At 39.5% G+C, this 72,089-nt stretch overlaps 1 protein-coding gene across 1 annotated transcript; it reads right to left on the bottom strand.

Annotated features, from left to right (window-relative positions):
- Positions 1-33,544: 33,544 nt before the first annotated feature.
- Positions 33,545-61,109, bottom strand: IL26 (interleukin 26). Its single transcript, XM_003405587.3, is given in 6 exon segments — positions 33,545-34,581; positions 34,668-34,736; positions 60,507-60,638; positions 60,813-60,869; positions 60,940-60,989; positions 60,992-61,109. Coding segments are annotated over 6 exon segments (513 nt in total). The 3' UTR covers positions 33,545-34,494.
- Between the last annotated feature and the right edge of the window lie 10,980 nt (positions 61,110-72,089).

Genomic DNA, 72,089 nt, shown 5'->3' with positions numbered 1-72,089 from the left:
GAAAATTTGACACATAGTTTGCTAATTAGAATCCTGGATCCTGATGTATATGGTGATCACATTTATTTTATTAGGAAATCTACTAAACAAAAAGGAGTCCCTGGGTGGTGCAAATATTAAATCACTTGGCTACTAACCAAGAGATTGACAGTTCAAGTCCACCCACAGACACCTTGGAAGAAAGGCCTGGCAACCCACTGCTGAAAAATCAGCCGCTGAAAACCCAATGGAGCCTAGTTCTACTCTGACACACATGGGGTTGCCAGGAGTCCAAAGTGACTTGTTGACAACTGTTGCTCTGTTTTTTTATTAAACAAAACCATGCCCTGCATACTAGGAGGTTGTCTTCTTCCCAAACAGAAGGAAAAATCAGTCACAAGTGGGGAAATGTAACGACAAGTCATCGCTCTATACTTCCATGAGGAAAGTGAAAAGGCTCAAGACTGGGGAGTATTTCTTGTCAGGCCAGGTTAGATTTGAGGAAGTATTTTTCTAGGCAGTTTTTTCACCAAGAAAATCTCCACTCTGGCCTGTGGTCGGGGGTTCCCCCAAGGTGCCTTCCATCTCTTTGCAATGAGCAGTGACTTGGCAGGTTGGGTTTTCTTTTTAGTCACCTGATAGGATTTCCCAGGACAGAGGTGCCAAGCCAATTTGACCTGACTTCCTACCTCCTTCCTGTGGGTCACCCTGAGAAAGAAGGAAATAATCTCTTCTTCTCCGACTTGGTGATGATGTCATGCTTCCTTTCGCTTTACCACAGTGCCCTGATGCTTTCACAGAAGCTTCAAACTGTAGTGACAACAATGCTCCCGCACCTGCCTGTGGAGGGGCCACGCTCTCTGTCACAGAGTCTGTCAAGAGGCCACTTGACTTCTCTTATTTGAAGAACTGTAGGAAAACCACCTGCAGAGCGCTCAAGTCCTCGGCAGTTTTTGTACCTTCCCTCTTCTGAGGTAACTAAGTCCACTGCCACAGTGGCAACAGCTGAAGTGTAGGACCAGAAACTATGCGAAAAGGTAGAAATCCATGTGAAGTGAGCGCTCTGAATTACCTTGCCTGAAGTTTTTCTCATTAAAAAAAAATTCAAGTTATCCTCATATGCCTATCTCATTCATTAGATTTTTGATATTAAATAAACAAACGAACAAGAATAACCAGTTGCCACTGAGTCATTTCTGATTCATGGCGACCCCCTGTGTGTCAGAGCAGAACTGTGCTCCACAGGGTTTGCAACAGCTGATTTTTCAGAAATAGATCGTTAGGCCTTTCTTTTGAGGCACTTCTGAGTGGACTCAAACCACCACCCTTTGGGTTAGCAGCCGAGCGTATTAACCATTTACACCACCCAGGGAGTGTTATGGTACTAGAGGACGTAAGCTGTGTCTTATTCTCCCTGGTTCCAAAGCATCTGGCTCAGCATGCAGTCCCGATAACTGTTGACTACCAGGCCGGAGGGCTGATCCAGCAAGTCCGCCTGGCCAGGGCTGCAAGCCTTAAGAGACATCAGTTTTTTAGCTGCAGTTCGGTGCCAAACCTATCTAGGGAACAGGCTGATACCTCATCACATATGTTGATTTTGGCTTCAGACTATGCCTGCTCTCTCTTTTCCTAAGAGCTATGTATATGCCAATCACAGATGCTGCTGCTAGTGATCATTCCCTGTTACCTACTAATGACAAGCCACCTTCATGGACAACTGATTGACTAACTTGAGATTTAGAGAAAGTAAGTTCATGCCATAACTTCTCTTATTTTCTTTATATGGTGACCCTCTCTTCCTTGTAATTACAGTCATATAAAATGTTATTAGTTGACTGTATGCATACGTACACACACACATATATATATTTATTTATTAACATATAACCCTGAGGCAGTTCTGCTCTCTGTCCTATAGGGTCGCTATGAGTCAGAATCGACTCGATGGCAGTGGGTGGGTAACACTGGTGGCATAGTGGTTAAGAGCTACAGCTGCTAACCAAAAGGTTGGCAGTTCGAATCCATCAGGCGCTCCTTGGAAACCCTATGGGGCAGTTCTACTCTGTGTTATAGGGTCACTATGAGTCAGAATCAACTTGACTGTGATGGGTTTGGTTTGGTTTGGGTGGTGCAGTGGTTAAGCATTTGTTTGCTAATAAAAGGGTTGGCAGTTTGAAACCACCAGTCGCTTCCCAGGAGAAAAGACCTTGTGATCTGCTCGTATAAAAGATTATAGACTAGGAAACTCTATGGGCAGTTCTACTCTGTCATACAGGGTCACTGTGAGTTGGAATCAACTCAACAACTCACAACATACAGAGTCACTGTACCAAAAAGAATTGGTCGACATTCAATCATTTCAGGAGGCAGCATATGATCAAGAACTGACGGTACTGAAGGAAGAGGTCCAAGCTGCACTGAAGGCATTGGCAAATAACAGGGCTCCAGGAATTGACAGAACACCAATTGAGATGTTTCAACAAAGGGATGCAGTGCTGGAAGTGTTCACTTGCCTATGCCAAGAAATTTGGAAGATGGCTACCTGACCAACTGACTGGAAGAGATCCATATATGTGACCACTCCAAAGAAAGGTGATCCAACAGAGTACAGAAATTATCCAACCATGTCATTAATATCAACCACAAGTAAAACCCTGCCAACAGTCATTCAAAAGCCATTGCTGTAGCACATCGACAGGGGACTGCCAGAAATTCCAACTGGAGTCAGAAGAGGACGTGGAATGAGGGACATCATTGCTGATGTCAGATGGATCCTGGCTGAAAGCAGAGAATGTCAGAAAGATGTTTATCTGTGTTTTATTGCCTATGTAAAGGTATTCAACTGTGTAGATCATAACAAATTATGGATAACATTGAGAAGGATGGGAATTCTGACACTTAATTGTGCTCATAAGAAGCCTGTAGATAGACCAAAAAGCAGTCACTCAAACAGAGCAAGGAGATACTGTGTGGGTTAAAATCAGGAAAGATGTGCATCAATGTTGTATCCTTTCTCCAAATTTAGTCAATCGGTATGCTGAGCAAATAAACTGAGAAGCTGGACTATATGAAGAAGAATGGAGCATCAGGATTGGAGGAAGATTCATTAATAACCTGCGATGAGCAGATGACACAACTTTGTTTGCAGAAAGTGAACTTGAAGGACTTACTGATGATCAAAGATGACAGCCTTCAGTATGGATTACACCTCAACATGAAGAAATAAAAATCCTCACGACTGAACAAATAAGCAATACCATGATAAATGGAGAAAATAATGAAGTTGTCAATGATTTCCTTTTACTTGGATCCACAATCAATACCCATGGAAGCAGCAGTCGAGGAATCAAAGGACGCATTGCATTGAGCAAATCTGCTGCAAAAGACCTCTTTAGAGTGTTAAAAAGCAAAGATGTTTTCACTTTGAGGACTAAGGTGCACCTGACTCAAGCTATGGTGCTTTCAATCACCTTATATGCATGTGAAAGCTGGACAATGAATAGGGAAGACTGAAAAAGAGTTGATACCTTTGAATTATGGTGGCGGCAAAGAATATTGAATATATCGTGGACTGCCAGAAGAATGAACAAATCTGTCTTAGAAGAAGTACAGTCAGAGTGCTCGTTAGAGGCAAGGATAGCAAGACTTCATCTCACGTATTTTGGCTATGTTATCAGGTGGTACCAGTCCCTGGAGAGACATCATGCTCAGTAAAGTAGAGGGCCAGTGAAAAAGAGTAAGATCCTCAACAAGATGGATTAACAGAGTGCCTGCAACAGTGGGCTCAAGCATAACAACGATTGTGAGAATGGCATGGGACAAGTGTACATATGGTCGCTATGAGTTGGAACCGATTCAACCCCACCTGACAACATATACATATAAAGTTTATTTGTGCACAATACTTGCATATTACCCTTGTACTATTGATAAGTCATCTTTTAAAAATATTTCTAATGATAATATCATGCTAAAATTTAATTGATAATTTTTAAGTTTTATAATCCAGTTTGTCAAAATTCACAGCATTCTCAGGACAAAACAAAAAAACGAAGTTCAAAATTATTACTAGTTTTACCAAAAACAAAGGTCAAAAATAGATTTTTTTCCATTGATTGTCAAATAGCATGCCAAAAATCAAGGCTTAAAAAGTACTCCTGCAGGTAAATATACTTTACTGTAGCATTTATCGAATTAAATAGATTTGTTTATTTATATACTGGTCTATCTTCTTCATCCTTCCATTTTCACTTCACACTCCAATTGTATTCATTAGTTCATAACCAAAACCAAAAGGAACCTATCACCCTTCAGTTTATTCCATCTCATAGCGACCCTATAGGACAGAGTAGAACCACCTCTTAGGGTTTCCAAAGAGTGGCTGGTGGATTCAAACAGCTGACCTTTTATTTACCACCCAAACTCTTAACCATTGTGCATAGGCCGCTGTTTATCTTTTTTTTTTTTAGTACCAGCATTAAGTATTTTAAATATCCATTTGTAACTCTTCTAATGGCCACATTATCATTCTCTTTGGATAAAGTAACATTCCCAGTAGATAATAACTATTAAAAATACCAAATGGTTTAGGATTTTAACTATTTCAGGTTCACGGAATTCTGTTCTACCAATAACACGAAGAATATCTGATTCATCCATATAAAGCTAAAGCTAACTGTGAAAGGATAAATCAAAGGGTGAGTTTTTCCAACTTGGAAAGCTTCTGTGTCTTCACTAAGGCTGTTGTTTATTGTTGAGGACTTGCAACCCCAGGCACTACTGTGGGAGAAGACCTCAGAAATCTATCCTCCACCCACCCACAAAAGTGGATGTCTAAGGGTTCTGCGCTCTGGGTTCTGCTTTCTTCTGTTTCTCACTCTGCCTTGGTGAGTCCCTTTGTTACTGAACCCTGGAAGGTGAGTTCTGTCTAGCACACTCAGACCTGCCAATAATCTAGACATTTTCTTTGAGAAAGTGACTTTTTGCAATGCGCAGAGCAAGGATCCAGGAGGAAGTTCCTCAGATCTGACCCCCCGAGCTATGGAGAAGCAGAGCTTATATGTGATTTGAGCAGCAAGATGGCAGCCTCACATGCATACTGGGAAGGGAAAATTCTAGAAGGTGGCCAGGAAACAGGAGGTGACTTGGTTCTTGTTGGACCTCTTGCATTGAAATAGGGTCTGGGTGATGATTTTTCTTCAGATTCATTCCACCTTCTGATCCATTAGCAGTCACAATTAGCCCTTCTGTGCATTCGGGGTGAGCCAAATCTGACTTGGGCTAGTTTAAGGACTAATGGAAATTCACTGTCAGTGGTAGGGTCAGGTTACATCTCAATTCTCATGGTTTTACTACTTGTATATGCTGATGGTCTCTCAGTCTCTACTACCAGCTGAGACCTCTCTCGGGGAACCTCTGACCCACCCATCCCTCAATTGGGCACCATCTTATTTAAATCTCCTTGTTTAGACAAATCAGAAACGAACCAAGAACTGGAAACAGAGAGGAACCCAGGCTGCTGCTTTCTCAGGCTCTCTCTCTTTCTGTATGTTCATAATTTCTCTTCTCCTTTTTGTGCACCTTTGATTTATTCTGTCTCTCCATCTATCTCTGCTTCTTTCCCCCTCACACAACAAAGGATTGCCACCCCCACAGTGCTGGAGTTTTTACTTGTCCTCTGGTTCCAGCCATAGGCACGGACTTGACAGTCTCAGAATCACAAATCAGAATTCCCAATGGGAATAGATTGATTCATCTGGATTGCCTGTTGTGAGCCTTGCAGAAGCTGCACACCCTTCTAAGGGCTCCGTGATGCAGGGATGCCAGAAAGTACATTTCCCAGAATCTTCTTCTCTGTATATTCCCAGATGTTGTTAGTTGCCATCAAGTTGGCTCCAACTCATGGTGACCCGTGTATAACAGAATGAAACAATACCAGTCTTGTACCATTTTCAGGATCACTGGTATGTTTGAGTCTATTGCTGCAGCCATTGTTTCAATCTATCTCCTTAAGACTCCTCTTGCATTCGCTGACCCTTCACTTCACCAAACATGAAGTCCTTCTCCAGTGATTGGTTCCTCCTAATGACACATCCAAAATAAGTGAGTTGAAATCTCAAACAATATCTGTGATCCATAAGGTTTTTGCTGACTAATTTTCAGAAGTAGATTTTGAAGCCTTTCTTCATAGTCTGTCTTAGTCTGAAAGTTCCACCAAAACTTGTTCACCATGGGTGACCCTGCTGGTGTTTGACATTCCAATGGCATAGCTTCCAGCATCACAGCAACACACAAGGCAACACACTACAACAAACTGATAGATGGATGGTGGATTTTCAGGTTAGAGTTAGCCAATTAAGGTCCTTAGACAGATGAGATTTAGAAGATAGAAAAAACAGAGAGACAATTACTTGCCAGAGGCACGCTTGTGTAAGCAAACATGAAGTTCAAAGCAGCTTCCAGGCAAGTTACATGAGAATTTCTCTATTAGTGCTGCAGACTGAGATGGCCAACGGGAACCACCCAGAGGTTCTTGACGGGACAAATGGAAGAGCAAAATAATACCCTTTTGCAGATAAAGTATTAGTGAATGTGGCTCATATCAGTCGCTCATCTCTTAAAGCTGAACCTCAGAATTACAGACTTACAGAGCCCACAGTTAGACAGGGAGGGACAACCCCACCAAACTCCTGGGAGAGCAATACAATACAGAAACCATGCTCCCCACAAGCATTACATTACAGGAGGAAAGGAAAAGAAGAAGAAAGAAGAATGGGCTATGTATTAGTTAATACAACACAAATTTCTTCTCTCCCATTGTAGATGCAGACATCTGAAATCAAAGCGTCAGCAGGCCCTCAATCCCTCCAAAGGCTCTAGGAAAGAATTTTTTCTGACCTCCTCCAGCTTCTGCTGGTGCCAGATATCCCTTGGTTTGGGGCTGCATAAAACTCCTGTGTCTGCCACCTTCATCACATTGCCTTCTCTGTGTGTCTGTCTTTCTCCCTTCTCTTATAAAGACACTTGTCATAGGTTTTAGGGATACCTCAATTCTCTCTCCCCAGTCCTCTATGCTCTCATCTCAAGATCCTTAATTACATTTGCGAAGACCCTTTTCCCATATAAGATCACATTCACAGGTTCCAGGAGTTAGGACATGGACATACCTTCTGGGGGCCACCATTCAACCCACTACAGGCTGGGAGATTTATGCCTTTCTCGTACTACCAAACACAACAATTAGATGAATCACTCCACCATCTCTAGGGCAGAGTGAGTGAGAGGGTAGGAAGAGACCAAGAGTGTTAGGCTCATGGAGCTTCCTCCACCAGTGGGAAGAAAATTTCTACCCTAACAATGGCAGATAAAATAGCTACCAAACAGTTGCCATCAAGTCAATTCAGACTCATGGTGGCCCCATATGTGTCAGAGGAGAACTGTGCTCCATAAGATTTTCAGTGACTGACTTTTTGGAAGTAGATTACCAGGTCTTTCTTCAAGGCAGCTCTGGGAAAACTTGAACCTCCAACCTTCCAGTTAGCAGTCAAGTACGTTAACCATTTGTACCACTCGGAAATAAAATAAAGAAGTAGAAAAGGCATCACAGGATCTGCTACTGAGTTTGTAGAGCATTTCATGCTGACTTACACATAAAGATAACTGTAAGAAGCCCTGATGGTGCAGTGATTAAAGCGCTTGGTTGCTAACTCAAAGGTCACTGGTTCAAACCTATCAGCCACTCCGCAAGAGAAAGATGCGGCAGTCTGCTTCCATAAAGATTACTGCCTTGGAATTCCTATGGGGCAGTTCTACTCCATTCAACAGGGTCAGTATGAGTCAGAATCAACTCGAAGGCAGTGGATTTGGTTTTGATTTTTCTAAGAAACCACATTCTGGGAGCCTGCTTGAAGTGCTTGAAGTGCTGATTCAATATGTGGGTTGCTCTTAACATTCCTGCGTAAGCATCTCTGGCTTTTTTGGGGGGGAGAAGGGGGACTGTGTTTTACTCAATGAGTCTTTAAGTCCAGTGTGGGATAGCAATTAAGAGCCAGAGCTTGGAGCCAGGGAACTCTGGTTCAGAGCCTAGCTTCACTACTCATGTTTATTGATTTTGGACAAGTTACTTAGCCTCTCACAACATTGTTTTCCTCAATTTAAAAATGGGGATGATAATAGCACCTATTTCAGATTTAATTGGAAAGTGGCTGTAAGGCACTTAGAACACTGCCTGGCATAGAGTAAGCTAAGATGTAGTTGTTATTGTCGTTATCACTGATGATGATCATCATCGTTGTTATCAGCACTTGCTAGTAATTGATGGCTTTAACTTGTAATGAAAGTTCTACAAAAAGTAAATATTTCTACTTCAATTTCAGAAATTGTCACTAGGTGCAAAGATAGGAATAGGCAGTAGAGAGTTAGATTTAACTATGATTGGCATTCTGCCAGGAGAATACGATCAAGGAAGAAAAAGGAAAATGACAGATCATGAAATTTAGGGAAGTAAAGACGTAAAGGGAGTGAGGGGCAGTGAAAAGATGTTGGGATTAATGAATTGTCAGTGGGACTGAATGATTGCTGGAGTTGGGTACTAGAGGGGATGAGGTAAGAAGTTGTAGAGTAGGTTTTAGGATTCCTGAAATTGAGCTAGTGAGGGGGAATAAAAACTTTTATGTAATGCAAGGTCTAAGATCTGGACATGAGAACTGTTGGCTAAGTTAGGATAAAGGGCAAGATCTGGGTGGAAGGGAGATAATGCGGTTAAAAGAACAGGGTGTTGAAGGACCACCTAATGGATATTGAAGTTTATGATAGGCATGGTGTTGCAGTGAACCACCACTAGGTAAAAATCTTTCTGGAATGAGGAGTGGCTGAGGGATCAGTAGATGACTACCACAGGAGGCCTAATGCGTGATGTAGTCTGATAACATGATACTTAAAGCAGGAAAAAGCTAAAGAGTTTTAGGAAAAAGAGAAGAAGAATGGTGTGGTGTGGAGTTGTGATGAAACCCAAGAAAGATACTTAAACTACCTTCACCTCCAAGCCCAGTTGTGCAAGAGGAAAGGGAGAGAAAGCAGCCAGACCTTGAGAGAGCTGCAAGGGACTCAGGTCATCAGGGTAGAGTCAGGTCAGTTACTGCAAGGAGGTGAAGGGAACATTTGATGAAAATGTTAAAGATACAAGGGATTTTTTTGCTGACTGACAGTGGGTTCAAAGGGTATAATAGGAGGGTTTCAGAAGTTGAGAGGGGTGGGAGTTGGGGTTGGAAGAAAGGAAACCAGAGCCATATGAAGATGAAAGCCTGGGGATGAGAGGGGGCCTGAGAGTCTTGGGCTTCTTGTGCAATCTGTCTTAAACAGGGATAAAGAGTATAACTGGACTATCCCTCGTGGTCTTAAAACTGAGAGTGGTGAGGAGGCCTTGAATGTTGAGAATCCTGCCAGGAGCACCATCTTCACTCTTGCCAATGGTTACACGGAGATTGAGTGAGGAATGGTCGTATGTCTCAGAGACAGGAGTTCTGAGCTCCTTCTGGACCACCTAGGGAGGGGGATGTCCATGTCTGCATTAATACCTATAGATGGAGCCACAGGAGGAAGGCCTAAGAAAGAGAAACCACAGGAGGACAGAAACATGGGAAATACAACTCGTGTTCCCAGTAGGCGATAATAGAGCTATGAGGGAGCTTAGGAGCCTCTGTATTGACTGTATCCATTTCGGTGAGGAGAAAGCTGAAATTCAGAGAAGCTGAGTGACCTGCCCAAAATCATGGAACCCATTATAGGCAGAGACCTATGTAACATGTCTTAGAAAGTTCTCCTTCAAAAATAATTAACAAAAAGAAAAATGATGGAGCATTTAAAGGAAAATGGATTTGTTATTAGGGAAATTCACCAATGGGAAATTGGTGAAACATTTAAAAATGTTTATCATAATCCACTTAAAATTTCTATCGGGTAGCATTACTACCAGTTGCAATCTTAATGATGGCACTAATTGAGCCACATTACAGAATAGTAGTATTTAATTTTCCTTTTGCATTGGTATTATAACCACCAATTATGAGCTCTGAAGTGAAATGTCCTGTTACATATAAAATTTTAAATAATATATTTTAAGATTCACATGACAACACTCTCAGCGAATATTATTTGAAAAACTACTGATAAATTAAAAATCCAAGTGAATTATATGCTTAAAATTTTCTTTCAAGTGATCTTTAAAAAATATATATATATATATATACTTTACCACTGTAGAAACAGTTACAGAGAGAGAATCCATGTTACCCTTAAACATATTGTTTCATGATGTTTGTGAAATTTCATAAAGTATTTGATCTATTTAGATTTTCTTGAGGGCTGTCAACTAAATGTTATTATCTCTTAGGCCTTGTCTTGGCTGCTTCAGACTGCCTTAACTCCCCAATATAAGCGTTTGGATTCTGAATTGATACTTGGAGTCCCCAAATTGTTCTCAACATAACTTGATGTAATAATTTTTGAAATAATTTTAAGAGAGCATAAATTGATTCTATACCTAGGTCTTGTTGAATTGTTCATAATTTATTAGATTCCTCTTAGGAAACAAAATCAATCTCTTTTTAGTATAATTAGCAATTGGATCATTCAACTTCTGCCGCTCACTCTTATCCATTGATTTGGAAACCACGTTCAAGATAATCCTCTCTACTGAGAACTGGCCCCTGATGCAGCAGCAAGGCACCATTAACTATCATTTCCACCGACAGCTGAGGTTGTGGTTTTGCATTCAGCACTTTTTTCCTTGTGTGGAGCACAGAACAAAGATGTTACTAATGTAGTAATGTATGTGACTAATCAACCGAACCTGTGGTTGCTACTACCTTGAAAACTTTTCTTTCTCAGTAGGAAAGTGTCATTGGCCATTCCCAAGATATTACACATGAGCAGAAAAAAGTGAATATTGTTGGCTGTTACATATTTGTCTAGGAAATAAAACTTAATTCTTCACTTGTGGTTAGGGGCAAGTTACCGTGGTGAAACACATCATTTTTTCATTAGGAGATGAGCTAAGCAGGAAGCAGTAGACTGAGAAGTATCGTCAGTGAATTTTACACTCATAATATTCACTTTGTTTTAATAAATACAAATAGTAAATATAAAATTACTTTCTAAGCTCTTATTAGACTTTCTTCTATTCACCTTAAAACAACACAAGCCATATTAATGTTTTGTTTCCTTTGAAGTTTTTCCCACCTTTGAAGAGAAGTCTAATAGATTTTTCCCCTCTCTATCAATGCTAGACTAATCCTTATTTTCCTGTTGAGTTGGTATCTCAAAGAGACAATGAGAACTAACTTCTGCATTTTTATAATCAGGTTTTGTTTTAAGTCCATAATAGGAGATCCAAGTAAAAACAAATTTGGATGGGATTCAAACCAGACTGTCACCTAAATACATGGCTGCTTGTTAAAATGATAAGCTATAGCCTGGACAATCCATAGGTTGGACAACCCTGGATATTCCCAAATCCATTCTTCCATCCATCTCCGTTACCTCTTCCCTGGTCCAAGTCACCGTCATCTCTCATGCAAGAGTATTATAATTAGCTTTCCAAGCTCCCACCCCTACAAACAAGAATGAGATTCATTGGGTATGTCCAGAGCCCACTGTGGTTGATTGGTGCTTATGCCATGCCAGTTGTTAAGTATCTTTATTGTCATCCCAGCCTGCATCCCTTTTGTCACAGGTATTAGTTTCCTAGGACTGCAATAACAAAGTACCACAACTGGGTGGCTTAATACAACAGAAATTTATACTCTCTCATCTCTGAAGGGTGGAAGTCTGAAATCAAGGTATCGGTAGGGCTGTGCTCCCTCTGAGACTCTAAGTTGAACCCTTCCTTGCCTCTTCTAGCTTCTCATGCTTGCTGGAACTCCTTGGTATTCCTTGGCTTACAGATACAACACTCCAGGCTCTGCCTTCATCATCATATGGTGTTTTTCTCTTTGTGCCTCTTCTCTTCTTATAAGGATGCTAGTAATATTGGATTAGAAACTACCCTACTCCTTTATGGCCTCATATTAACCTAACTAATTACATCCAAAAAGACCTTCTCTCCAAATAAGGTCACATTCACAGGTACCAGGGGTTAGGATTTCAAGATATCTTTTGAGGGGACACAATTCAACCCATAACACTACATAATAGCCATAATGATATTTTCAACACGGTCGATTTTCAACATGGCTTACACTCCCCTGACTATAATGGCTTTATCTGGCTGTCAACACGTGAAACCACTGATCTACCTTAACATCAGTAAAAAAGGAACAACCAGGTTTACATGCCTTCTTATGTGATGCAACAGGAGGTTCACAACACCACCATGAAGTGGTCCTGCCAATAGCTCCAAACTGAATCAGATCCTGCCTCTATACCTAATTACCAGCTTACAGAAATTCTCAAAATAGAGGAACATGTTAAATGTCACTATGCAGACAGAGGCAGCAAAATTCAGAAGTTGAGGAATTCTATAGGGCAAATGATCTGATTTTTTTAACAAATGTAAAAAAAAAAAGAAGACAAGAGTGTTGGAACTGTTACAGACTTAAGAAGTATATCAACTCATTTTGGGGTGGAGGATTCTTATTGAAATAAACCAACTGTGAAGAGATGTATGTGATCTTCCACTTGAAGATATTAGTAAATTATTGTTAATTTTATATGTGAGGTAGTGATTCTAGTTGTGGGATTTTTTTTTTAAGAGTTTTTTTATTCCTTAGAGATACTGATGTATTTATGTATAAAACTATGGTATCTGAAATTTTCTTTAAAATAATCTGAGATGAGGGAGAAGGAGCTTTTGGTGAATCAAGATTGGTAGATATTGAGAATTTTTTAAGCTGAGTGATGGGAATACTCGGTGTTTTTGTTTTTTAATAGTATTCTCTTTACTTTTTTGTAAGCTTCAAAAATTTTATAATGAAGACTTGAAAATATTAATAGAAATAAACCCTTCAAAGGCTCCCCTTTATTCTCAAAATAAAATCCAAACTCCTCACCCCGTTCTATGAGTCCTACGTGAGCTATTTCCCACCTCCATTGTCAACCCTGTCTTGTTCCATTCTCCCTGCTTATTGTGCCCCAGTCACCCTGGTCCCTTTTCTGTTCCTTGAATACTCCAGGGCCTTCCTCACTTCAAAGCCTTCGAATTTGCTGTTTCCTCTGCCTGGTATGTTCTTTCTCCAATGACTCACATGACTGTCTCAATTTTGGTCTTTGAAGTCTCAGCTCAAATATCAATGTCATCTCATCTCAGAAATCAGCCCTAAGCATCCTATCTAATATAATCCATGTGTACTCACCCACCTCCTGCCAGTTACTGTTTATGGTATTACATTGTTAATTTCCTTCATAGCCTGTATCACATTCTCACGTTATGTTTTTTGTTGTTATTTGCTTGTTTTATGCTTCCCCCCTTTAGAATGTAAACACTTTGACAGTAGGATATTGTCTCTTTTCATAGCTATTCCCCAGTATTAGAACACTTCCTAGCACTCTGTAAAAATGGCATGGGGGGAGGGGTTGTCTGACCTCCTTGTCTAATTTCACAAGGGAGGAGGAAAGAAAATCAAGATCAACACCAGTCTAAGTCTATGAGGTGCAGGTCACACGTACCTTCTCTCTCAACATTTTTACCAATTCTGACACCAGCTGTCCCTCCCACAGCACTCTCTATTTCTCTGCTGGGTTTGCTAATTCGGTGCAATGCCCACACAGGACTCACAGATAATACTCACAATTGTGGGGTTTATTAAGAAAGTGGTAGGTTATAAGGCAGAATCAGAATCAACAAACTACAATTCAGGATCAGGATCAGGAAGCATGTAGGCAAAGTCTCCCTTCTTCAGTGCAGGACAGCTCTCTCTGTCTCCTCTTAGCCATGCAGGGCTCTTCCCAGCTCCTTGAAGACAGGCTCCTTCCTCTAGGTCCCCTCAGGCAGGCCCCTCTTGACTCCCTCAAGACAGGTTCCCTATTTCAGCCCTCAGCTCCAGTTGAGGACTGACCTCTGCCCTACTTGGTGAAATGTTACAAAGCTCTTTAAGTCCTCTGTAAGTGCTCATAGCCATATCGATACCGCCAACAAGCCTCCGGCCCAAAAGCGCTTAGCTCTCTTGCTCTGTGGGTCGGCTCGCCCACTGTAGCCTCCCCACTCTGTGGGCTGGGAAGCCCACCAAGTTGTCTCTAGCCAGCCTCCTGGTTCTGCTTCTGCCATTTCTCTTTCTCTGCCCCCACGTCTTACCATCTTGTGCCTTTCTGGGGTTATAGCTCTCTCTGTGTCCTGGGACTAGGAGGTTCTCAAAGAGAGACCCCAGGTCCAAAGGATGTGTTCCACTCCTGGCTCTTATTTCTTGATGGTAGCAAGGTCCCCTTTCACTTCTGGGATTGGCTAGCAGGATGGCAAGCCTAGCAGGATGGCAAAACTGACCAATCCCTTGTTAGGGTTCCATATACCTTATTTGTATAGCCTTACCCCTCGAGGGTCTTATGTACCTTATTTGCATAGTTTTCAGGCTGTCTAATCCCTGTCATGTGCATAGTCACACCCAATTGGTGTGTGGGAATTATAAGACCAGGCATGGTTAAAAGGGACATATTAAGTGATTCACTGCACAGCACACTCAGTGAGCACTTAGTAAGTGTATATTGAAAAAACAAATGGTTTGTTATAAATGAACAAGCATCCAGGAAAGAGAACCAATATCAGAGATCTTACGTCAGCTAATCAATTGGACACTGCTTTGAACTAAAAACTTAGACAGTCAGAAGTAGAATATGACCAAGATTCCCTAGATGGAAATGAGGCAGGAGCAAAATTTCAGAATATTCAAAGGTGTTTCAGCTGAACCAGAGATGATTGTTCTATAATGATATTCAGAATTTCCAGAGTAGTATGGTCATCATGGGGTTATATCTGAGCAGTTGTAGTTAGGTGCATAGAGTTGATTCTGACTCATCGACACCCCGTGTGACGGAGTAGAAGAACCCCATTGGGTTTTTTGCTATAATATTTAGCTCTTAACCACTGTGCTACCAGGGTGCCAATCTTTACAGAAGCAGATTGCCAGGTCTTTCTCCCATGGAGCCACTAGTTTACTTTGAACTGCCATCTTTTTGGTTGGCAGCCAAATGCTTAATCATTGTATATGGTATCTAAATACACAAAAACTACCCAGTCCAAAAGATGGTATGAGAGGCAAAGCACAAATGAACTGTATCACCTTTCTCTCTCTCCAACCCTTATTCCTCCTTGAGGTACATGAAATTTCGGTCTCTAAGGACCTCACTGAGCTGCAGAGTTTATATCCACTCACTCCCATGTTATCTGATGAGGTTGATCTAAGACATGCAACCTGTTGGAGTAGCTAGGTGATGGATTTTACTTTGAATTACTGCCACCAGCACCATCTGTAAACCATGCTAAGGTAGTTCAGTTTGCCACGAATGTGTCAGAGTTGTCCAGTCAGCTTGTGACCTTGGGAAAGGTATTCTAAGAGCAGAAAGTCAGAGAATTATTTTTCTATCAAGATCATGACTCGGTAATTTCATCCAGAAATTCAGGTCCTAGGTAAGAAGATATTCTCAATTTTGGAACTGAGCCAATCTTCTGGGAATAAATAAAGAAGAAACTTTGGTTGTGGTTCACAGTCCTTAAATCTCATCCAGTAGTTTTGTAAGGATATAAAGAATAGGAATTATTGCCATATTAATGTGTGACACAGGATTGGGCAAAGTTTTGTTCTATTCTGTTTAAGGTCGCCATGAGGTGGAGTCAATGAAATGGAACCTAAAAACAAGGATAATGTGTTGATACTTTCTCCTATTTATTCCTACGCTGATATACCAATTTCCTTTGTGAAGTTCAGGAGTCTAGGAATCTCAGTCTCTTAAAGTAGATTCGATTATTGCTTCAATTCTTCACTTTATCGCTGTATTTATCCATACTCCTTTGCCAAGTCTAGATCACTACATTAAAACTGAAAAACCCTTTGTGCTTGAGTAGATTCCTACTCATAGCGACCCTATAGCACCCTACAGGGATCCGAAGGAGCACCTGCTGGATTCAAACCACCAAACTTTTGGTTAGTAGCCATAGCTCTTAGCCACTATGCCACCAAGGTTTCTAACCACTTGGTTAGGCAGAGTTTATTTTTTGCTCCAGTGATGTTGGGATAGACCATGTGACTGACTTTGGCCAATGGAATATTAACAGACAACTATGCAAACAGAGACTTAAAATATGCTCACATGATTTTGCTTGGTTTCTTGCACTTCTGCCATTTGCCATGAGAAGGACATGCTCTAGATTGTCAAGGTCCCAGGATAAAAAATGTAAAATGGAGTATGCCTAGAAGTGGAGTGGAAGACTGAAGTGGAACATCCCCAGCTGACCCAGAGACCCATAAGCAAGACACTGCTTTTTCGTCTGTTTATTTTTTATCGTGCTTTAGGTGAAAGTTTACAGCTCAAGTTAATTTCTCATTCAAAAATTTATACACATATTGTGTTGTCACATTGGTTGCAATCCCCACAATGTGACAACACACTCCGCCTTTCTATTCCAGATCCCCTGTGTCCGTTCGTCCAGCTCTGCCTTCTCATCTTGCTTTTGGGCATGAGTTGCCCATTTGGTCTTGCATATTTGATTGAACTAAGAAGCGCTTTCCCTACGTGTGTTATTGTTTTATAGGCCTGTCTAATTTTTGTCTGAAAAGAGGGCTTCAGGAGTGGTTTTAGTTCTGAGATAGCAGATTGTCTGGGAGCCATAGCCTCGGGAAACCCTCCAGTCTCTTCAAGACACTGTTTTAAGAAGTCTTCTTTACACCAAAAAAAAAAAAAAGCTTATCTTAATTAGTGATGTATGCTTTGAGCATTCTGCTCTTCTAAAGAATTATCTGCAAGAGATCCTATTGACAATGGCAACTCAAAAGATTGGATGGGAAGCTTAGGGGGCAGTGAGTTTAAGATAATGGTGGTGGAATAATTGGAAAAGGATAATGAGAATGGTAGTTGTCATAGTTATGCAGTGCTGCTATAACACAAATACCACAAGTGGATGGCTTTAACAAAGGGAAATTTATTTCCTCACAGTAAAGTAGGTTAGAAATCCAAATTCAGGGTGTCGGCTCCAGGGGAAGGCTTTCTCTCTCTGTCAGCTCTGGAGGAAGGTCCTTCTCATCAAATCTTTCCCTGGATTAGGAGCTTCTCTGCGCAGGAAGCCCAGGTTCAAAGGACATACTCTGCTCCCAGCACTTTCTCAGTGGTATGAGGTCCCCCTGTCTGTCTGCTTGCTTTTCTCTTTTATATTTCAAAAGAGATTGCCTCAAGACACATTCAATCTTGTAGATTGAGTCCTGCCCCACTAACACAACTGCTGATTATCCCACATCATTAACATCATAGAGGTAAGATTTACAACATATAGGAAAATTACACCAGACGACAAAATGGTGGACAATAACGTAATACTGGGAATCATGGCCTAGCCAAGTTGATACACATATTTTTGGGGGACACAATTCAATACATGACAGTAGCACAACTTCAAGAATGTGATCAATGTTACTGATTTATACATGTAGAAATTGTTGAAATGGTGTATCTTTGGCTGTGTATACTTATACCAAAATTCAAAAAAAAATTTAAAAAAAGAGGAAGTGTGTTTCACAAAGAGGAAACAGAATATGCACATCCCTAGGACTGCAAAAAAAAAAAATCTTTTTTTTTTTAGGACTGCTGGCTTGCACACACCAATATAGCCATGCCAGTTGTTTCCAAGCCACCATTATTCTGATTGGTTGAAGTCAATGCCCTACTGGTTATTCCATATTTCAGCCATCACCCTTGAAGATGTTCCTGGCAAGAGGGAGTTGAAAGGCTAACTGCCTGTAGCTCAAATGGCAAACAAGGGCAGTTGAAGAGAGAATGCTATAAGATTGAATGAGAACACACAATACTGTGGAGGCCAAGCCAGAACCCGAGCGAGGAGAGTAAGGTGACTAGGATGCAAAAGTTAATGAGGCATTCACTCTCAGGGTATTGCAAGTAACATTTGCACAATCCTGAGGATGAGTGCCTCCTCGGTGCTTCATTGACCTCATCCTAGTTCCAGTTCTATTGGAATCCATTTTATGGAGCTTTCTTGTTATGCCAAGGGCAATGAAAAGTCACTGATTTTGAAGGGTAGGGGAAGTGGGAGTCATAATAGGATTTGCACTTTGAAAAGTTCTCCCTGGCTATGCAGATTAGGAGAAAGCTAGCCAGAAGACCCAGCGTAGGCAGCAGATGGTGCTTATGTGAAGCAGGACCTGGCCAGGAACTCAGACCTATTGCAAAGACTATATGTGCTCTCTGGAATATCATTCTCAAATATGCTTCAGTGGCCCCACAACTAGCCTTCACAGACTATTCAGACTTTAACAGCTATCTCCTATGACCTAGGTAGTACAAGATACATGACACTCTTTTGCCTGGCCCTGGAACCCCAGCACCTAAACCAAGTATAGGTCTGGGCATTAGAGGGCCTATGAAACCTAGCCCCAGCACCTAGACATTGCTGGAATATTAACACTGTCAAAAGAGACAGAAATAATGTAGAAATTGTTGCTATTTTTGTTGTTAGGTGCTATTCAGTCATTTCCAACTTGTAGCGACCCCATGTACAACAGAATGAAAAACTGTCTGGTCCTGTGCCGTTCTCACCATTGTTGCTACTTTTGAGCTGGTTGTTGCAGCCACTGTGTCAATCCATCTCATTGAGGATCTTCCTCTGTTTCACTGACCCTTTACTTTACCAAGCATGATGTCTTCTCCAGTGAGTAGTCCCTCCTGATGACACGTCCAAAGTGTGTGAGACAAAGTCTTACCATCCTTGCTGCTAATGAGCATTCTGGTTGTACTTCTTCCAAGACAGATTTGTTCGTCCTTTTGGCAGTCCATGGTATATTCAATATTCTTTGACAACACCATAATTCAAGGTCATCAATTCTTCTTCAGTCTTCCTTATTCACTGTCCAGCTTTCACATGTACATGAAGTGATTAAAAACACCATATCTTGGGTCAGGTGCACCTTAGTCTTCCAGGTGACATCTTTGCTTTCCAGCACTTTGAAGAGATCTTTTGCAGCAGATTTAGCCAATGCAACACATCATTTGATTTTCAACTGCTACTTCCATAGATGTTTATTGTAGATCCAAGTAAAATGAACTTCAATGTTTTCTCCATTTATTATGATGCTGCTTATTGTCCATTTGTGAAGATTTTTGTTTTCTTTATGTTGAGGTGTAATTCAACATGAAGGCTGTAGTCTTTGATCTTCATCAGTAAGTGCTTCGAGTCCTCTTTATGTTCAGCAAGCAAGGCTGTGTCATCTGCATATCACAGGTTGTTAATGAGTCTTCTTGAAATCCTGATGCTCCATTCTTCTCACAGTCCAACTTCTTGGATTATTTGCTCAGCATACGGATTGAATAACTGGTAAAAGGATAGAACCCTGATACACACCTTTCCTGATTTTAAACCACATAGTACTCTATTGTTCTGTTCACACAACTGACTCGGTCTACATACAGATTCCTCAAAAGCACAATTAAGTGTTCTGGAATTCCTGTTCTTCATACTGTTTTCCATAAGTTGTTATGATTCACACTGCTGAATGTCTTTGCATAGTCGATAAAACACAGACAAAAATCTTTCTGGTATTCTCTGCTTTCGCTAAGATCCATCTGACATCAGCAATGATATGCTTCATTCAACATCCTTTTCTGAATCTAGCTTGAATTTCTGGCAGTTTCCTGTCAATTTACCACTGCAACCATTTTTGAATTATCTTCAGTAAAATTTTACTTACATGAATATTAATGATATTGTTCAATAATTTCCACATTCAGTTGGATCACCTTTCTTTGGAATCAGTGCAAATATGACTCTCTTCCAGCCAATTGGCCAGGTAGCTGTCTTCCAAATTTCTTGGCAAAGACAAGTGAGGGATTCCAGCGTTGCATCCATTTGTTGAAACATCTCAATTGGTATTCCGTCAATCGCTGTAGCCTTGTTTTTCACCAATGCCTTCAGTGCAGCTTGGACCTCTTCCTTCAGTACCATCATTTCCTGATCATATGCTACCTTCTGAAATGGTTGAACTTGGACCAGTTCTTTCTGGTACAGTGACTCCGTGTTTTCCTTCCATCCTTTGATGTTTCTTACATGGTTCAATATTTTGTCCATAGAATCCTTCAATATTGCAACTCCAGGTTTGAATTTTTTTTTCAGTTCCTTCATCTTGAGAAACACAGAGCATGTTCTTCCTTTTTGGTTTTCTAACTCCAGGTCTTTGCACATTTCATTCTAATTCTTTGCTTTGTCTTCTTGAGCTGCCTTTTGAAACTTTCTGAAATAGGAGCAGCAAAAGAACCCCTAGGTATAACTCAGAAGCCCAACAATTGTATCTATATCACCAAGTCTGTGAGGGTTGAAATCTAAAGTGTAGTTAGGAAGCTTTTTGTTTCAAGTAACAAAAATCCAACTCAAATTGACTTAAAATAATGAAGGAAATTAATTGTACCACTTGCCTAATAGATGGTACATGTTTGGGTCATAGTTTAAATTAGAATCCAACTTCATTTTTTGTGATTCTCTGAAACTTGAACTCCTTGTATTGGGTTCATTCTTAGGTTAAATTTCTTCATAGTAATGAGATGCCCACCAACAGCAGCTGGTGTTACAGTCATGTTCATTCACATCAGAGAGACACTGCATTCCTTCTTTTCATTATTGATCAAAATTTATAAGCTTTAAAATAATTGCACTTACTCTGAATTAATCCCCATAGCTAGGTTAATTCCACTGATCCTATGTTGCCTGGACCACTCAAGGTGGAAGGCCCTTGAACAACCTGGGTCCAATCCTTGAGCCAAGTATAGGGTTATTGTTATTCAAACTGCATGGCAGCTGCTCAGTCACCAATCAGAGAAATCTCATTGACCTTCTTAAATAAAATGGTGACTTTCTATTCTTGCCCTCCTCCACTCCCTATCCTCTTCCCTTGCTTTATTTTTGTTCTATAGCTCCAATCACCCAGTGTATTATATTTTTATTGTTGTTAGCTGCCATGGAATCAGCCCCTGAGCCATAGTGACCCTGTGAGTTACAGAGTAGAACCGAGCTCCATAGGGTTTCCTTGGCTATAATCTTTATGGAAGCAGATCACTAGGCCTTTTCTTCTGCAGCACTGCTGGGTGGGTTTGAATTGCCAACCTTTTGGTTGGTAGCTGAGTGCAAATTGTTTGCACTACCCAGGAGGCTAACTTATTATAAAACCTGCAACCCGTTGCCATCAGGTCAATTCCAACACATAGTGGCCCCATAGGAGAGAGTACAACTGCCCCATAGAGTTTCCGAAGAGTGGCCAGTGGATTCAAACTGCCAATCTTTTGGTTAGCAGCTGAGCTCTTGACCACTGTTCCACTAGGGGCCTTAACTTATTATGTACTTATGTTTATTTGTTACCTATTTTCCAGTAGAAGACTATAAGCTCCATGAAGGTAGAGAATTTGTTTTGTTCCCAGTGCCTAGAACTGTGCCTGATGCAAATAACTATTTATTGAATGAATCAATGAATGAGTTGGAATAGCATGTATAGCTGATGAGGAAGTTGAGGACAGGCACACACTGCTCTTGCGGGAAAGTTAGCTGTGTGAATGGAAGAACAATAGGACTACGGCTAGAGTTTTAAGGTGAGTTTGAGGCAAGTTTTCTTTCTGTAAGATGAGAGTGATTCCTACATGGTTATGTGCTGAGGGAAGAGATCCAGTGGAGGGAGAGTTTGAAGTGCAAACAACATACACTTTTCCTAATGTAATGCAACTGGAGGAACAAATTGGCTTCTATCAGTTATTTCAAGACGCAAAACAAAGTCTTATTTTCTTTGACTGACATCTAGAGTTAGATGAGAAGTACTAAACCTTTTCTAGTTCTGCTTCATCTCAAGATTGTCATTTGCCTGGATTGGTATTTCCAAACTATTTTCTGTAAAACAAGGACACAAGATGTTACTGAATTCCCTTAAAGCTAACTTGGATTAAACAACTTTGGGAAACTTGGGTTAAACAAAGTTAAAGAGTTGCTTTAGTGCAGAACATCTCCACACCTTTAATAATCTAATATGCACTGTAATTCTCCAGTTGGAAAATATAGTTTGCTACATTTTCTCAAACATACTAAGAATAAAGCAAATATAAAACTGAAACCAGCAATTCTCACATTCTGTTCCATGGAATATTAGCACTTCTCCAACATGTTAATAGTCCCCCCACCCCCTATTTATAAAAGTGTATGTTTGAGAAAATGTAGCAAACTACATTTTTCAACTGGAGAATTACAGTGCATATTAGATTATTAAAGGTGTGGAGATGTTCTACATTAAAGCAACTCTTTAACTTTGCTTAACCCAAGTTTCCAGAAGTTGTTTAATCCAAGTTAGCTTTACAGGAATTCAGTAACATAATAAGAAAGAAAATCAACAAATAAACAAGATAATGTCATAGAGTAGAAATAATACGAAGGAAATAAGCAAGTAATGTGATTAGAATCACTGGCAGAGGGGCAAGGGGCATAATCTTTAGCTGGGTCAAGAACATCATCTCCAAAGAAGGGATGCTTGAGCTGAGGCATGGGTGAAATTCAAAGAACTGGGGGAAGGACATTCTTGCAAGTTCAAATGCCCAAGACAGGAGTGAGCTTCACAAGTTTTAGAGACAGAAAGATCAGCAAAGAGATGAGACCAGAGGGGAAGGCTGGGAAGCTCATGTAAGACCTTTGTGGCCATATAATAAGATATATTTTCATGCAAGTAAAGTCAGAAAAGATACCATACAGGAAGGGATATGCTTTGATTTATACTTTTAAATGTCACCCTGCAAGCTGTGATGAGGCTGGATTTGGGGCAATGGGAGAGTGGAGACAACAAGACCATCTGAAGGGAGGACTTTTTAGTACCCATGTGAGAGATAACAGTAACACAGACCGGGGTATACTGCTGGGAGTAGGGAAGCAGAGGGATTGGGGTACATTTAGGAGATAGAACTGGAAGAACATGCTGATGAATTTGGTTTGGGATATGAGGGACAAGAAGAAATCAAGGATGACCTAAATTGCTGGCTTGAGTAACTGGGTCCAAAAAACCAAACCAAACCCACTGCCATCAAGTCGATTCCGGCTCATAACGACCCCATAGGACAGAGTAGAACTGCCCTATAGAGTTTCCAAGGAGCGCCTGGCAGATTCGAACTGCCAACCTCTTGGTTAGCAGCCGTAGCTCTTAACCACTGTGCCACTAGGGTTTCCGAGGAACTAGGTAGGTGGTAGTTTATCGTTTAATAATAATAACTCAAGCTTATAAAGTTTTTATTATGTACCAGTCATAGCTCTAACTGCTTGGCATATATTACCTCATTTAATGCTCCAATTATTCTACAAGATAAGTACTATTACCATCAACTCCATTCTACAGATAAGGAAAAGGAGGGATAGAGAAATTAAGCTCACTCAGCTGGTAAATTACAGCCTGTGTTTGAATCCAGGCTGTATTGGCCCCACAGTCTCTGTGTTTAACCATTACATCATTCTGTTTTGTATCACCAAATTACTGGAGACTCAAGAATGAAGTGATTTTTGAAGGAGAAACAAAATTTCTGTTTTTGACATATTTGAGATGGCTTACATGGATATGTCAAGAACACAGTTGGATGTATAAGTGTGGAATCCAGTGGCTGCGTCAAGCCTGAAGACATTAAGGGAGTCATCAGCCTGAAGACATTAAGGGAGTTGTCAGCACACAGGTAGTATTTAAAGCCACATTGAATTAAATACATCTAGAGTAATTGAGCGCTTTGAGATTGGAAGTGGCCCAAGGCTGAACTGTAGGATCCTCCAATATATAGTGTTTAGATAGAAAAGAAACTAGCTTGGAAGACTGAGAAGCAATAGTCAAGAGGTAGGAGGAAACTTAAGAGACTGTGGAATCCCAGAAACTCAGTGATTAAAATGTTAGCTTGATTCTCAGACAGTCTCTGACCTCGTGATGGCAAGATGGCTGCAGTAGTTCCAGCCTATACCCTTCCCAGGTAAAGACTTGTATTTAAGAAGAGAGACATTTTTCCCAGGGTTCCTTTGAAATTCTGACCTTCCCTCTGATTGGGTCTTCTTGGGTCATGGGCCCATTCTTGAATTCTACACCAATCATTATGACTAAGGGGTAGAGTGCCACCCATAACACATGGATGAAAGTAGTGGAAAGGTAGATCCCCAGATGAAAACCTGGAACTCCACCATCCACTATACATTGTACCTTACTTGAATTTTAAAAACTGTTATAGCTAAAAAGTACCAAAGGGAATGGATTTTTGTGAAGAGAATCCTTCTCACCAGCACCAAAAACAGTCTCAAAAGATCATCTTACTAATGATCCTTGTTGCTATTCATCTCTAACCCCCAACTAAGTCTGCTCAGGGTAAGCCAATCTAAGCCTGATCTAAACGAGGCAGGACTCAAACATACATGGTATTGGTAAATGGAAATACAGCAAATCAGCAGAGCCTCATCTTGAATCACTTGCTTTGAAAATAGTTCAGTTTAAAAGAAATGTGACCACATGGTTGGAAGTTGTTTGACTCACCTCCTTGCAAGAGTTTCTACCCTGTCTAAAGGGTGAAGTTAGGAACCAGGACATGGTTAGGATTTTTAGCGTCACTGGCAAAAGGAGTTTCCTCCCCTTATCGCTGCACGTACCACTCACTCATATACTTATTCATTCATTCAACAAAAGTTTATTGAACACCTCCTCGGGTCAAGCACTGTTTAGGTCCTACAGGCACAACAGTGAACAGAAAAGACAAAAATCCCTCCATTCATGAATCTTGCACAGGGGAGACAGACTATACTAAATTAAAGTAAAATGCAAATAATGTATATGGTATGTTCCAAAAAACAACAAAACCCACTGCCATCAAGTCCAACCTTATAGGACAGAGTAGAACTACCCCATAGGGTTTCCAAGGAGCAGCTGGTGGATTTGAACTCCTGACCTTTTAGTTAGCTACATGGCATGTTAGGAAGTGATGAAACTACTGAGGGAGAAAAACGAATGTGGAGTGTCATGGTAGGACATTTTCAATTTTAAATAGCATGGCCACCTCTCTTAGGTTTTTTTATGTCTGACAACTACATTTATTTATGAAGGATTTTTTTCTTAATTAGTAAAAAACATAAAAGCACGATGCATGAAGGCACTGAATGGAAGGGGATGGCTGGGGCCCTAGAAGACATTGATGCACTATCCTTGATCCTTAAAGGCTGCTGGGGGTTAATGGATCAAGGTTAATTTATGGGTAAGTGAAGCAGACGTGGCATACCCCAAATCGGCTGGGATTATGTGCTGTCTTGTTTTGGGAGAGCGGGGAGCAGAAGGACCTGAATGGTGAGGGTCTCTTAACCCTGGAGGATTCTCACACTCCACCCCTACCTCCCACAACAAATGCAAATACCTACATTCACGGCTGGGCTTCTCCCTCTTCGTGAATGCCCAGAGCAGCAGACAGCTGGTGAGGAGCAGCCTCCCAGTCCAGGATGGGAGACTTTGGGAGATGTCCTGCTCATAGCAATCTCTTACTAGGAGATGTTGGCCTTGTACTGGTGGAAAGGAAGAACAATGCGCTACCCAGGGTGTGCTTCTACTTATAAAATTATCTGAAATGTTAAAACTCATTTAAATGTATCATTTTTGTTAGGTTCAGGTAAAATTTCAAACTTATTATTTAAAAAAATGATCTGTAGGACATTTTGGGGTATATCCTGGAAAAAAAAAACATAAATGATGTATGCATATAAAAAGGTGATCAATTTAACAAGTTGTCAGGAGAATGCAAACTAAAACACTGAGACACCATTTCCAGTCACCAAACTGGAAAAAAAAATTTAATGTTGATGGTAACCAGAGGTAGCAAAACTGTGGGGAAAATTGGCACTATAACAGTTATAGAAAATAATTTGGCAGTATTTAATGTATCTTTTAATTTGCAGTACTCCCTGTAGAAAGCATTCCTATAAAAATAAAAGTATGGATCTATATATATGTATATATACACACACATGCTCATTACAGCATGTTTTGTATGAACAGAAAACTAAAAACAACAAATTGTAATGGTTGAATAAATTATGCTGTATTTATTCTACAGAGTATTTCGTGTCTATTAAAATGAATTATATATATATACATAAATACATAAATATATATATATATATATATACACATATAGTTGCTAATATATATAGGAGCCTTGGTGGCACAGTGGTTAAGAGCTACAGCTGCTAACCAAAAGGTCGGCAGTTGGAATCTACCAGCCACTCCTTAAAAACCCTATGGGGAAGTTCTACTCTGTCCTACAGGGTCGCTATGTCAAAGCAACTCGATAGCAACAGTTTATATGTATATGTATATATATATATATATATATATGTGTATATATATATATATATATGTAAACAAAAGGTTTCAAACTGGAGGCACTTGTGTCAGACGTAAAAATGATGGGGCCAACATGCATTCCTAGGAAACAAAAGGTCAGGTTGTAAACCATTTGGGAAGAATGCGTTAAGATGTAAACAATTTGTTTCTAGAAAAAAATGTGTTCATAACTACAATCATGTGTAATTGACTACAATCACGTATAGCTGACAATAATCAAGTGTAACCAAACCAGCTGGCGCTACTCACCTAAGTGGTAACTCACTCCTTCCTAGCCAAGTGGCCAACCTTTACATTTCAAAAAACTCCAAGCTGAAGCTGATCTTATCTACAATCACCTACATCTTTCCTTTGTTCTCTATGTATATGGACCCCTCTCTCTGCTTCAACAATAGAGTGCTTTGTATTTTTACTTAGCACTACCCAGCTCAAGCTGTATTATTCCTCAATAAAACTCATTTTCTTTCACTCCTAACAGAGTATGAGATTTTCTTCTTTGACATGTAAATATATAACTGGAAAGATGTCCCAAATATGTTAAGTGGAAACAGCCAGTTGATGGGTAGAATAAGAGGTGTGATCCTATTTCAGTTTCTCAAAAAGGTAAAGAGACTCCATATGCATATTTTTTTATTATCATTGTTGATAGTCATTGCTCTAGTAGAGAGGAAGAAAAATAGTTTTCTCTTTATATTCTGTGCTATTTCCATTTTTACAAGCACATTTGCTATTTCAACAATCTTCACATGTACAGTCCAGTGACATTAAATATGTTTATCATGTTGTTCAACCATTACCATTAATCATTCTATTTTTATAATTTTTAAAAACCCTAATACAGTATAAAAGAGAAAAGCAAGAAGATAATTTACCTAAATGAGAAAGCATGGTCCCAAGAACCACCTAGCAAGGATTCATTAAGAACAAATGGGAATGAGTTTGGAAGAGAATAACCTTCAAATGATGAGTGTACCCAAAACCATGCGATTTGAAAACAGGTAGGAAAACTTGGAGCTATTTGGCCCAGAGAAGAGGAAAGTTCAGAAGAGGAGATGAAGAAGCTGGGATGGGAACAAGAGGAAATGGTTGCTGTCTGCAAATATTTAAAGTGTGGCTGTGTCAGTGACGGCTAGTTGTCACCTGTGATGGTTAAGGCTGTGTGTCAACTTGGCTGGGGCATGATTCTCAGTGGTTTGGTGGTTACGTAGTGATGTAGTTTTGCAGTTACGTTATGATGTAATTTGGCAGTTATGTAATTATGTAATCATCCTCCGTTTTGGGATCTGATATAATCATACTCCATTTTGTGATCTGATGTAATCATCCTCCTTGATGTAATCAGCCAATCAGTTGTAATAGGAGTTTTCTTGGGGGTGTGGCCTTCATCCAACATATATGAGTGCTCTGGCAAAGCTCACTGCTTTTGCTCAGGGTCCTGCCTCCAGCTTATCATCATCTGACCTCTGGTTCTTGAGACTTGAGCTGGCAGCCAGTAATTTGACCTGCCAATTCTGGGATTCACCACCTTCCACAGCCCTGTGAGCCAGCAGCTTGCCTTCTGACCTGATTCACCAGCCTTTACAGCCCCATGGGCCAACAGTCTGTCATCTGATCTGCCAATTTGGGGTTCATCAGCTCCTGCAAACACATGAGTCAGGAGAAACCTCCAGCCTGATGCCTGACCCATGGATTTGGGACTTGCAGCCTCCACAACCGTGTGAGCCATTTCCATGAGATAAATCTTCATATATATATTTCACTGGTTTTGCTTCCCTAGAGAACCCAGCCTAAGACATCATCTAATATGTGCTTTCCTCTTCTCTTTCATAGTATAGCAGAATTCATGGCTATTCAGAATAAAAACTGACTTTTCCCCACCTTCCTTGGTTTTAATTGTGGCTAAGTTTTATCCTGAGATGGGATCGCATGTGATGTATGTAACTACCAGCTTGCAACTTTAAAAGGAGGGGGGCAGGGCCTCCCACTCCCCAGCATATATCCTAACTGATCCACCTGTCCTGTGGAAGATAGGTCAGAATTACTCTACGGCCCAAATTCTGAACCTAAGAAAAACATGCGATGAGTTTCAAGAAGCTAGAGTTCAGATTGATATAAGCAATTTTCTAATGGGCAATATTATTTAGAAATAGAGAGGAATTCTCCAAATGGTATTTAGTCTTTAATAATTGCGAGTAGTCAAGTATATGCTATATGGAGGCAGTTTTTATAGGTTCTTATATAAGAAGCAAAACTGGACAATGTCGTCTTATTAGTACTTTCTATTAGATATGATTCTATACTTCTGTGAAGTTCATATTTCACACCATTTCAGTGTTTGGCCAAAATTAAATACTAGAATCTCAGTTAAATGCATTCTTATGGTCCTCATTTATTGCAAGTCAGTAGAAAATGTAGAACCCTAGAGCTATTCTAGATTCCCCCCAAATGACTGGCTACTAAGTCCTATCAATTTTACCTCCTAAATATCTCCTAAATCCATTTCCCTGTCTCCAGTTTCACTGCCATTGTTTTCTTCCATTGTTATTTTCTAAATGCCTGCTATATGCTAAGCACCATGCTAGGCCCTGAGGACATAATACTGAGTAGAACTCTTTGTCTTCAAGAAAGAGATAAGCAAACAAACATAAAATTACAATATAATGTGATAAATGCAATTCTGAAAATATGCTATGCAAGGAGCATCTAACCCAGCCTGGGAGTCAGGGATGGAGAATCAAGGAAGGCTTGCTGAAAGAGGCAACAGCTGAGCTCAGTCTTCAAGGATAAGTTACCTTAAACTTCACCTCGGTAAAATTTGGCCTGACTTCCACTCTATCTCACTTTGTACACATCTCCATTATTGTTTGCATTACACTGTATAATTGTTTGTTGTCATGTATGCCTTCCTCCCTAGACTATAAATTTCTAATGAGGAACTATGAGTTTTATTTATCATTGCTACCTCAGCTATGGCTGACCAGCAAATAGTACTCATTCAATAAATGTTTATAGAATTGCTTGGCTGGTTCTAATTTTAGTTGATACCTCACAGCCATAGTTAGGGAAATCCATCCTTATGAATTTGCATGATGTGTAGTAATTCGCAGCATCGTTCTGCATCTGCCTTTAAGATTTTCAAGCTGATTGAGCTTTCACTTTTTGTTCCTCTCACCGTGGGTACATCTGATGACCCAGAGCCCTCATTAACAGAAAGGACAGTGACTCCAGAGCTTCTTCCCTTGCACGCTGCAGTGACCATGGCTACCTGGGAGGAGACTTCCCTCCCAGAGGGGAAATGGGGGAAGGATGACGGCAGTACTGCCATCCTGGCACCCCCTCTTGAGAGCCACAGTCATCAGAACCATGGAATGACTGAGTGAGCATGCTTTCATACCTCCGACTCCGGAAACAATGACAGAAGCTCTGAAACCAGTTTGAAACCTGAACATCATGGCTTAACTTTTTTCTAAACTGGTATCTGTGGTTAAAATTATCAAGTTCTAATTTCAAAGTATTTCTAAGTTGAGCCAGAATGAGCAGTGGAAATTCATTATAATGCAGTATTTCCCAAAATGTGAGACACATTCCACCAGGGTTTTGTAAGATACCACCAGGGGTTTACAAGATGATTCTACGGAGTACACAAGCGAACGGTTTTTAAACTCAGTTAAGAATGTATTTGTTTAAGTTTGGTGATTGATTTTAAGACATATATTTATTTACAGTTACCTTTTATTTGGGGCAAGCAAAAAAAATGTTATTTAAATTCATGGTTATGCAAATAGTAGTATAGGTTCTATTAAACAAAAACCCAATGCCATCGAGTCGATTCCAACTCATAGCGACCCTATAGGACAGAGTAGAACTGCCCCACAGAGTTTCCAAGGAGCACCTGGTAGATTTGAACTGCTGACCCTTTTGTTATTCTATTAGAGAACAAAAATTGGGACACACTGTTACATCACATTCCTCATGCCAACCCTTGAAAATATGGCAGGAGAGAATGCCAGGGCCAAAATAAATCTTGGAGACCATCTAAGCCAATTCACTATTTTATTCACTTATTTATTCAATAAGTACTTACTGGGCACTTACTATGTATAAGGCTCTGGGCAGAACTGCAGTGAATCAGACCACAACAGCCTAGTGGGAAAGAAAGACACTAAATATACACACAGTAAATTAATTATAATTATGATAGGTTCTGTGAATAAGTGCAGCACGTATGAAACCATTAACAGCAAGATGATGTTTTAACTGACTTTTAAAGGATCAGGAGAAATTATCCAGGCAAAGCAGGGTTTAGGGACAGGTGTGGGAGCAGGTGATACAAAGAGCAGAGCATGAATGAGATCCTGAGAGGACTAGCGTGGCTGGAACATGGAAGGCCTTCAATCCTTTGCTGTGCAGATGTGTGTACAGAGCATTCACAGTGACAAATTTCAATCAGGACCAATCCAGAAACAGGTCCAAGAGGCTGAGTGACTTGGCACTGGCCACACAACCCAAAAGCAGCAGAACCAAGGCCCCAATTCATTTTCTCATGAATTTACACATTTACCATCTATTTATGTAGTACCCACTTATGTATGCCCTGGTTGAGGTGCTGGGACCCTGCAGGGAACAAAACATGCAAAACCCCTGCCCCATGGAACCTACATTCAGATGTGGTAGAGACACTCAATAAACAAACAAGTCAATATGAGCATGTCAGTGGAAGAGGAGCTATTAGGGAAAAGTGAAGCTGGAAACCCTGGTGGCATAGTGGGTAAGAGTTCGGCTGCTAACCAAAAGGTTGGCAGTTTGAATCTACCACACACTCCTTGGAAACCCTACAGGGCAGTTCTACTCCGTCCTATAGTGTCGCTATTCGTCGGAATCAACTCAATGGCAACAGGTACGGGGAGACAGGAATGAGTGTTGGCTTGGGAGGGGGTCGCTATTTTGTAAGGAGACCTTCCGATAATGCGGGCAGAGACATGAAGAAAGTCAGGGCTAGCCAAGTCTCTTCATCTCACTGTAGGACTTTCTCCATCAAACCACTCTACTCACTGGCACTTCAGGCTCCTCTGCTATGCCCTGTGGTAAGGGTTTGTTCAACTTTAACTCTAGTTATATGCTGACAAACAAAACTTTTTAACTGGAAATTTAATCTCCTAAGTATGATCCATAAATGTACAAATGGTTATTCTACAAGAAGATATCTCTCTCTGTACATGCTAAATGGCTTTTGAGTTTATAAAGCATCTCATGGGCTTTTGGGGTATGCAGCTATTTTCCCAAAATGCAACCATCCCTGGTTCAGAGAAAGTTACAGTGTGTGCCTGTAAAACTGAGGATTTGACCCTGAGCCCATGGTGACTGCACCAAGGCAGCCTCTTCCCTGTGTGCTAGGATACCAGCTTCTCTCTTTGTAGCTGCCTTTTCCATATTCCAGTCTTTATTCAAACACACTAAAACTATACTTCTTTCCCAGTGTTTGAAAAAAAATTGTGACTAAACTCCAGCCCATGAATATTGTTTTATTACCTACCCCTCTTGGTGATTACTTTTAAAATCCTATTATTATGGATTGAATTACGTCCCCTCAAAATATGTGTTAAATTCCTGACCCTTGTACCTGTGGATGTGATCCTGTTTGGAAATAGTGTTTCTCTTTTCTTACGTAATGAGGTCATACCAGTGTTGGGTGGATCCTAAACCTAATCACCTGAGTTATAAAAGGGCCAGAATAGACACAGAGACACACACACAGGGAGAAGACAGATGCCAGAGCACCAAGGAACATCAAAGATCCCTGGCAGACACCAGAACCTACAAGAGGCTCACAGAAGGAATCAACATGGCTGAGGCCATCATTTGGACTTTTAGCCTCCAGAACTGTGAGAAAATAAATTTCTGCTCTTTAAAGTCATCCACTTATGGTATTTCTTTTTTGGTTTGGGTTTTTATTGTGGCAGCACTAGCTAATCAAAACAGCTACATTGCTCCTGATTGAGTTTAGGAACCTTTTGACTATTCTGGGCAAAGCAAAGAATTTGAGAAACAAACCACAATAAAAATGTTGAGTTCAATCACCCAAAAATTTGGGGAAGGCAGGTGGAAATTTATCCTTAAAGACCTAAGTCCATGTAATAAATACTTCTTTGCTGACTGGCAAATGAATGTTCCCGCAGTCTCTCTGATGTCTAGAGTGCCTAAGTTATGGGGCAGCTTTGGAATGATTTAGAACCGAGACTGGGGTCTCTGGACTCTGTGGAAGTTCATCACAATCTGAGTTATGAGGGATGCTTGTTCCTGGAAAACATTGATTTCCCAAAAATGGGGCATTGAGAGACCATGGGTGTACTGTCTTCTCCCTGGTCCATGGCAAAGTCAGAAAGAGGTTCACGATTCCCCAGATCCCAGCTCCAGTCTTTCAAATATTCCTCAAGGAAGAAGACTGCTCAGTAACTGATGGCCTAGGACCCTACCCTGGGAGACCTGGGCTTGTAGCATGGAATGAACGGAGTCGTCCAGTCTCGCTCTTGCCAATCCCCTACTGGTCACTGTACCTTGCCCTGTATTTGTCTAACAATGAGGTCCCCAATAGAGAATAAGATGTAGGACCACAGTGTACTGATAGGGAAGGTAAAGAAAAGGGGCGGGGCAAGAAACAAAGGAAATTTTGGAAAATGGGAGCCCTGGTGGCACAGTGGTTAAGAGGTCGGCTGCTAACCAAAAGGTCCGCAGTTTGAATCCACCAGCTGCTCCTTGAAAACCCAATGGGGTGGTTCTACTCTGTACTACAGGGTCGCTACGAGTTGGAATCAACTTAATTGCAACGGGTTTTGGTTTTTTGGGTAAATCAGGAGATGTAGTCCAGAGTGGGCTGACTCAGAAGACAGAGCTCCTGTAAGTAGAATAATAACTATATGATTGAAAAGAAGGACTGAATAGTGGGGAAGTCAAGAAAAGAGGTGGTAAAGGAAAAATCAGTGAAGGTTTTGGGGAAGCCCTGCCTGTTCATATCACAGAACATCAAGTCATAGTGCTGAATGTGGCTGGCGGCCCAGACATGCTGCCAGAAACTGCCAGTGCCTTATATGGCAGATTACGGAGAAACAGTCCATTTAAAGCAACACAATGGTCATGCCATTTCGCTTATTTTACTGAAAGGCTAGCTGTCCAAACAAAGCTCTAGACAGTATGATACATTTCCTGTGGTGGAATCTGAACTGCATTTAGACTTTTATTTGCCCTCTATCAACTTTCCTAACTGTACAGCACCCGGAAGAAGCATTATCAAGCTTCAGCATCATTTCAGCTCTGGTTACTTGTGGTCTTTGTGGCTTGGGTTATCAGACAAAGACATTCCCAGTAAATCATTCAAAGCACTTGGTTGGTGTATGTGTCCTATCTGATCTGATCGTTACGCATCACAGTTGATGAAATTCTAGCCTACTGTCATGAAAAAGACACCAAGAGAAAGAAGCACAGTTTAATTGAAATTAACATCTGCTAAGAGCTAAATTCACACTGGGCATACTTAACAATCATCAAGCCTTTAAGTAAACAATGATCATATGCATAGCCATCTACCTACGTCTCAATAACTTATTGTATGCCAGAAATCTGCTATTTTCCCTCTACAAATATTACATGAGCTAACTCAAATTATACACCTTTAAGTTAAATTCATACAATGTACTTGTGAATAAGAAAACATGCTCACAGTGAAAATATTCCTTAAAAATACAAATAATACACTCGTTAGCAAGAATTTGCTTATTTCCAAAACACTATTACATTAAATTCTTCTAGTCTATTCTGAATCATTTTACTTTCTGTCAGTACTCTCCATAGAACTTTTAAAAAGAAATAAATACATGGTTAGAAATGTACTTCTCGTGGTTCTCATAGCATTTCAAAATAACTATCAAATTAATGCACTTGGCTTCTTGATTTACTTTATGCTTTCCAGGAAGTTTTTAATCCAGGAAAGAAGGATTTCCAGTTCACTGATGGCTTTGTAGATTTCTTTATTTCCAATCTGCAGATAAAGTACAAATCAAATGCAGAAATTTTTCATATTTAAAAAAAATTGCAAAATTTTTCATTTATCTTTTATTAGAATACTTACCCCATAAAAAGCTCTTTTATCCTGGTAATGGATTCCCTCTCTCTAGCAGAAGAAGGGCAGAAAATCTAAGAAATCAACAGTAAATACAATAACGTTGTTGAAAAGGCACTAGTAATACTTACCCTTCCATCCATTCAACAAGTATTTGTTGAGCATGTACTATGTGCTGGGCCCTGGATACACACTGGCAAATAAATGATACATGATCTCTGTCCTCACGGAGTTTACAGCCTTATGGGGAAGGCAAATGATCAATAAAGAAACACGCATGAAATAAAATATTGTAAATTATGATAAAGCTTTGTTTGTCATGCGCAAGACTCTACGACTTACAGGGGCAACCTACTTCCAATTGGGTGGACAAGGAGGGCTCCTTTGAAGAAGGACATTTAAAATAAGACCTCAAAAATGAGAAGGAGGCACCTATGTAAGGAAGTAAAGGGAGGTTGAGGGAGGATACACAGGAGAGAATAATTAAGGCAGAGGGAAAGTTTTGCAAAGGCCCTGAGGCAGGAAAAAATTTAGTGCTTTCCTGAAACTGAGAGAAAGAAGGAATGGCTAGAGTGAGAAAGAGAAAGAGGCAAGAGAGATGTGGGCTTAAGTTAGGAGTTGGGATTTTATCATAAGTATAACTCACGGCATGAAGCATGGGGATGACGAGAATAAATTCATTTTTTGAGAAATAACACAGACTTCTCTATACAATGCACAGGACCATGTGCAGGTGTAGATCGCCAGGAGAAAGCACCCAGAAACTTAATGTTAGTTTTAAAATTAGGAGAAGTAGCAGCCTGATGTCTTGAGAAACTGGCTTGTGGGCTGTCTGAGGAATCTGCCAATCTCCTTTGTGGAGATGAATTTTCAAACCCTATCTGATCATTAGAGTCCTTGGGTATCAGAAATGTTTAAGCTCTCAACTACTAGCCAAAAGACTGGCAGCTCAAGCCCACCCAGTGGCACCTCAGAAGACAAGCCTAGCAATCTGCTTCCAAAAGGTCACAGCCTTAAAACCCTATGGAGCAGCTCTACTCTGCACGCATGGGCCCTCCAGAGTCCGAATCAACTTGACGGCAACTAACAACATCTGAGCATAGAAATTGCTTAGGAGTCAAGCATAGATAAATTAATGTCCTGCTCTATTCTCCCATAAATTTCCCATAGGGTTATTTAAAGAGAAAGGAAGAAAAAGTAAGAATGTCTAATTTGTCTATTTAGTTTTCACTCATAAACCTTAGTACTGAAATGGACCATGGAGATTGCAGATGCCAGCTCTTCTCAATTTGCAGGTAGGGAAACCAGCCCAGGTAGTTATATCACTCACCCAAGACTTCACAGGAGGTCCTGCCCTAGTGATAAAATAGCATAGGGCCATGTCAATAAAAATAACAGTTAAAACTCATAAAATTGAAGCAGTTAAAGGAAGAGCCTATTAAAATGTAGGTCAAAAACCATATATGACACAGTAAGGTGGAACTGAAACAAAGTCCACCTCCCAGTCACACTGACGAAGTGTCATCCATTAGTGCAGAGGAATCAAAGAATCTTCCATCATTCCCAGATACCCTACCTATGGTCTATATCAAGAATCAGCAAAGTTTCACTAGATAATAAATATTTTAGGCTTTGCAGGTCAAAAGACAAAACCAAGGATATTATGCAAGAAAGCAAGCAAATTCCTTCAAATCTTTTGTCGACAAAATTCCAAATATAATACTAACTTTTCTTTTGTAATGCAAATATACCAATGAAAGAATGGCATTCTCTTGAAGATAGCATTTCACTTAACTGGAATTCAAAGTTGGTCAGAATCAACTCGACGGCAATGGGTTTGGCTTGTGTTTTGTTTTTTGTATTATCAAATTGATTGCAAATGTTCATCTGTAAAAACCATTCTTAGCTTGCGAGCCATACAAAAACAGGCTGCAGGTCAGATTTGGCCTGTGGATCATAGTTTGCTGACCCCTGGTCTACATGAACAGCAAGGCAAAGGGCTACAATGGTTAGGAGCTCCAGCTTTGAAATCAAGCAGCACTGTGTGGAAACCTTGGTTTTGTCACTAATCAGCTGTGGTGCGATGGATCACCTTTGTGTGGCCTTTCTAGCCATGGTCTTATAACTCTAACCCAAGTGATTGGGTGGGACTGTGCAAATAAGGCAATTGTGGCCCACCAAAAGGGATTGGTTAGTTTTGCCTTAAAAGAGCCAATTCCAGAGCAGAGTGAGAATCCCACCACCACCAAGAAAGAACAGCCATGAGTGGAGAGCCCATACTTTGGACCCAGGATTCCTACACTGAAAAGCTCCTGGAACCAGGAGACAGACAGCTCAAGAAGTGGTGGCAGAGAAATGACAGCAGAAGACCACCGTGAGCTTCCCAGCCCACGGAGCAAGAAAGGTGAGTGCCTGGCGGGCCTCTGGAAACTTATCAGCAGGTGACAAAACAGCTTGTAACACTTGCCTGGGCAGGGCAGAGGCCTAGGGCCAGAGGGAGGTGTGCCTGTGGAAAAAAAAAAGCACAACTGAAAAGACACTGTTCTGATGGAAAAACTACATCGTGAAGTGTTCCTGAGCCTGAACTGTAACCTGTTACTTCCCTAATAAACCCCATAATCATAAATGTTGTCTGTGAGTTCTGTGTGGTCATTGCAATGAATTATTGAACCCAGCAGAGAAGTAGAGAGTGCCACGGGAGGGACAGTTGGTGTCAGAACTGGTAAAGATGGCAGAGAAAGGAGGCATGACTGAACTCCACCTTATAAGAATCAGCTTTGGGGTGTTGATCTTGATTCTACTTCCCCATTATAAAGTTAAAGCAGGTCAGACCCACTCCCACGCCATTTTTACACCAGCTTTAATTTTTTTAAGTAATAGTGGACAAGTTACTTTAACCTTTCTAAGTTTAATTTTCCTCATGTATCAAAAATAATAAAAGTGACCATTTTAAAGGTTGTTTTTTTGTTGTTTTCTTTTTAAGGAATCTATTTTTTTTATGAGATAATACATATATAGTGCGTAGCTTAATGTCTTGCAAATCATAAAACTATTAAATAATAAATGTTGGCTACTATTATTTTTAGAGCCCTGGTGGAGCAGTGGTTAAAAGCTCAGCTGTTAACCAAAAGGTTGGCAGTTCAAATCCACCAGCCACTCCTTAGAAACCCTGTGGGACATTTCTATTCTGTCCTATTGGGTTGCTATGAGTCAGAACCTACTCAATGGCAAGGGGTTAGGTTTTTTATTTATTTGTTTTTGGCGCTATTGCTTCTACATAACATAGCAAATTAAACTTTAAATGTAGTAATTTACAATAAATCCATTTGACATCCTCAAAAAGACCCAAGTAAAGAAGCCCTTTGAAATATTGTTCTATATTGTTGTTGTTAGGTGCTGTCAAGTCGGTTCTGACTCATAGCAACCCCATGTACAACAGAACAAAGCACTGCCTGGTCCTGTGCCATCCTCACAATTGTTGTTATGCCTGAACCCACCGGTATAGCCACTGTGTCAATTCATCTTGTTGAAGGTCTTCCTCTTTTTCACTGAACCTCTACTTTACTAAACATGATGTCCTTTTCCAAGGACTGATCCCTCCTGATATCACGTCCAAAGTATATGAGATACAGTCTGGTTGTACTTCTTCCAAGACAGATTTCTTCATTCTTCTGGTATATTCATTGTTCTTCTCCAACACCATAATTCAAAAGCATCAATTCTTCTTTGGTTTTCTTTATTCATTGTCCAGCTTTCGCATGCATACGAGGTGACTGAAAACACCGTGGCTTGGATCAGGCATGCGTTAGTCTTTTAAAGTGACATCTTTGCTTTTGAACACTTTAAAGATGTCTTTTGCAGCAGATTTGCCCAATGCAATGTATCTTTTGATTTCTTGACTGCTGCTTCTATGGGTGTTGATTGTGGATCCAAGTAAAATGAAATCCTTGATAACTTCAAACTTTTCTCCATTTATCATGGTGTTGCTTATAGATCCTGTTGTGAGGATTTTTGTTTTCTTTGTGTTGAGGTGTAATCCATATTGAAGGCTGTGGTCTTTGATCTTCATCAGTAAGTGCTTAAGTTCTCTTCATTTTCAGCAAGCAAGTCGTGTCATCTGCACAATGCAGGTTGTAAATGAATCTTCCTCCAATCCTGACACCCCATTCTTCCTTATATAGTCCAGCTTCTTGGCTTATCTGCTCAGCATATGGATTGAATAAGTATGGTGAAATGATACAACCCTGACGCACACCTTTCCTAACTTTAAACTACACAGTATCCCCTTGCTCTGTTCGAACAACTCCTTCTAGACCTATTAACAGGTTCCTCACGAGCACAATTAAATATTCTGGAATTCTCATTCTTCACAATGTTATCCATAATTTGTTATGATCCATACAGTCGGATGCTTTTGCATAGTCAATAAAACACAAGTAAACATCTTTCTGGCATTCTCTGCTTTCAGCCAGGATCCATCTTACATCAGCAAAGATATCCCTGTTTCCATGTCCTCTTCTGAATCCAGCTTGAATTTCTGGCACCACTTTTGAATGATCTTCAGCAAACTTTTACTTGCATGTGATATTAATGATGCTGTTCAATAATTTCCCCATTCTGTTGGATCACCTTTCTTTGGAATAGGCATAAATATGGATCTCCTCCAGTCAGGTGGCCAGGTATCTGTCTTCCAAATTTCTTAGCATAGATGAGTGATCACCACCAGTGCTGTATCCTTTTATAGAAACATCTCAGTTGGTATTCTGTCAATTCCTGGGGCCTTGTTTTTCATCAACGCCTTCACTGTAGCTTGGACCTCTTCCTTCAGTACCATCAGTTCCTGGTCATATGCTACCTCCTGAAATGGCTGAATGTCAACCAATTCTTTTTGGTGTAGTGACTCTGTACTTCTTCCATCTTCTTTTGATGCTTCCTGCATCATTTAATATTTTCCCCATAGAATTCTTCAATATTGCAACTCAAGACTTGAATTTTTTCTTCATTTCTTTCAGCTTGAGAAAAGCTGAGCACGTTCTTAGCTTTTGGTTTTCTATCTCCAGGTCTTTGAACACGTCATTATAATACTTTGTTTTCTGGAGACCACTTTGAAATCCTCTGTTCAGCTCTTTTACTTCATCATTTCTTCCATTTGCTTTAGTTACTCAACCTTCAAGAGGAAGTTTCAGAGCCTTTTCTGGTATCCATTTTGGGCTTTTCTTTCTTTCCTGTCTTTTTAACGACTTCTTACTATATTCAGGTGGAATATACTCAAGGCAGTACTTTGGCTCTCATGGATTTGTTCTAATTTTCTTCAGTTTCAACTTGAACTTGCTTATGAGTAATTGATGGTCTGTTCCACAGACAGCCCCTGGCCTAGTTGTGACTGATGATATTGAGCTTTTTCATTGTCTCTTTCTGTAGATGTAGTCGATTTGATTCTTGTGTATTCTATCTGATGAGGTCCACGTGTATAGCCACTGATTATGTTGTTGAAAAAAGGTACTTGCAATGAAGAAGTCTTTGGTTTTGCAAAATTCTATTATGCAATCTCCAGTATCATTTGTATTACCAAGGCCATATTTTCCAACTATGGCTCGTTCTTTGTTTCTAGCTTTCACATTCCAATCACCAGTAATTATCAATGCATCCTGACTGCATGTTTGATCACTTTCAGACTGCAGAAGCTGGTAAAAATCTTCAATTTCTTTATCTTTGGCCTTAGTGGTTGTTGTGTAAATTTGAATGATAGTCATATTAATGGGTCTTTGTAGGCATATGGACATTATCCTATCACTGACAGTGTTGTACTTCAGGATAGATCTTGAAATGCTCTTTTTGACAATGAGTGCAACGCCACTCCTCTTTCAAGTTGTTATTTCTAGCATAGTAGGCCACATGGTTGTCCAATTCAAAATGGCCATTACTAGTCCATTTCAGCTCACTAATGCCTGGGATATCCATGCTTATGTGTTCCATTTCATTTTTGATGATTTCCAATTTTCCTAGATTCATACTTCAGACGTATTTCACGCCCTGATTATTAATGGATGTTTGCAGCTGTTTCTTCTCATTTTCATTCATGCATGACTCAAATTATTCTATATACATACTTAAACCAGATTATTAATAGTAATAATAGGCAACATTTCCTAGGAACTTATTATGTGCCAGGCCTGTGATATGTACTTTATATGGATTCTCTCATGTACTCCTCATCATACATAATAACTTCATGACTCTAACTATCAGAGTCAAGATTGTGTGCCTGAGTGACCAGTTAAACACCTGCTTTTGAGAATACTCTCTGGGAATATTTCCTGTTATACTTCCATCAACTCCTGCTACATGGACTCCTCCTTCCCTGTGAGATGGGCAGAATACTTTAATCTGTCAATAGTGTGTATGTGAATTCACAGAAAAATTTTGTCTTCGTTGTCAATGACGCTAAGTATCTTTTGATAATAATAGTGCCATTGTTCTTCTTGGTATAAAACTTCATTTCCCTCAAAAAAGTAAAATTACTTCACAAGTCTGTTATTTTCCTCACTGTGTTATAAGGTTCCCTCTCTTTCCACAGGCAATAAAATTGTATTATACTAAATGACTACACACTAGTAATGGACAAAGCTCTTAATTCAATACAATCAAAACACAATTACTTCCATTGAGGCAAACCGTGTTCTTAGTTAGTTAAGTAATCTAACCTGGTAGGCTCTGGTCCTACAATTCAAGGCTTAACTTTTCTATGTGAAAACTTGAAGAACCCATTGGTATTTCATTAATCAACAAATAGATTCATTTATTTCTCCAAAGAAAAATGTTCCAGGTGCTGATCTTCATAAATCAGTGCCCAGGTCAATAGGCAGAGAAGTGATCCCACCCACTGTGGACGGTGCCAGCCAGTGTCAGAGAACACAGTCAGAGAATTCATTCATTAAACAACCTTTCATGAAGTGCCTGCTATGTACCAGGCCCTCTGCTGGACACTGAAGATATAAGGATGAGCAAAGCAGAGTCATTAAACAAAATAGCTGTAAATAGGAAAATTAACAACCTACGAGATCAAGATCAGAAGGAAAAAATTCAGCAGTTCCAAAAGCTCTCTATTTTATTTCAATTTCCCTTTAAGGGAAGCCAGAAATACTGAAAAGACTGTTAGGTAAAAACGATCATTGTCAACATTTATTTTGTTAGTATTATGTGCCAGGCATTAATGTAAAGATTTTAATTATATTAGCTCATTCAGGTCTCACTACAATCCTACGAAGTAGTCACTATTAATATCTCCATTTAACAGGTGAGGAGATTGATGTATAGAGGTTACACTGTTCACACAGCAAGTGAAAGTACTGATATCTGAACCTAAGAAGTCTGGCTCCAGTGTCCATATTTATAGCCACTATGACTGGAAGTCCCTGGCTGGTGCGAATGGTTAAAACACTTAGCTGTTAACAATAGGTTGGAGGTTCGAGCCCACCCAGAGGCTCCTTGGAAGAAAGACCTACGTTTTGTTCTGTTGTACATAGGGTCGCTATGAGTCGGATTGGACTTGATGGCACCTAACAACAACAACAACAACATATTTCATTGTATAGTTGCCGTTGCTGAAAAGGAGGCCAGTGGTTTTATCGTGAGCATGGCTGATCTATTTGACAAACTCAACTAAAGCATATATGATCAAGACTAGAGGCAATTTACTAGTGAAAAAAAAAAAAAGTGTCATTGAGTTGATTCCAATTCATAGCTATCTTGTAGGACAGAGTAGAATTGCCACATAGGGTTTCCAAGGCTGTAATGTTTTACGGAAGCTGACTGCCACATCTTTCTCCCCCAGAGAGTCTGTGGGTTCAAACTGCCGACCTTTTGGCTAGCAGCTGAGAGCTTAAACGTGGGTCACCAGGGCTCCTTTAATTTACCAGTAGTGCTAGAATAACTTTTTTCTTTGATGAGTTCAAAGTGTGAAATAATCATGTTAATAAAAAACACAACAGCCTAATTATTCATTAAGTCAACACCTATTTATTGTGTAGTTACAATATGCTGTTGTTGTAGATGCTGTCAATCCAATTTTGACTCAGAGTGACCCCATGTGACACAGTAGAACTTCCCCATAGGTGTTTTGGCTGTAATGTTTACGGAAGCAGATCGCCAGGTCTCTCTCTTGCAAAGCTGCTAAAGCAAAAAAAAAAAAAAAAAAGCCAAACCTGTTGCCCTGGAGTCAATTCCGACTCATAGAAACACTACAGGGCATAGTAGAACTGCCCCAAAGAGTTTCCGAGGACAGCCTGGTGGATTTGAACTGCCAATCTTTTGGTTAACAGCAGTAGCTCTTAACCACTGGGGCCACCAGGGTTTCCAAAGTTGCTAGGTGAGTTCAAACCACCAACTTTTCTAATAGCAGTTGAGCTCTTAACTGTCAGTGCTAAGATCCTCAGGTGGAGCAAACAGTTTGTACTCAACTGCTAACTGAAAGGTTGGAGGTTCAAACCCACCCAATGGTACCCCAGAAGAAAGGCGTGGTGATATGCCTTCTTTAAGATTACAGCCAAGAAAACCTTATGGAGCAGTTCTACTCTGTAACACATGGAGTCCCCATGAATCAGAATCGAATAGGCTGCAACTAACAACAACGGATGTAGAATAGTGTCTGTGCCCATATAGTATTGATTTATTTCATTATTTCATTAATAAAAAGTGTCCTGTGTGATGAAAATTACCTCGGGGCACAAGGAATGGCTCACAATCTACTGAGAGTCAGACCAAAGCAAAACCAAACCTGTTGCGGTGAAGTCGATTCCTACTCATAGCAACCTTGTAGGACAGGGTAGAACTGCCCCATAGGGTTTCCAAGGAGCAGCTGATGTATTCAAACTGCGACCTTTTGGATAGCAGCCAAACTCTTAACCACTGCACCACCTGGGCTCTGTCGAAAGTCAGACAGCTATGAGGAATTACAATACTATGTGATAAATAGTGTAATAGGGGGAGAAAAAAAAAACTGCTCTGGGAGACAGAGAAGGGACAACCAGACGGGGGCATCCCAGCAGGCTTCCAGAAGGAGAAAACAGGTGAATTGCAACTTGAAGCGTGAGTGGGATCCAGCGAAAGGAGCAGGGACAAAGGAAGAGTAGGCAGAGGGAGTGAGATGTTCCGAGGCTGGAGAGAGCAGAGATGGGACACCCTTCAGGTCTCCGCTGAAATCCCTACTAACGGATCTAAGCACCGCCCCACCCCTAGCCCTGCTGCGGCACATCCTGGCGTTTGCTCCTTCACAGCATCCATCATAATCTGAAACTAGCTGAAACTGGTTGAAAGCATGGTCAGTCCTCTCTGGGAGGACAGTGACAATCTCTATCCATTTCCGCCAAACCCAAAGCATCTGGAAGAGTATTCAGCAAATACTAAACTCAAAAACCCACTGCAATGGAGTTGATTCCGACTAGTAGCAACCCTACAGGGCTTCCAAGGCTATAAATCTCTAAGAAAGCTGACTGTCACATCTTTCTTCCTCAGAGCCTCAAGTGGTTTAGAACCGGCGACCTTCCAGTTACCAGTCGATCGCTTTAATCACTGCAGCCACCAGGGTTCCCCGGCAAATACTAGATCCGGAAGAAATGTCTGTTGAGTGAATGAATGAAGAATCAATGGATGAATGAAATGCAAGTATCAGATTACTGGTTCGAGACCCACAAAAGCCTACTGGTTTAATAATAATTTGAAGCACACCATAGGCAACAGTGGTCGTTTGTACCTTTGTTAAAAGCAATTGGATGACCAAATAATTAATACAAACCTTAGTTGTGTCCCCAAGCTTCTAATGTGTTTAAAAAACATACAAATTCCCATTGGGTTTTTTTGGTGGTTTTTTACGACAGCTAAAGCAAAAATGGAAACTTGCTCTCCATCAATAACTCTAATGCAACAAGACCCATGGGTCAGTGTATTAGACAGCTACCTGCTACAGTCCCTCAGACAACTAGTTGAGCATACTATATTCTCACAAACAATGGACTCAATAGGATCATACAATATGACAAACAGATATAGTATTCTCACAGTCAATACATACATAGATACATACCCATTGCCATCAAGTCAATTCTGACTCACAGGAACCCTATAGGACAGAATAGAACTGCCCAATACAGTTTCCAAGGAGCACCTGGTGTATTCAAACTGCTGACCTTTTGGTTAGCAGCTGTAGCTCTTAACCACTATGCCACAAGCGTTTCCATCAGAGTCAATAGGAGAGTATAAAACCATACATAAGATCGTCTGCATTTTACCCATCTAAGCATACAACTTCAGATTACAATCATCTTTACTTATTTTTAAGTTTAGCTAAGTGGCTAAGATAGTTCCTACTCGAGCCACACATGGCCTTGGTTTTCTGAAATGTATATTTTTCCCCAAAATACAAATAATAGTTAAAGGATTAGATTAACAGTTAAATTAATTAAATTTTGTTAAATGACAGCAGATACAGTTTTAAGTAAATCTTGTAAACTAACTTTTGCACAGTTTTTTATTAAGGATTTATAAATAATATCTAAGGTATATTTAAAACAGCAGTTGAGAAAAGTGCCTTAGTACAGCCTGTTTTGAAAACAGACACACACACGAAATTAAATGTCACTTTGGCAAAAGTGCAGGCACTAGGACACCTACACAAAACCATCAAGACCAGGAAACTTAGAAAGAAAAGAATAAAATTAGCATTGTTGGAGGAAAGCATGACTATATTTGCAACCAAGTGTTCATGAAAGGAGGAAAGAATGACTAAGTGTCTCTTTGCAAAACTGAATTCACAAACAGATATTGCTTTTAAAAATCACAAATATTCAACACCAGCATAAATATACATCAGAAGAGTTTACAAAATATTATCTCATTTCTGTATTTCCTATAACTACCAGAGTCATCTGATATTAATATGTTTATATAGTCTCACTTACCTAGAATAATCTTACACCCTCACAGAAAATTTCTCAGTGTTCTAATCATTGAAAAAAGAACTAGAAAAAGTCCTTAAATACCTTGAATGCAAATAAATACTAGTTTAGGGTGACTTTATTGTAGATTTATTTTAATTCTCAGTGTAAATATCATTTATCTGAGTGAATTTATGTAATTTAACACATGAAGAAAACTCCTGAGTGATAGAGCTGTGTCCCATGATTTTGACAGAAAAGTTATATATCATTAAACAAGGAATGACTTTGTCAGCAAAGAGACTGCATAACATAATTAAAGAACGTATTTACCAAGATTAAAACCAATTACTCGCAAATGATCTCTTTTCTTTAAAGTACTACTATAAACTATATGCATTACACGTGGTAATGCTAACATTAAGCACTAAAAAGGCATTTGATCGCTTAAGAGAACCACTCCTTTGGAAATTGTTGGAAAAACGTAATCGAAAAAAGATTAGTGTTCTATGTATGGAAAGCAGTAAGGAAAGGCACTAACAATTTTTCAGAACTACTACGTGCTAGACACCCCCACTTTAACATATTATTTCATTTAACTGTTCCAAGAACTACAAGATGAGATTATTATATTATTGTTAGTCCTTAATAAGTTAGGAAACTGATGCTGAGGGACATCACCAGGGAATTGCAGAACTGGAATTTGAACTTAGATCCATCTGTACTATCAGGCTGCTAAATTCAAAGTCTAATGTACACTCAGAAGTTTAAAAACTAGGATTTTTTAACTTTGCAGTTAACCAAAGAATAAGAGAGTGTTGGTCTCACATTCTAATTCTTGTTTTATTAGTTAAACCAATTGCAATTTTATTAAAAAAAAAAAAATTTTTTTTGAAATCATGAGACTGAATAATTGTCAAGGTTTCATAGGTTGATATGTTAGTTGTAACTGATGATAAAAGTTACTTAGCAAAACCATTACAAAAAATGCCAATACAAATCAAACCTTAAAATAAATTACACACAATCAACAAGAAGAAATATATCTCTCGAATTAGCAATTACTGTTCAGGCTCTAAAAATGTTAATCAAAAAGATGATGAAATCTTGAAAATGAGTGAAATTTTTTTTTTTTTTTCAGTTTAAAGTTTGATCACTAGCAATCAGGCATAATTGTTTTATAAATTCAGATAGTCACCTGTCAAGTTCCCTTTCAAGGCTGAGAATATTTGAGCCCTATAAGAATTTTTTTTTTTTTTTTACTGGGTATAAGAATCTGGAAAATGTTTTCTTGTGTATACATAGGCCAAATTTCCAAGTACCATGGTTAGCAAAGATCATAAAAATAATTTTTTTTTTCTCAGAATAATTGTACCAAATCAGAGCACTATATTGTTAGATCCCGCAAAATGTCTGAATGTTGCCAGAAAAAATGAGATGTCATGCAATTGCAGTGGTACTGGGGATTTCAGACCTTGAGGTCTACCATGATACTTACCATAGTGCTATATCTTAAAAGTGGCTCAAGAAGATACCAGTCTTAGTGGACTTGCAAAGAAGCCCAAAAGCCAGGTAGCTTAAAGAAATCAGAAAAGTTTCATAAAAATTAAAAATAATTTAAGAACATGAGTTAATAAGGATAAAAAATAAAATAAGGATACTAAAGGAAAATGAAGCAAAAATGACAGCAATTCATTGTTCACCTTGGGAGAATGTTAGAAAACCAATTCCTTATACTGAAAATTGGTAAACAAATAAAAAGAATCAAGTATTTATCCTGTATTTTCTTTATATAAATAGTTCCTTAGGACAGCCAAATAGTCACAAGTGCGTTCAGTTTACAGAATTATTCCAGCTTATAAATAAATAGAGAAGGTACAATAGAGCTTAAAAAAATATCATTTTACAAGCCCTTATGAATTAATGGATCTCGATAATAATCATCAGGACTTGCTAACATCACAAAAATAAAGACCATGTGCCTCTCAATGAAAGTACACAACAGTACCTATAAAGTGTTCTTACCAAAGCATCAAGCCTGATTCTGACTGAGTCATTCTATATAATACCAATATATGAGAAATAAACAGAAAAACATATTAAATGACACTATGGAAATGCAATCAGACAGAGAATAAGACAAATGACCCAATTTCTTTAACAGATAAATTCCAAAAAGAATGAAGAGGGAAAAGAGAAGCAGGAGGAGAGAGTGAACAGGAGGAGAAGGAGAAGACAAAGAGAAACATGGAGAGGGAACTTTCAACTAAAAGAAACTTAAAAGATATATTAATCAATTGCAATGTCTAAACCTCGTTTGGATCCTAATTCAAACAAGGTAATTTAGAAAAATTATAAGACAATCAGGATGTTTGAATGCTGACTCAATATTAAGGAATCAATGTTAATATTTTAGGTGTGATAAAGGCAATGTAGTGTGCATTTTTATAAATCTTTTGGAAATAAATAATGAAATAGGATGAAATAATATCATCTCTAGTATTTTCTACCAAGCAATCCAGGGTAGGAAGAATTGCAGGGGTGGGCTGGAGGTGCAGATGAATCAAAACAATCTGGATGATGTTTCCTATTCTCTCTCTGGTTTTGAATATGCTTGAAATTTTCAATAATAAAAAAATAGTGAATAAAGCATGGTTAACAATAAGCAACATAACAGATGAAGCAAGAGGGACCATATTTACATTCCTAACTGAAAGAACTAAAAAATATATGAAACAATAGTTTACAATATCTTAGACATAAGGCAAGAAAAGAAGCAAATAAGGTGGCCCTACTATTTCCCCAGCTTTACTAACCTAACTTCATGGATAGGTTTTGCAAGTTGGAGAATTGGGAGGGAAAATTACAGGTGGAAGCCAGCACTCTTATTTAGCTCAGGACAGAGTACCAGGAAGGAGAAAGCTCCAGATACCTGCAGAAGGGTCCCCTTGAGTCTTCAGCTGAGAACTGATCAGAGGATGCATGTGAGGAAACTACCCAGGGAAAGAACCACCAAGAGTGCTTAGAAAAACAATCCCCAGAACTCACAAATAAACTGAAATAATTCTTGTTGCCACCAGCCAGAGTAGAAAAGCTTATAAATCACAGGGAACTGAGTAGAGTTCACAGAAATATATTGTTTCAGTGGAAGTGCAAAACTAGCACTAGACTAAACATTGCTTTTGTTTTGCTTAACAAAACTTAAAAACAAGATCTGAATGGACAAATCTGTTTTCAAGTAATTTAAGTGGATTGTAGAACAAAGCTCAGTAATATTTCCAAGAACACTAAAATATCCAGGACACAATGAGGTAAAATGCACAATGCCTCGCATTCAATCAAAAGCTGCCAGACACGAAAAGAAGTAAAAACATTTTACAGTGTGGAGTAAAATGAATTAATTGAAACCAGTGTAAAACGTCACAAATGTTAGAATTAACAGACAAGGATATTAAAAGAGTCACTATAACTCTATTCCCTATGTCTTAAAAGCACAGGAAAGATAAAACATGTTAAATACAGAAATGGAAAATATCTTAAAAAGACCCAATAAAAAGACTTCTGGGAATAAAATCTATAATGTCCCAGGTGAAAAATGAACTGAATGGGATTAATAGCAGATTCGACATTGTAGAAGAAAAGATTAGTTAAACACGTAATGATAGAAACTTTCAAAATGAAACACTGAAAAAAGAAATAAACACAGCATTAATGTGTTATGGGACAACTTAAAATGGCCTAATATAGGTATGATTTGAGTCCCAAGAAGAGAGGAGATAGAAGGGGGTAAAGAAATTGTTTTGAAAATATAATAGCTGAAAATTTTCCAAATTTGATGGAAACTATAAACTCACACATACAAGAAACTCAACAAATCCTAAACATAAGAAACATGAAAGAAACTACAGCAATGCACATTATATTCAAATTGCTTTTAAAAAGTGATAAAAAGTAAATCTTCAAAAAAAAGAGAGGGGAGGGAGGCATATGACATACAGAGGAACAAAAAAAGAGAATGGGAGTAGATTTCTTCTCAGAAAAAATGTATGCCTAGACACCCTGAAGCAACATATTGAAATTATTGAAAGAAAAAATGCTATAAACCTAGAGTTCTGTACAGCAAAAAAAAAAAAAAATTTTTTAAATAAAAGGGAAACTAGAACAACTGGGTGCCCACATGCAAAAAAGTGAATCTGGAGAGAAAGGCTAGATCCTTTGCAAAAAATAAATGGATCAGGGGGTGAAGCCAACAAGGGGCTATAGATAAAAGTACCATGCCATCTCCCCACAGTAAAAACCTGAATAAGTAAAACAGAGACAAACATCAATCCTGGAACCCTAAGTGTCAAATGAAGAGATAAAGAACTCAGCCAAGCACCAAAAGGAATAAGAAACTGACAGAGAACAGAGAGCCAGGAGATACGAGCAGAGGTCGCCTTTCAGCTAACGCAGCACGAATACGCCATCTTGAACTCCTGTTGGAGATCGGCAGACAGGGCAGCCTTCATGGAGTTCACAGAAGTAGAGTACCTGGTAACCAACGATACACTCTTTCCTGCTCCCCACTCTTCTTCCCTCTGCTCAGACTCCACCCCTTCTTAGTGGGCCAAGGTCACGTGACAGGGAGGCACCAGCTCTGTGCCACTTGGATTTGCCCTGCCCACACCAGCCAGCTCCTTCAGTGCCATTTGTTTTGTTGCTCCTCTTGCTTTTTTCAGCTTCTTTTGGTTTCTCACCTCCTCCCACTCCATTCTCTTGAACACCTGGCTCCATGTGCATTTTTGCTTCTTCTTGACAGTCTGTGAAGCACCGCTCCACTGAGGAACTGCTTCCTCTGTCCATGCCACCACACTGGTGGGATTCCTGGAGCGTTTTTTTTTTTTTTGTGTTGTTCTTTTTGTTCTTTATTTCTCAGTTTCTTGTCTCTCTCTACTTTCTCTCTTTTCCTGTCTCCTGAATACCTGGTGCTGTGTGCCATCTCTGCCCCTTCTAGACAGACTGTACCCTGAGGCCTGGGAGCCACTTCCCCGGTTGCCAGTGGGATCCTTGGGGACATTTCTCTCCCTATCTTTTTTTTTTATTTTGTTTTTCTTTTTTCCATTTTGTTTTTCTTCATTTCTTAGTTTCTTGTCTCTCCATTCCAACAGTAGTCTCCCTCAGCATTTTTTTTTTTATTGGCTCCTGCTTTTCTCTCCTCTCTCTTCTTTCCCATACCCAAATTAGCTCCACACATCACAACCTCCCCCCTCCCTCCTGCCTATTTGCACCATGCGCTGAACATCGCATTCCCAAGCAGCACATGGCCTACTGGAACCTGACCTGCACTGGCCCTGGCCCACCTTGTTGGCCCCAGTACGTGCCACAAACAACCCATTCCAGCCCCTCCCCTTCAGCTGGACCTACCGTGCTGCACCATAGCTGAGCAACTGGCCCCGTTCATTGAACAAGAAGGTAAAAAGTATTGTGCTCACAGGCAAGAAAACAACAAAGAATGTACAGCCTGCCTGCTCAGACATGACCAAATAAAACAAAAAAGCTGGACAAAACAAACAAATCTGCAATCAATAAATGAAGAGAATAACTACCGAATGTCCTGAAGGAAGCAGACAATATATAAAAACATATTTTAAAAACAGGACAGGATGGTTCCAGTAGGCATTCAAAACAAAACACCAGAGGACTTTCCAGTAGAAGAAAAGGCACTGGAACTATCTGATAAGGAATTTGTATCTCTAATTTTTTATTTTAATATTCAGAGTCAGGCAAGAGTTGAAGCAAAAACCAGACAAAAATGAGAAAAAAATAGACAAATTCATGGAAAAAGCAGACAAATTCATGGAAAATACATAAAAAAGAATGGAAGAATTCAAGAAAATAAAATAGGAACAAACTGTCAAAATAAGTCCACAGCTAGGAATCATACAAAACCACAATTAGAAACCGAAACATAAACAAGGTTTCAGAAATCGACAGTGTCATAGAAGATCTGAGGACCTGGTTTGAAACAACGGAAGACAGGATCAGCAAAATTAAAGACAAATACTTGGATACGACTTTATTTGTGGAAGAATCAGAGAAAAGAATGAAGAAAAATGAGGAAACCCTGAGAACAACGTGGGATACAATCAAAAGCAAAAATATGCATGTGATTGGAGTTTCAGAACAGGGAGAGAAAACAAAAAACACAGAGAGGATCATTGAAGACTTGTTGAGAATCTGAACAGATCCATGACAAGAGATTGAAAACATTAAAAAATAAAATAAACTCCCAATAAAAAAAAAAAGCCTTAGTCCAGATGGCTTCACTGGGGAATTCTACCAAACATTCAGAGAAGAGCTTACACCAGTACTATTCAAAATATTTCAGAACATAGAAAAAGAATTCTATGAAGCCAGTATGACCCTGATACCAAAACCGGGCAAATAACACCACAAAAAAAGAAAATTACAGAGCAATATCTCTGTAATATAGATGCAAAAATTCTCAACAAAATTCTAGCCAGTAGAATTCAGCTTCGTATCAAAAAAATAATACACCATGGCCAAGTAGGATTCATACCAGGTATGCAAAGATGGTTTAACATTAGCAAATCAATCAACGTAATCCACTACATAAATAAAAGAACCACATGATCATCTTAATTGACACAGAAAAGGCATTTGACAAGGTCCAACATCTATTCCTGATGAAAACTCTCAATAAAACAGGTTTAGAAGGGAAATCTCTCAACATAATAAAGGGCATTTTGTTGAAGGTTGCTTTGTGGCCTAAGATGTGGTCTATACTGGAGAATATTCCATGTGAGTTGGAAAAGAATGTGTACTTTGAATTTGTTGGGTGGAATGTTCTGTATATGTCTGAGTTCAAGTTGGCTGATTGTGACCTTTAGGTCTTTTATATCTTTGTTGAGTTTCTTTCTAGATGTTCTGTCCTTTATCGAGAGTGGTATGGGGAAGTCTCTTACTATTATTGTGGAACTGTCAATTTCTCTTTTCAGTGCTGTTAGAGTTGGTTTTATGTATTTTGGAGCCCTGTCATTGGTTGTGTAGATATTTATTATGGTTATGTCTCCATGATGGGTCATCCCTTTAATCATTATATACTGCCCTTCTTTATCTTTTATGATGGGTTTTGTTTTAAAGTCTGTTTTATCTGCTCTTTTTTTGATATCTGTTTGCTTGATATATTTTTTTCCATCCTTTGATTTTTAATAAATTTATATCTTTGTTTCAGGAAACCATGGTGGTGTAGTGGTTAAGCGCTACAGTTGCTAATCAAAAGGTCCACAGTTCAAATCCACTAGGTGCTCCTCGGCAACTCTATGGGGCAGTTCTACTCTGTCCTTTAGGGTCGCTATGAGTTGGAATCAACTTGGATTCAGTAGGTTTAGTTATTTTTTGGATTATACAAAACCAACAGGCAACATGATTCTTAATGGAGAGAGGCTGAAAACATTTCCCTTGAGAACGGGAACAAGACAAGGATACCCTTTATCACCACTACTATTTAACATTGTGCTGGAAGTCCTAGCTAGAGCAGTAAGGCAAGAAACAGAAATAAAGGGCACCAAATTGGTAAGGAAGAAGTAAAACTGTCTGTATTTGCAGATGACATGATATTATACATAGAAAACCCAAAAGACTCCACAAGAAAACTACTGGAACTAATAGAAAGATTCAGCAGAGTAGCAAGATACAAGATAAATACACAAAAATATGTTGGATTCCTACACACCAATAAAGAGAATGATGAAAAGGAAATCAGGAAAACAATACCATCTATAATAAAAACCAAACAAGAACACTACAAAACACTACTGAAAGAAACCAAAAGGGATCTACATAGAAGGAAAAAAATACATGCTCATGGATAGATAGATTCAACATTGTGAAAATGACAATTCTACACAAAGCAATATACAAATACAATGCAATCCCAATCCAAATACTAACAGCATTCTTTAAAGAGATGGAAATCTAATCATTAACTTTATATGGAAAGGGAAGACGCCTCGAATAAGTAAAGCACTATCGAAGAAGAATAAAGTAGGAAGATGCACGCTACCTAATCTTAGAACCTACTATACATCTATTGTAGTCAAAGCAGCCTTGTACTGGTACAACAACAGATACATTGACCAATGGAACAGGATTGAGAACCCATATGTAAATCCATCCACCTATGGTCACCTGATCTTCAACAAGGGCCCAAAGTCCATCAAATGAGGAAAAGACAGTCTTTTTAACAAATGGTGTTGGCAAAACTGGATGCCTAGCTCCAAAAAAAAATGAAACAGGACCCATACCTCACTCCATACACAAAAACTAATTCAAAATGGATCAAAGACCTAAATATAAAACCCAAAACTATAAAGATCATGGAAGAAAAAATAGGATCAACACTAGAAGCCGTAATTCACGGTATTAACAGGATACAAACCATAACTAACAACACACAAACTCCAAAAGATAAGCTAGATAACTGGGATTTTCTAAAAATTAAACACCTATGCTCAAGAAAAGACTTCGCCAAAAGAGAAAAAGAAAACCTACAGACTGGGAAAAAAAATTTGGCTATTACAAATCTGACAAGGCCTAATCTCTAAAATCTACAAAAAAAAACTCCAACATCTCCGCAACAAAAAGACAAATAATCCAATCTAAAAAACGGGCAAATGAAATGAACAGACACTTAACCAAAGAAGACATTCAAGCAGCTAATAGACACATGAGGAAATGCTGGTGATCACTAGCCATTAGAGAAATGCAAATCAAAACCACAATGAGATACCATCTCACCAACGTTACCGGCACAAATCAAAAAGACAGAAAATAACAAATGTTGGAGAGGCTGCAGGGCGATTGAAACTCTTATGCACTGCTGGTGGGAATGTAAAATCGTACAATCATTTTGGAAAATGATATGGCACTTCCTTAGAAAGCTAGAAATAGAAATACTATATGATCCAGCAATCCCCCCACTCCTAGGAATATATCCTAGAGAAATAAGAGCTGTCACACAAATATACGTATGCACATTCATGTTCATTGCAGCATTGTTCACAATAGGAAAAAGATGGAAACAACCTAGATCCCCATCAACAGATGAATGCATAAACAGACTATGGTACATACACACCATGGAATACTACACAATCTTAAAGAACAATGCTGAATTTATAAAGCATCTCACAACATGGATGAATCTGGAGGGCATTACACTGAGTGAAGTAAGTCAATCACGAAATGACAAATATCCTATCAGACCACCACAAGGTTTACACATAAAAAGAAATAATCTTTGATGGTTACGAGGGAGGGATGGGATAGGGATGGAAAAACACTAACAGACAGTAGATAAGTGGTAACTTTGGTGAAGGGTAAGACAGTACACAATACTGGGGAAGCCAGCACAACTTGTCCAAACCAAAGTCATGGAAGCTCCATAGACACAATCAAACTCCCCGAGAGACTGAATTACTGGGCTGGGGGCTGTAGGGGAATATCTAGCTCAATTGGCATAACATAGTTTATTAAGAAAATGTTCTACATTCCACTTTGGTGAGTAACATCTGGGGTCTTGAAAGCCTGTGAGTGGCCATCTAAGATAATCCACTAGTCTCACCTCTTTGGGAGCAAGGGAGAATGAAGAAAACTAAAGACACAAGGGAAAGATTAGTCCAAAGGACTAGGGGACCACAACCACCACAGCCTCGACCAGCCTGAGTCCAGTACAACTAGATGGTGCCCTGCTACCACCACTGACTGCTTTGACGGGGATCACAGTAGAGGGTCCCAGACACAGCTGGAGAAAATTGTAGAACAAAATTCTTATTCAAAAAGAAAGACCAGACTTACTGGTCCGACAGAGACTGGAGAAACCCCGAGAGTATTGCCTGCCCCTGGACACCCTTTTAGCTCAGTAATGAAGTCACTCCTGAGGTTCACCCTTCATCCAAAGATTAAGCAGGCCCATAAAACAAAACGAGACTAAAGGGGCACACCAGCCCAGGGGCAAGGACTAGAAGGTAGGAGGGGACAGTAAAGTTGGTAATAGGGAATCCAAGATTGAGAAGGGAGAGTATTGACATGTCATGGAGTTATTAACCAATGTCATAAAACTTATATGTGTACTAACTCTTTAAGAAGAAGCTAGTTTGTTCTGTAAACCTTCATCTAAAGTACAATAAAAATAAATAAATGGATCAAAGCCCTAAATGTAATACATACATCTATACAACTTCTAGAAGATAACATAAGAGAAAATCTAGGTGACTTTAGGTATGGCAGTGACTTTTTAGATACAACCACAAAAGCATGATCCCAAACCATAAAATAAAAAAATTATGAGTTAGACTTTATTAAAATTAAAAACATCTGCTCTGCGAATGACACAGTTAAGAGGATGAAAAGACAAGCCACAGACAGGGAGAAAATATTTGCAAAACACAAATCTGCTACAGGACTTGTATCAAAAATATACAGAGAATTCAAACAATTCAACTACAAAATAGGCAAAAGATCTAAAAAAGAACTTCACCAAAGAAGATACACAGATAGCAAATAATCATACGAAAAAAACGCTCAGCATCATATGTCATTGAAGCCAAAACCAAACCAAACCCATTGCCCTCAAGTCTATTCCAACCCTGAGTGACCCTATTGGACCAAGTAGAACTGCCCTATAGTGTTTCCAAGGAGCTGCTGGTGGATTCGAACTGCCAACCTTTTGGTTAGCAGCAACAGTTCTTAACCATTCCACCACCAGGGCTCTGATATGTCATTTAGGGAATTGCAAATTAAAACAACAATGATAAACTACTACACACTTATTAGAATGCCTAAAATCCAAAATACTGACAACAACAAATGCTGACAAGGAAGTGGATTACCAGGAATCCTCATTCATTGCTGACGGGAACACGAAATGATACAGCCACTTTGGAAGATGGTCTGTCAGTTTCTTAGAAAGCTAAACATAAGCTTAGCATAAGATCAAGCAATCAAGACCAAATGAGAGGAAAATATATGTCCACATAAAAGTGTACACGTAAATATTTGTAACAGCTTTGTTGATAATTGCCAAAAATTGGAAACAACAAAGATGTCCTCCAATAGGTAAATGGATAAACTGTGGCACATCCATATAAGGGAGTATTTTTCAGTGAAACAAATAAATGAGCTATCAAGCTATAAAAAGATGTAGAGAAACCTTAGCATATTGCTAAGTCAAAGAAGCCAGTCTGAAAAAACTACATTCTGTATGATTTCAGTATATGACATGCTGGAAAAGGCAAAACTATAGAGACAGTGAAAACATCAGTGGTTTCCAAGGATTCAGGGGTGGAGGGGTGAGGAATGAAGGGGTACGGCACTGGGCGTTTTCAGGACAATGAAACTGTTCAGTATGGGACTGTCATGGTGGAGACATGACATTATGTACTTGTCAAAACCCATAGGGCTATACAACACAAAGAGTGACCCCTATATGGACTTTAGTTGATAATAATGGGTCAATATTGTTCAGGAATTGTAACAAATAGCCCCTACCAATGTAAGACGTTAATAACTGGAAGAAACTGTGTGCAGAGGGGAATAGGGTATATGGGAACTCTCTGTACTTTCTGCACAGTTTTCTGTAAATCTAAAACTGCTCTAAGAAGTAAAGCATATTTAGAAAAAGAAAGGTTGGAGGTCCTCAGAAGAAAGGCCTGGAGATCTACTTCTGAAAAAATCAGCCATTGAGGCTTTTTTTGTGTGTGAAATATCTTCTCTGACATACATGGAGTAGTCATAAGTTGGAATGGACTCAACAGTAACGGGTTTAATTATTTTCCATATATTGGCTGTTTATACACTATGCTTAGTGTCCATTTTTAGTTAAGAAAATATCACATTTAAATTAATGTTGCCTACTTCTTTTTCACCACTTCATGTTGGAAGAAGTGCAACCAGAATGCTCTTTAGAGGCAAGGAGGGCAAGACCGTGTCTTACATACTTCCGACACGTTGTCAGGAGGGATGAGTCCCTGGAGAAGGACATCATGCTTGGCAAAGTACAGAGTCAAAAAGAGGAAGACCCTCAACGAGGTGGATTGACACAGTGGCTGCAACAATGACCTCGAGCATAACAACGATTGTAACGATGGTGCAGGACCGGGCAGTGTTTCGCTCTGTTATGCGTAGGGTCGCTATGAGTCGGAACCGACTCAACGGCACCTAACAACAACAACACTTCATGCTTTATAACTTCTCACTGGTAAACTCTGCCCCAGCTACTAACTTAGAGTTCTACATAGACAGATGCTCAGTAAATTTATATTAAACAGCAGCCTCTGCTGGCAAAAATACAAAAGTATGACTGGCCAAAAGATTAAACACTATTTTCCTAAAGCAATGTCTGAGGAGATTTTCTAAAGCTCAGGTTATTCCTATCACTTTCTTTTTTACAGTTTCACAGGAGTTCTTGGTTTACCCCAGGGCATAAACTCCATAGCTTGTGAGACAAAGTAACAGAAGCTAACAATGGTAGATTTGAGATGGGAGAATGTAATAAAGAAAGCACAAAATTAGGTGGGTTTTGGGGACGTAGTGGCTAAGCATTCGGCTGCTAACCGGAAGGTCGGCAGGTTGAACCCATCAGCTGCTCCTAGGGAGAAAGATGTGGCAGTCTACTTCCGTAGGCCTCAGAAACCCTACAGAGCAGTTCTACCCTGTCCTATAGCGTCGCTGTGAGTCAGGATCTCGGCGGCAAAGGGTTTGGTTTTGGTGTTGATTGGATGATGTGTTCGTATTTGGCCATAAGGGGGAGCCAATCACTTTGGTAAGCCAAAACAACTAGCCAGAAAGTGCCACTCTGCTTGAAATTACTGTGGCTCAAGTCCTAAAAAAGCATTTCAATTAATAGATTTACATCTTTTTGGAGAAAAAAAATATATTCTTAAAAGCTGCTTCAAAAAATCCAAAGTTCCTAGACAGATCTATATTTTCTAAGCTTTTTATTTTATTATTTCTTTTGGAATACTCCTCGTTTGGATTATAACTAACTCTTTGAGTCAGGAAATAGAATCAGTGGTAGAAACAGATGTGAATTTGGGTGTTTGAGGTGTCCAGATACACTGTATTGTGTATACCACATGAGAATTTCTTCTAGTGCTTAATCATGATTAACAAATTTCACTTGTAATGACATTAAATAGGATGGCTAATACGCCTAAACAGAGGAACCAAGGACTCTAGCATAGAGGGAAATAGGAGGAACTTTTTAGAAATCCCATTCCTAAAAGGCTGCAGAGGCTCCCTGTCCTTCAGATACTGAATTGGGAAGGACTCTGTTGTCCCTTTGTATGACTTCCCCCAAGCCTACAGTGATTGCCATAGTTTTCATAATTCTCCCCAGTATTGAGTCTTTCAGTCTCTTCCTCTCAGAGTCTTTAGTGACAAAAACTCTCTCTTACTGGGGTGATAATAAATAACCTAATCAGCTGGTCATAAAGGAAAAATAAAATTAAATAGTTATTCAACTTAAATTTAAGAGAATATTTGTAACAATTCACTGCCTTAATAACATAGCTTTATAGGTTAAATGGAGCCCTGGTGGCGCAGTTGTTAAGAGCTCAGCTGCTAACTAAACGGCTGGCAGTTTGAATCCACCATCTGCTCCTTGGAAATCCTATGGGGCAGTTCTACTCCATCCTGTAGGGTTGCTATGAGTTGAAATTCATTCAACAGCAACAGTTTGGTTTTTGATGGGTTAAGTATAGAATAAACCAAAGTTAAATGTTGATCTTTCCATTATTTCAGGGAAAAGAATATGGTCCAGACCATTATCCCTGTGTTCTACGAAGTGGTACTAGTTTGTAATTTTTATTGTTGCTAGTTTAATGGAATATGAGAGTTTATGAAAGACCATATCACCTAAGCCCCCCGAAAAGAAAAAAACTTCAGTATGAACTAACCAAAGAAAAAGAGAAGGTAAACTTGCCAAAAACTTTTACCTAACTGACCATCTCACACTCGAATGTGCCACTGTACTATGTGCTAGAATTTGGGTTACTGGGCACTTAATGGACCCAAGAAGAAGACATTCTAACTTTTAATGGAAAATCCACCTGCAACTGCCCAGTATTAAAGTCTCAATTACCATGATTTCCAAGGGAAGAAAATTCCTCACCTGGCACCCCAAGAACAACCCCACCTTGCACGATCTGCAAGGCACAACCGCAGGAGGCTGGAGGGAATGTATGTGGATCCCAAACAAGGTCACACAGAGGCAATTCCTGTAACATTGCACAGAGCCTAGGTTTTTTTTTTTTTTTTTTCCTTTCCCTTCACTGGTCTATTATTAATGTGGATGTTTTGTAGAAATGTGGTCACTTTTACCTCCTTAGTTAATTCACCGTTGCTTTCTGTGACAATGACATTACTATAACTTCAAATAATTCAGATATCGAAGAAGACATACCCCTCTCTTTTTTTATTTTTGTTTTGCCCAAGACTTTTTTTTGGTTTTTGGTATGCCTTAAAAAGGGGCCCTGGTGGCACAGTGGTTAAGCGTTTGGCTGCTTATCAAAATGTCACAGTTCAAATCCACTAGCCACTCCTTGGAAACTCTATGGGGGCAGTTCTACTCCGTCCTGTATGGTTCCTATGAGTCAGAATCAACTTGATGGCAGTGGGTATGGATATGCCTTAAAAAGGGTACCACTATAAAACTTATATAAATAGATAAGAAAAAGACAATTAAAAACTCTTATTATGGGACTTTAAAGAAGAAAGAAAGAAAAATAACAGTCTAGAATAGTGCCTGGCACACAGTTGGTGCCCAAGAAATATTTGTTAAATAAATGAATGGATTACTTGGAAATCATATGATGAGGGAATGATTATATGCATATTGCTGCCCATACTTACACAGCGACTTGGTTTCTGCCTAAGGCTATGAAAGTCTTCCACAAAGTGTATTTCCTTGCAAACTTGTAATTGGAGGTGACCAAAAACATCTTCCGTGAAGAAGGACAGTTATTCTTGAAATTGGCAATTTTTCTATAAATAAGATATAAGATATTGCATAAGGTAAACCATGAATAGTTTTATTTTTTAAACGTCACTGACACGCCCCCTGATTATTATGTAACGACCATCTGAAAAAATAAAACTGCAGGAAAAAAAACATCAAACAAGTAGAAAAGTGAAAAAGAGAAAGACTTTCTGGCTTACCGTAAACAGCTTTCTTGTTTTCTTTTTTAGTAGTCTTATATTTTTGACGCGATCTTCCTAGAATAAATCAAAGAGAACCAAGTTTTATACAGGATCATGAGTGTTCTACGGAGTGCCTGATACTTACTGGAATTGTTGCTTTGAGCCACGTCGCCTTGACAAAGAGGCCGTCCACACTTGGGTCAAGGTCGCCTTTGAGCAGCAAGTTTTGGTGCAGGAAGGTGGCTTGTGCTTGGCAATGGCAAGAGACAGAGTGACAAATAGCAACCCAGACCTCAAACTGCAATTCACCCACATTTCTCTCTGCCCTAGTCTGAGCTCTTGTCACTAACAGCAGCCAGACAGCTACTTGTGTTGGTTAGATAATAGGATAACCTACTTATTTTAGCCCTCAAAGCCACCTCTCCGGTGATGTTATGACAGATAACTTACAGTTAATATACAAGAAGATCGCTTTGGTGGCTCTATTTTTTGGAACTTGCCTTGTAATCACAAAAAGTTGACCGCACCATCTGTGACATTAAGTAAGAGCTCAAGTTTACTGGTAAGTTTGGGCTACATTTTCAAAACAACAACAACAAAAAAAATTCAGAACTTCAGTTCCGTATCACAACAGATTTCATTATTTTAACAGTCGTGACATACCATGCCAATGAGTGAGCCTGATCTCCAGGAGACCATGGGATATATACATATATATTATCCTCATATAAAAAATCTTCTTCTCTGAATCTCAGAAAACTTAAACAAAGGAGCAGAAATGAAAAGTCCTCTGTGACTTCTCATAACTCCAAATGGTTTTATATTTATCCCTTGCCAAATCTGTCTTCTGGTTCCACCTCTTCCCCTATTAACAAATGTTTATTAAGGATCTATCTATGCAAAAAACTGTGCTAGGTACTAGGGAGCCACCAAAGAGGATGCCCCGTGGACTCCCATCCTCAATTCTGTCCCAATTCTCCCTATGCCAATGAGTGTGGTGTAGGGCAGGTGTGAGCCCTCATCTGAGGCAGACACAGCATAGAAGCGCAGATTGCTCACCACAGCATAGCATGAATAGAGTTACATAGTAACAGGCGCAAATCAGCCTTAGGAATCTGGTTGTGAGTTCCAACAGATTCATCAGGACTAGGTAAGAGATCAAAAATCAGAACCCAAGACTAAGCTCTAGATCAAAGCAAGCAGGACTGCCAAAGCAGCAAGGAAAAGAAGTATAATATGAGAGATGCAACAACTTAGGGGTGTTTTCTCCTATTTCATAAAGGGAGTGGGTGTCTTTGAAGGCCCCAAGCTTTTTTTCCACAGGAGCACCTCTTCTGGGCTTAAAGAGGGGTTTGGTGAAGGACACACCCCATCAAATGAAATAAGAACTGCTCACAAAGAGCTAAAATGGAACACAGCTGCTGGGGAGTACAAAATGAGGTTCATTGAAATTTTTTGTTAAAAAAAAAAAAGGAATTAGTTTTAGAATAGCTTAAGGAATGTTTGGACTGGGACATGAAAAACCTAAACATTTTTGATCAGAGGAATGCCTAATATTCAAAATCCCTTAGGAAGAAAAGAATGTGAACACCAGAAATCAAATTTCAAATGCTGTCAAAGGGTGTGGGATTAACACCCCGAGTGAGTGTACATAGACAATTAGAGCTAAATTACTTACATTGCCACCAAGCCCAAAGTCTGGCTAATTACACAGCCTATTAATACACTGTGTGGGTGCGATAAAAGGACCACACAAAATACCTCCAGGAATCACATACAGTTTTGAACAGGCAACCTGGGGTCCCTGATGTGTACAAATAAAACTTAGGTACAACTCAAATTGCAAATATTGATAAATGAAATTGATAGGGGTCCTGGCTGTTTTTTAAACTCCAGTAGTTGCATTTCCATAAATATCTTACATCCCTCAAAATCATCATCACCCAAGGAAGACCATACATAGTCCAAAGATGCCTCTGTTTTGGTTTACAGCTAACTCAGGAAAGCTGTGGTCGTTTCTTTTTGGTCTGGAAACTGTATGTCTCCTTTGATCATAGTCATCCTACACCTTAGTCAGCAGATTTGCCTCCTTAAGGTCTTTTAAACAGTCATATCTGACCTCAAAGGAAAATAGTGACCAATATAAAAGATATCCAAAACGCAGATCCTAAAGCTAATTCTAAAGGAAATTTCCAAAAGGGTCCTAAGTAACAGGAGAACCATTAGAATAAGTGCTTAATATCCTTGGGGGCACTAATTTGAAAGAAAATTCTCTGCCATTTGGATGTATGTTTATCATATCACATTCACATATCCCTTACAGAGAAATGAATAAAAATCAGTATTAATTGCAGAGACATTTGGTTTTGAAACTCAGATTTACCACTTATTAGTTGTATGTCCTCGGGAGAGTTATTCCTCATCTCTAACCTTCAGATTTTTTCATCATTAAAAAAAGACAGTAATTATACCTATTTCAGATGAATATCATGAGCAAAAAGAATATGGCCATATAAATACAGTGTTTAGCACAGTGACAGCTGTAGAGGCACTCTGGAAGTGGTAGTTGCTGCAGTATTATTTATCAAGTAATAAATGCATGTGTAATACTCTGAATAATGTTAAAGTTCGTTATCTTGAGCTTTCAGAACCTTTGAAAAATGATTAAGGTGAGGAAAGTCAAGGATGATCAATGACCTGACAATATTTTAAAGAGTATGTGGGCATGAAGAATTCAATTTATCCCACACAAGTCCAGAGGGCAGACTAAGACTATTAAGTGGATAGTTTAGGGAGGCTGCTTCTGTGTAAAGTATGGGAGAACATTGTAACAATCAATCTACTCAAAAACATAATTGAGTGCCCCAATTCCCAAGTACTACCAGGGCAGTTAGTTCTCTTGAAATTCAAGTCCCCTCCCACTCAAAAGAATCCTAGCTGCCATCTCTGATGCCCAAGCATATTCGATGAGCAAAATAAGCTCACCAACTCATCCAGAAACCACAGCTCTCTTTGATCTCTCGGTGGCTTACTTTTGTATCTGCTCTTCTATGGGAGAAAAAAAAAAATTGGGATTCCTAACCTTAGTTGCTCTAAGACACACACTTTTTCAATTTAATGTCTCTGAATACAGAATGTGTGTTACATGTAGTCTTATAGTTGTAGTTACCCAGTCAGTCGTCCAGATGCAGTTGTCCCTTCCTGTGTAGTTGCCAACTTGTTCATAACTGTTAATGATGTCATCACTTCAACTGAACTGTGTACACATCATTTTACTAAAGGAGTTGCGTTGAATTGCTGTTTTAATGTGTCTTCAGAAAGATTACACTATGATTCAACACTGAAAGAAACATTGCTGTGTTCACAGAAAGGCACAGAATAGCACTGGGGTATAAATTTGATACTCTTGCTGTTGTCAGTTGCTGTCAAATTGGCATTGAGGCCCGGTGACCCCATGTACAACAGAATAAAATGTTGCCCAGTCCTGTGTCATCTTCATGATCGTTGTTATGCTCAAGTCCATTGTTGTGGCTACTATGTATTTTGAGTGTCTTCCAACCTAGGGCGATTATCTTCCAGCACTATATCAGACAATGTTTTGTTGTGATCCACAAGGTTTTCATTGATTAATTTTCAGGAGTAGATTTTCTGGCCATTTTTCCTAGTCTGTCTTAGTCTGGAAGCTCTGTTGAAACCTGTCCAGCATGGATGACTCTGCTAGTATGTGAAATACTGATGGCATAGCATCCAGCATCACAGCAACATGCAAGCCACCGCAGTTCAACAAACTGACAGACAGGTGGTGGAAAATTTGATACTAGAAAAGTAAATATTTGTCTTTGATGGAAGGACAAAAATTACGTATTTTCTTGCAAAGCAACAACCAGGTGTTAAATGTTAAGTAAGTATTACATCATAGTTTAATCAGTAGTGCTTCTTCTCCTTTCTTAGTGGTAAATGAATAATGGTGCAACTTCCAACAAGTGACATCTTAAATTCATTGAAATACAACTTAGTATTTCATAGGCTGCTTGGGGGAAGGCAATTTTCATATCCTAAAATTCAGGAGTAGGGGGCATAACTAAATGCTTCATATTATATTTGAAGAACCTGAAAGGATTAGAGGGAATAGTAACTGGTGTTCACACAGGGCCAAGAATGGTGCCTACTCTGACCAGCCAGACTGTCTTCAGAAAAGGTGGTATCTCTCCGTGTTACAGAGGAAGAATCTAAGTAAGGTTCAGTGAAGTTCAATCACATGCCCAATGGCACACAGCTTGTAAAAGGCAGAAGATTCCAATCTATGTGGGATGCCAAAGCCCATGTGTCTCCCACTATCTGTGTGGCCTCTCACCACACTGCAGAGCAGGGCTCAGGGAAGGTCTAAGAAAATAAGAGACAAGGGAGTTACCTAAGAAAAAAGGAAGGGATAGAACAAAAGGGAAGAACCTAAGGAATACTAAAGCTTACATTTTTGTGCATGTTATAGCCCTTGTATATAAATTATAACAATATCTAATTTCACATGGTACTTCACAAAGCATGTTGGTGGTTTGAGTCCACCCAGACGCATCTCAAAAGAATGGTCTGGCAATCTACTTCCAGAAAAATGAGCCATTAAAAACCCTATGGAGCATAGGTCTACTCTGACACACATGGTGTCACCATGAGCTGGAGTCAACTTGATGGCAACTGGTTTTGTTTTGGTTTTCTTAAAGACATTCCCTTACTTAGCACTTCTATAAAGGGTAGAGGAAGTCTTGTTTTCTCCAGTTTACTTTGAGAAAGCTATCACTGAGAGTGGTTAAGTGATGTGCCCAAGGTCACCATTATGGATTGAAATGTGGCTCCCAAAAATATGTGTTGTAAATCCTAATCCCTATACCTGTGTTTCCCCGACATGTCTGTTCAGTTTGTCGTACTGTAGAAGCTTGCATGTTGCTGTGGTGCTGGAAGCTATTCAAATACCAGTATTCAAATACCCATGGTGGACAGGTTTCAGCTGAGCTTCCACACTAAGACTGACCAGGAGGAAGGACTCAGGAGTTTACTTCTGGAAAGAATTAGCCAGTGAAAACCTTATGAATAGCAGCGGAACATTGTCTGATATATGCTGGAAGATGAGCCCCTCAGTTTGGAAGGCACTCAAAATATGACTGGGGAAGAGCTGCCTCCTCAGAGTACAGTCGACCTTAATGACATGGATGGAATAAAGTTTTTGGGACCTTCATTTGCTGACGTGGAGTCATGGATTAAATTATGTCCCCCCAAAAATGTATCAACTTGGTTAGGCCATGATTCCCAGTATTCTGTGGTTGTCCTCCATTTTGTGATTGTAATTTTATGTTAAGAGGATTAGGGCGGGATTGTAACACCACCTTTACTCAGGTCACCTCCCTGATCCAATGTAAAGGGAGTTTCCCTGGGGTGAGGCCCGCACCACCTTTTATCTCTCAAGAGATAAAAGGAAAGGGAAGCAAGCAGAGAGTGGGGGACCCCATACCACCAAGAAAGCAGCACTAGGAGCAGAGACGTCCTTTGAACATGAGGCTCCTGCACCTGAGAAGCTCCTCGACCATGGGAAGATTGAGAACAAGCACCTTCCTCCAGAGCTGACAGAGAAAGAAAGCCTTCCCCTGCAGGCGAAGCACTGAATTTGGACTTGTAACCTACTAGACTGTGAGAAACCAAATTTTTCTTTGTTAAAGCCATCCACTTGTGGTATTTCTGTTATAGCAGCACTAGATGACTAAGACATGCAGTATGACTGAAAATGAGAAGAAACAGCTGCAAGCACCCATTAATAATTGGAACATGGAATGTACAAAGTATGAATCTAGGAAAATTGGTATTCATTAAAAGTGAAATGGAGGGGCGGGGCCAAGATGGCAGACTAGGTAGACGCTACCTCGGATCCCTTTTGCAACAAAGACTCGGAAAAACAAGTGAATCGATCACATACATAACAATCTACGAACCCTGAACAACAAACACAGATTTAGAGATGGAGAAAGAACAAATATGGGGAAGCAGCGACTGTTTTCGGAGCCTGGAGCCAGCATCCCAGTCAGGTAACCTTGGCGCCGGGCTTAGGTCTGGACCCAGGGGAGTTGAACACAAAATCTTGTGATGGCGCAAACAAGGGGCAGAGCCCTACCCCCCTGAACTGACCCCGGGAGGGGGCCCAGCTGGTCCGCGTAGGTGGCGTGGCAACGCGGCAGGTGGGAGAAGTCCCTGGGAGGCAGTGACTGGTTTTGGAGCTGGGAGTGCAGCATCCCAGCAGGGGAACATTGACACTGGGCTTTGGACTGGCAGCGGAGGATCTGACCGCTACTTCAGGGGGCCAGACCCTCAGGGGCAATCTCCACACAGCCAGCACACATAGGCAACACGCCCCTTGGGAATCTCAGGTAAAATAGTCATTCCAAGCAAGATAAGCAACTTTGGCTATATTCCGGGGTGCTACTCTCCTGTTTCTCTGAACCTTACCCCACCCTTCCCAGGCGGCTTCATTAACATTGGAATTTCCTGAGCCAGAGGGAGAACGGCTCTGGCTCCGCGGCGGCTTTGCTTTCCCCCTTTTTTTTTATTGGTCTTTTCCTAACCCATTCTTTCGGCCTGAGAGAAGGAACCACAAAAAACCCAGGGACCAAAAATCCATCCCTGATTGGACTAAAAACACAGAAACAGCTACAGCCAAGCATATATGATCCAAATCTCGGACTTTCATCCTCACAGGGAACAAGGTGGCGCTTATAATCAAAAGGGAGTTCTGATAGGGATCTGACTGCATTTTTTTTTTAGCGGATTTTCTGGAAAAACACGTTTCCCAGGTCTGATATCTCTGCTTATTCAACAGAGCTCTAACTGACCCACAACAGGGAACTGAGGGCTGAAGCTCCCCCTAGACCACCTAGCCTCTTGCCTTAGGGGTCTAAGGAGGGTGACACCTACCAATCAGTAGAGGTACTTGCATTGGGGGCCTAAGGTACAGCTGCAGTGCCCTCCCACCAAGGTGCTATAGAAATAGAGACACACCTACCTCACTGACACTTGGGGGAAGCCTGTGAGCATCCTGCCCCACCTGGAGGGTGAACCCCAACTGCTAATAGAATCTGGTGCACACACCTATCACCACTACTTCTCGAGGTGGATAGGTGTTAGGGTGAAGCACACACTTGATGACCCAAAATCAGAATCTACTCAAGAATAGTGAATAGACTCAGGCATATATATCGGGCAACAGCCCAAACCAGCTGGTAATAGGTCATAAGTAAGTCAAGGGCTACAACAAACAAGACAGCACAATCTAGTAGCCCATCCACGTATATTGAAAGAAAACAAAACAAGATAAGACTCAGTGAGCAATTATAGAATAAACCACTACTATATTTTTTTTTTATATCTTAGTGATGGCTCAGAGTCAGCAGTCGATATCAAACCACATAAAGAAGCAGACCATGACAGCTTCTACAACCCCCCAAACAAAAGAATCAAAATCTTTTCCAAATGAAGATACAATCCTGGAATTATCAGATACAGAAGATAAAAAACTAATTTACAGAATGCTTCAAGACATCAGGGATGACCTCAGAAATGAAATAAGGCAAACTGCAGAAAAAGCCAAGGAACACACTGATAAAACAGTTAAAGAACTCAAAAAGATTATTCAAGAACATAGTGGAAAAATTAATAAGTTGCAAGAATCCATAGAGAGACAGCATGTAGAAATCCAAAAGATTAACAATAAAATTACAGAATTAGACAACGCAATAGGAAGTCAGAGGAGCAGACTCAAGCAATTAGAATGCAGACTGGGAAATCTGGAGGACCAGGGAATTAACACCAACATAGCTGAAAAAAAATCAGATAAAAGAATTTAAAAAAAATGAAGAAACCCTAAGAATCATGTGGGACTCTATCAAGAAGAATAACTTGCGTGTGATTGGAGTCCCAGAACAGGGAGGGAGGACAGAAAACACAGAGAAAATAGTTGAAGATCTGCTGACAGAAAACTTCCCTGACATCATGAAAGATGAAAGGATATCTATACAAGATGCTCATCGAACCCCATTTAAGATTGATCCAAAAAGAAAAACACCAAGACATATTATCATCAAACTTGCCAAAACCAAAGATAAAGAGAAAATTTTAAAAGTAGCCAGGGAGAAAAGAAAGGTCTCCTTCAAGGAAGAATCAATAAGTTCAGACTACTCAGCAGAAACCATGCAGGCAAGAAGGGAATGGGATGACATACACAGAGCACTGAAGGAGAAAAACTGCCAGCCAAGGATCATATATCCAGCAAAACTCTCTCGGAAATATGAAGGCAAAATTAAGATATTTACAGATAAACACAAGTTTAGAGAATTTACAAAAACCAAACCAAAGCTACAAGAAATACTAAAGGAAATTGTTTGGTCAGAAAACCAATAATATCAGATACCAGCACAACACAAGGTCACAAAACAGAACATCCTGATATCAACTCAAATAGGGAAATCACAAAAACAAATTAAGATTAATTTAAAAAAAAATGCTCATAACAGGGAATCATTGAAGTCAATACGTAAAAGATCACAATAAGCAAAAAGAGGGACTAAATACAGGTGGCATAGAACTGCCATATGGAGAGTGATACAAGGCGATATAGGACAATACAAGTTAGGTTTTTACTCAGAAAAATAGGGGTAAATATTAAGGCAACCACAAAGAGGTATAACAACTCCATAACTCAAGACAAAAGCCAAGAAAAACGTAACAACTCAACAAACATAAAGTCAAATACTATGAAAATGAGGATCTCACAATTTACTAAGAAAAACGTCTCAGCACAAAAAAGTAAGTGGAAAAATGAAATTGTCAACAACACACAGAAAAAGGCATCAAAATGACAACACTAAATACTTATTTATCTATAATTACGCTGAATGTAAATGGACTAAATGCACCAATAAAGAGACAGAGAGTCTCAGACTGGATAAAGAAACACAATCCGTCTATATGCTGCCTACAAGAGACACACCTTAGACTTAGAGACACAAACAAACTAAAACTCAAAGGATGGAAAAAAAAATCAAGCAAACAATATGCAAAAAAGAAGAGGAGTAGCAATATTAATTTCTGACAAAATAGACTTTAGACTTAAATCCACCACAAAGGATAAAGAAGGACACTACATAATGATAAAAGGGACAATTGATCAGGAAGATATAACCATATTAAATATTTATTCACCCAATGACAGGGCTGCAAGATATATAAATCAAATTTTAACAGAACTTAAAAGTGAGATAGACACCTCCACAATTATAGTAGGAGACTTCAACACACCACTTTCAGAGAAGGACAGGACATCCAGTAAGAAGCTCACTAGAGACACGGAAGACCTAATTGCTACAATCAACCAACTTGACCTCATTGACTTATACAGAACTCTACACCCAACTGCTGCAAAGTATACTTTTTTTTCTAGCGCACATGGAACATTCTCTAGAACAGACCACATACTAGGTCATAAAACAAACCTTTGCAGAATCCAAAACATCAAAATATTACAAAGCATCTTCTCAGACCACAAGGCAATAAAACTAGAAATCAATAACAGAAAAACTAGGGAAAAGAAATCAAATACTTGGAAAATGAACAATACCCTCCTGAAAAAAGACTGGGTTATAGAAGACATTAAGGAGGGAATAAGGAAATTCATAGAATGCAACGAGAATGAAAATACTTCCTATCAAAACCTAGCAAAAGCAGTGCTCAGAGGCCAATTTATATTGATAAATGCACACATACAAAAAGAAGAAAGAGCCAAAATCAGAGAACTGTCCCGACAACTTGAACAAATAGAAAGTGAGCAACAAAAGAATCCATCAGGCACCAGAAGAAAACAAATAATAAAAATTAGAGCTGAACTAAATGAATTAGAGAACAGAAAAACAATTGAAAGAATTAACAAAGCCAAAAGCTGGTTCTTTGAAAAAATTAACAAAATTGATAAACCATTGGCTAGACTGACTAAAGAAATACAGGAAAGGAAACAAATAACCCGAATAAGAAACGAGAAGGGCCACATCACAACAGACCCAACTGAAATTAAAAGAATCATATCAGATTATTACGAAAAATTGTACTCTAACAAATTTGCAAACCTAGAAGAAGTGGATGAATTCCTGGAAAAACACTACCTATCTAAACTAACACATTCAGAAGTAGAACAACTAAATAGACCCATAACAAAAAAAGAGATTGAAATGGTAATCAAAAAAGTCCCCCCCCCCCAAAAAAAGCCCTGGCCCGGACGGCTTCACTGCAGAGTTCTACCAAAGTTTCAGAGAAGAGTTAACACCACTACTACTAAAGGTACTTCAAAGCATAGAAGATGACGGAATACTACCCAACTCATTCTATGAAGCCACCATCTCCCTGATACCAAATCCAGGTAAAGACATTACAAAAAAAGAAAATTACAGACCTGTATCCCTCATGAACATAGATGCAAAAATCCTCAACAAAATTCTAGCCAATAGAATTCAACAACATATCAAAAAAATAATTCACCACGACCAAGTGGGATTTATACCAGCTATGCAAGGCTGGTTTAATATTAGAAAAACCATTAATGTAATCCACCACATAAATAAAACAAAAGACAAAAACCACATGATCTTATCAATTGATGCAGAAAAGGCATTTGACAAAGTCCAACACCCATTTATGATAAAAACTCTCACCAAAATAGGAATTGAAGGAAAATTCCTCAGCATAATAAAGGGCATCTATGCAAAGCCAACAGCCAACATCACTCTAAATGCAGAGAACCTGAAAGCATTTCCCTTGAGAACGGGAACCAGACAAGGATGCCCTTTATCACTGCTCTTATTCAACATTGTGCTAGAAGTCCTAGCCAGAGCAATTAGGCTAGACAAAGAAATAAAGGGCATCCGGATTGGCAAAGAGGAAGTAAAATTATCTCTATTTGCAGATGACATGATCTTATACACAGAAAACCCTAAGGAATCCTCCAGAAAACTACTCAAACTAATAGAAGAGTTTGGCAGAGTCTCAGGTTATAAGCTAAACATACAAAAATCACTTGGATTCCTCTACATCAACAAAAAGAACACTGAAGAGGAAATCACCAAATCAATACCATTCACAGTAGCCCCCAAGAAGATAAAATACTTAGGAATAAATCTTACCAAGGATGTAAAAGACCTATACAAAGAAAACTACAAAGCTCTACTACAAAAAATTAAAAAGGACATACTTAAGTGGAAAAACATACCTTGC

This window comes from Loxodonta africana, chromosome 4 (genome assembly GCF_030014295.1).
Source record: "Loxodonta africana isolate mLoxAfr1 chromosome 4, mLoxAfr1.hap2, whole genome shotgun sequence".
Lineage (NCBI taxonomy): Eukaryota > Metazoa > Chordata > Mammalia > Proboscidea > Elephantidae > Loxodonta > Loxodonta africana.
The sequence above is the reverse complement of the archived record's forward strand: the minus strand, read 5'-3'. Positions and strand labels throughout refer to the sequence as shown.